The 72,089-nt window shown below is 39.0% G+C and overlaps 3 protein-coding genes and 5 long non-coding RNA genes across 14 annotated transcripts in view; 3 read left to right on the top strand and 5 right to left on the bottom strand.

Moving 5' to 3' along the window:
- Positions 1-22,341: 22,341 nt before the first annotated feature.
- On the top strand, positions 22,342-23,967 carry LOC131995718 (uncharacterized). 2 transcript variants are annotated; one of them, XR_009397570.1, is made up of 2 exons: positions 22,342-22,948; positions 23,463-23,967. It is a non-coding gene; the product is annotated as an uncharacterized LOC131995718 (long non-coding RNA). The 2 variants fall into 2 exon arrangements; XR_009397571.1 differs by having other exon boundaries at positions 23,348-23,967.
- A 3,982-nt stretch (positions 23,968-27,949) lies between these two features.
- Positions 27,950-28,428, bottom strand: LOC131995721 (uncharacterized). Its single transcript, XR_009397574.1, has 2 exons — positions 28,345-28,428; positions 27,950-28,283 (listed from the first exon to the last, which is right to left on the bottom strand). It is a non-coding gene; the product is annotated as an uncharacterized LOC131995721 (long non-coding RNA).
- LOC131995717 (uncharacterized) lies at positions 28,275-29,416 on the top strand. Its single transcript, XR_009397569.1, has 2 exons — positions 28,275-28,395; positions 28,912-29,416. It is a non-coding gene; the product is annotated as an uncharacterized LOC131995717 (long non-coding RNA).
- A 4,351-nt stretch (positions 29,417-33,767) lies between these two features.
- LOC131996090 (uncharacterized) lies at positions 33,768-37,488 on the bottom strand. The gene is made up of 2 exons (XM_059365538.1): positions 36,717-37,488; positions 33,768-33,772 (listed from the first exon to the last, which is right to left on the bottom strand). Exons 1-2 carry the CDS (start codon positions 37,486-37,488, stop codon positions 33,768-33,770), a joined length of 777 nt encoding a protein of 258 aa, XP_059221521.1.
- Positions 37,489-38,059: 571 nt separating this feature from the next.
- On the bottom strand, positions 38,060-39,052 carry LOC131996089 (neurofilament heavy polypeptide-like). The gene has a single exon (XM_059365537.1). The coding sequence runs from the start codon at positions 39,050-39,052 to the stop codon at positions 38,060-38,062; it is 993 nt and encodes a 330-aa protein (XP_059221520.1).
- A 4,770-nt stretch (positions 39,053-43,822) lies between these two features.
- LOC131995720 (uncharacterized) lies at positions 43,823-44,449 on the bottom strand. The gene is made up of 2 exons (XR_009397573.1): positions 44,218-44,449; positions 43,823-44,156 (listed from the first exon to the last, which is right to left on the bottom strand). It is a non-coding gene; the product is annotated as an uncharacterized LOC131995720 (long non-coding RNA).
- Positions 44,450-62,506: 18,057 nt separating this feature from the next.
- Positions 62,507-63,133, bottom strand: LOC131995719 (uncharacterized). The gene is made up of 2 exons (XR_009397572.1): positions 62,902-63,133; positions 62,507-62,840 (listed from the first exon to the last, which is right to left on the bottom strand). It is a non-coding gene; the product is annotated as an uncharacterized LOC131995719 (long non-coding RNA).
- Positions 63,134-63,662: 529 nt separating this feature from the next.
- Positions 63,663-72,089, top strand: part of LOC106089892 (uncharacterized) — a 289,467-nt gene continuing 281,040 nt past the window's right edge. Inside the window, exons 1-2 of one of the 6 annotated variants that reach the window (XM_059364661.1) lie at positions 63,663-63,947; positions 64,169-64,236. Coding sequence is in view for 2 of the 6 variants with exons in the window: in XM_059364658.1 (XP_059220641.1) it covers positions 63,725-63,751; positions 64,169-64,240 (99 nt within the window). In the remaining 4 variants the exon portion in view is untranslated. Of the gene's footprint in view, positions 63,948-64,168; positions 64,241-72,089 lie in introns of all 6 variants that reach the window. The other 5 variants (XM_059364658.1, XM_059364662.1, XM_059364664.1 and 2 more) reach the window with 5 other exon arrangements.

Below are 72,089 nucleotides of genomic sequence, written 5' to 3'. Positions count from 1 at the left end.
CAATTGTTTGTATACAGTAATTGATTCCATATCCATTGATTCCCAGAAGTGGTTTTGATATGAATACCCTAACACAGCATCGTTATCCACACAAGAGACTATCATGTTTTTGATGTAGAATGTCCTTAGAATTTCTACTATTTCCATTTTGACCTCTTTCGAGTATTTTTGCGCACCTCAAACTATATTAAAACATTTTATTTATTTGTTGAACAAATATTTTATTATGTCAAGAATACAAATGTGACACCGTCTGTTTTTAGCCTCCTTTGTCTGGTATTGAATTGATACCAAATGGTATTATAAATCTTTGCCAATGCCGCGAACAAAATAATACCAGCCGGTATTGGCAAAGTACCGTAATTGTTTTGTTCTATCAGTGTAGATGACCACCACGGATTCTATGATAAAATAAAGGGTCGAAAAAGGTAAAAGTAAAAAAATTGTTCCTTTGTGCCTCGAAGTTGTTGTTGTAGCCACATGTCTGTATGTAGAGGTGGTCGTCCTCGTCAAGCTCCATAGAGCTTGGGGATCGCCGCATCGCCAAAAACTCGCCTTGTCATATCGAGTATTATAGGCTCTCAGTATTTATGCAAGAGCCGCATACCGCTGATTGTCCGCGAATAAACTTCTCGTGACAACGATGAACACTACACAATTTGTAGCTCAAAGTTCCAGGCTCTGTGATGCTAATAGTTATCCTGTGCCAAGGAGCCTCGAAAAATGTTGGGTTCCTCCTTACCCGCCAGAATAGTAATCGCAAATGGATGGTTCCATTTGTTTTTTTTTATTAAACACATCACATGTAGTTGTCTTTTGACATGCCAAATTTAACACATGTTGAGCTATATGCCGTATGATACAAACGAAACTAAAGTGCAGTATGGACCTCTGGCGAAATTTTCATTGTCATCAGAAATGCATTGACATTGGGATATGTCAATGCATTTCTAATGACGAAATTTTCGTTACCGTTATCGTTACTGAAAATTTCATTTGCAAGCTGCTCAAATGTAATTTTCTTTGCAATAGGGTTGGTATTCTATTCTGCTTTCGGAATAGCGAAATTTTGAATTGTTCCGCGGAATTTTACAGAAATCAAATGTTTTTATTTCCATACCAAAACACGTTTTTATATCTACACTTATTGTTTTCTTTTTTTATATAATTTTTTTCAAATAAATAAAGAAAACGAACCAATGAAACAAACAAAGATGACGACGGCAATAGTTTCAAGTGTTGCCGCTATGATAGTTTTTTGCCATTTTCCTCACTAGAAACAGAGTATTCTGTTCATCTTTTCAGGAGGAATGCTGTCAATCTCCATATAAAGAAAACGTCGGCAAAACGCTGAAGAGGAAAATAGGCGAAAAAGTAGAAATCTGTTCATAATAAGGAAAATGGCAAAAAGAAATTTTAGTTGCAACGCTTGACATCATTGTCGGCATTATTTTCGTTTTATTGGGTTCAATGGTTCGTTTTTTTCTTTTCGTTATTTTATTTACTTGCAAAAAAAATAATAAAAAAAGTAAAAGCGTGCTAAGTTCGGCCGGGCCGAATCTTATATACCCCCCACCATGGATCGCATTTGTCGAGTTTTTTTTCCCGGCATCTCTTCTTAGACAAAACGGGATATAAGAAAAGATTTTCTCTGCTATTAGAGCGATATCAAGATATGGTCCGGTTTGGACCACAATTAAATTATATGTTGGAGACCTGTGTAAAATGTCAGCCAATTCGAATAAGAATTGCACCCTTTGGGGGCTCAAGAAGTAAAATAGAGAGATCGATTTATATGGGTGCTATATCGGGCTATAGACCGATTCAGACCATAAAAAACACGTATGTTGATGGTCATGAGAGAATCCGTCGTACAAAATTTCATTCCAATCGGATAAGAATTGCGCACTCTAGAGGCTCTAGAAGTCAAGACCCAAGATCGGTTTATATGGCAGCTATATCAGGTTATGAACCGATTTGACCATACTTTGCACAGTTATTGGAAATCATAACAAAACACGTCGTGCCAAAATTCATTCAAATCGGATAAGAATTGCGCACTCTAGAGGCTCAAGAAGTCAAGACCCAAGATCGGTTTATATGGCAGCTATATAAGGTTATGGACCGATTTGATCCATACTTGGCACAGTTGTTGGATATCGTAACAAAACACGTCGTGCAAAATTTCATTCCAATCGGATAAGAATTGCGCACTCTAGAGGCTCAAGAAGTCAAGACCCCAGATCGGTTTATATGGCAGCTATATCAGGTTATGAACCATACTAGGCACAGTTGTTGGATATAATAACGAAACACGTCGTGCAAAATTGCATTCCAATCGGATAAGAATTGCGCACTCTAGAGGCTCAAGAAGTCAAGACCCAAGATCGGTTTATATGGCAGCTATATAAGGTTATAAACCGATTTGAACCATACTCGGCACAGTTGTTGGATATCATAACAAAACACGTTGTGCAAAATTTCATCCCAATCGGATAAGAATTGCGCACTCTAGAGGCTCAAGAAGTCAAGACCCAAGATCGGTTTATATGGCAGCTATATCAAAACATGAACCGATATGACCCATTTACAATACCAACCGACCTACACTAATAAGAAGTATTTGTGCAAAATTTCAAGCGGCTAGCTGTACTCCTTCGGAAGTTAGCGTGCTTTCGACAGACGGACGGACATGGCTAGATCGACATAAAATTTCACGACGATCAAGAATATATATACTTTATGGGGTCTCAGACGAATATTTCGAGTAGTTACAATCAGAATGACGAAATTAGTATACCCCCCATCTTATGGTGGAGGGTATAAAAACGTCTCTTGTTATGAAAATAAAAACAAAACATAACTGTTATACTTTGCTCGCGGAACAATTAAAGATTTCCGCGGCTATTCCGAAAGCAGAATAGAATACCACCCCTCACAGGGTGACATAATAGGCATTGGTGAATTTTTTTCCTGCAACTATGAATGCAAATTTATGTTTTAATAACTCTACACAACATGAAAAAAAATTATTTGCAAATAAAAACGATTAATTACAGCACATATGTACTTTTGTAGCCAACAATGATTTAAGGTCGGGAAAATTTAAATTAATGTTTGTCGCCATCTTGTATTCTGCACAACCATTTTTCAGTGGCGACATAAATGTCTTGACTGTTAAAATTTCGCTAGAGGTGCATAGTCAACTTAACATATAAAAATCACTTTTCGAAATAGCACATTTATTTATTTTTTTTTTTTTTTTGGATTAAAGCTTGCTCTATTCCTTCTGACAGAAACATAAAGAAATCAGCTGTTTTTGTTGTCAGTCGAATGCAAGCAATCCCAAATTAAATCGGTTCCGCAAATTTATGATTTAACCAGCTTTCTCACAACTTTAACAATTATTACGCATAAAAAATCAGCTTTGCTCAAATTTTTAGGTTATGTCATATGAAAATAATATAGACCATTTTGACAAACATTTTCACATTTTCAATTATACGTGAATACAAAAACCTAGAAGAAAGGTTTGAACCGTTGAGTGAAGTATTGTTATTTCATTCTGCACGAATTTTCCTGTAACTCGTAATAGGTCATTATTTTTGGAGCGTCTGTTTCCAGTGGAGCGGCAGATATAGAGCCCGGGAGTAGGCTTAGAATGGACTCCAAATATCCAACGGCTGCTGTGGTGGTGTCAGGCCGTAGCATATTGTCTGCTACTGAAAACTGAACTGGTGGAGCAGCTGGTCCAGGCTCCACTAGCCGACAGACGACTGGTTAGCAGGGGCTTTTGACGAAGACACCTGGTTTGAGTCTGAAAGACAAGGCCGAACCTATTCTTTCTTCGCATGCTTATAAATTGCCTAGGCCATCGGCCTTACCCGGCAAGCCAACACGCTCTTTAAGATATTGGAATTATAGAACACGCATCGACCTCAGGTTTATTGAGAGGCTTGATGCGAATGATCGAAGAGTGCACCGCAGTCAGCCAAAAGGCTGCGGTCACCTGGAGGGCATCCCATGCCTAAAAGAACTGGGGCGAACAACAGTAAGATGGGTCCAAGAACCTTTGCTAATGGAGAAGAACAGGGCTGCATACCTAGGAATAATTGGAGTGGTATAGTCAATGGACTGTCATCAGTATACTCCGAGATATCCTTGCAGAATTTCCTGAGACTCCTCCAGTTTGTGATGATGCGGACTGGTATCAAGGCCAATACAGACAAATTGCCTTCGGCGATCAACGCTCAATTAAAATGTATCGCTATGCACTAAAAAACATTGGTGAGTTCTGGCCAGGTGCAGCACTAGATTTAGTCACCAAGGAAGATATTCCTTCCCGACCAATGGCGCATGCTTGGATACCAAGGATTCCCTCAGATCCTGAATCGATACTTGGAAGACTAAAGGTAATCCCAATTTCTCAACCACCGACTGGAAGATTGGAAGATTAGATGAGGCTGATGGTGATGGTGATTCGTACTAAACTCCGGCTAAAGGGGTTGTATCCTACGGATTTAACAAGTTAAAACTAAAGGTCTATAGAAGCGGTGGGGTTGGGGAATCAGGGGACGACTCAGCAGTTGTTGCTGAACACTTGCCTGAGAAACTGTCGACCACATAGCTAAAGTCTGGCGGATTGCAGGAGACTGGAAATCCCACTGCCACAATCGAGACAGGAGGGGATGGCATCGAAACGGGACCCGACAAGCCCTGTGTGGGTGTGTCACAAAGAAAGACTGGGCTCAAAGTGTGCGCCAGCGAGGAACCACCGAACTCTTAAAGTACTTCGACAGCAGCAGTTAGTGAAGAATCTAAGGAGAAATCGTCCACTCCGCAAGTGCCCAGTGTCTTGAGAAGAAGTGGATCCACCGCTTTCTCACCTGCCCCTGGATGAGTGCGGAAACTCATCATGAAAAATTCTAACGAATCTTGTGAGAAGAACTCTTGGTGCAGTCAGAAGACGAGGCTAACACATCAGTGGTGGAAGTTCTGAATCCTGACTATGTTCCGGTTTCTACGTATAAATCTCCACCATTGTAAGACCGCTTCGGCGGCACTAAAGGTCCTCCTGATGGCTGGGGGATTTGGCGTGGTTCTTATCCAGGAACCATGGGTGTGTGATGGAATGGCTCGTGGACTAAGAATTCCGAGATTTAAACTTCTCAAGGGTAAGGGGAATGGGAGACACAGAGCCTGTATTCTTGCAAAGAGTAGTCTAAATGTTTTTCTTCTTCCATCGCACTGAAGATTTAGTAGTAGCCAGCCTTGAAATAAACAAGTCTCATTACTGGCTGGCTTCCCTATATATGGCACACGATTCATAGATGCCGCCTTCAAACCTTATGTCGCTGGTTGAAGCTGCTTCTTTAGGGAAGAAACCCCTTCTTGTAGGAAGTGATGCTAATGCACATTACCAGATATGAGGAAGTTCGGATATCAACGAAAGGAGTGAGCTGCTTATTGAAAATATTATAGGTTGTAATCTGGCGATTTGTAATAAAGGTGATAAACCGACCTTTGTTACCAGGAACACGCAGGAGGTAATAGATATTACCTTTGTATCGGAAGATATAAGTGGAAGAATATGCGACTGGGAAGTGTTGGATGACCACAGCTTCTCTGATCATTTTTATAATAGCTTCAGCTTCGGAGAAAATACTGAAGTAGTGGTCCCTCGGCTAAACAGAAGAAAGCCGGATTGGGATAAATTTTGGCACAAATTCTGCGCCACTATCCCTTCTAGACCAGAACAGGAAGTGGAAACTACGGAGGATATAGACACAGTGGCCAAGCGGATCACGAAGGCCCTCAATGACTTACTTGTGTCAGCATAGTGCCAAGACAAGATGATGTATCACCGGTTGAATTACAAGCTGTGTCTGATAAACTGGTTCCCTGGTTTAGGGAGATATACTCTGCTTGTATAAGAATGTCATATATACCTGCGGGATGGGGGGACACCAAGGTCACTTTCATTCCGAAAGCAGAAAAACCCTACCACACGAAGGCGAAAGATTTTCGTCCTTTTAATCTGTCATCCTTTATGCTGAAGACTCTTGAGAGGTTGATAGGGCAAAGATCCCTGCATATGCATATAGTAAAGGCAAATCCACTGAAACAGCCCTTCAGACGTAATCAGCTGCATAGAGGGTTCTCTCGCTGTTAAGGAATATACAATGGTATATTGAAGGTGCTTTCAATAATGTAAAACCGACGTCAATCATGAAGGTGTTGGAGTTTCTAGGCATCAACTCCACCGTAAGAAAGTTTATTAATAACTTACTTACTAAAATATGAATATCGGCAGGCTTGGGACATGTGAATCTAAAAAGATGGGTTAGCAGAGGAACACCTAAAGGAAGTGTACTGTCTCCTCTACTTTGGAATATAGCCATTGACAATATTTTATTGGCTTTGAAAGAAAAATGTGTAAAAGTGGTTGCGAATGCTGATGATGTTGCAATTGCGGTTAGGGGAAACATTTCCAGAACTCTAAGAGATACACTTCACGAAGCTCTACGTGCAACAGTAAAGTGGGCTACAAAAAGTGGTTTTGGTATAAAACCGTGCAAGACACAAATAGTTCTTTTCGGCAGGAAATACAAATTGCCTACAGTGGAACCTGTCTCCTTGGGTGGAGAGAATGTTCCATTTACAGAAAGCGCAAAATACCTGGGTGTTTTGCTGGGCAAAAAATTGAACATCAAATCCAACATTTTGGAAAGGGCAAGAAAGGCCACTCTTGTCCTATACACATGCAAAAATGCCATTGGCAAAAGTTGGGGATTTAGACCGCGTGTCATGCATTGGGTTTATACTGCAGTTGTCAGACCTATAATGATCTATGGTGTTGTGGACTGGAGGACGGCGCTTCAAAAGTCCACCTACTGCTCAATACTTAACCGAATCCAAGGGATGGTTTGTTTGTGCATCATAGCTGCAATGAGGACGACACCATCTGATGCTCTGAATTTAATGCTACATCTTGTGCCTCTGGATACTGTGGCCACCCAAATTATAGCGACCACTACTGTGAGGTTAAGGGAGCTTTCATGTGGCGCTTACGGGCACTGTTTTATCCTTGATACAATATCCGATTTACCAGGCAGTGTGGATTACACCCTACCTGAGCCGCTTTTTGGTAAAAAGTACTGTACCACTATTTCTGATAGAACCGATTAGTACTACGATATCCCTTGTAACAGAGTTACATATACTTCTATACGGATGGTTCCAAACTAAATGACCAGGTGGGCTTTGGGGTGTACGCTAAAGATCTAGAACTGATCATATCGAAAAGGTAACCCGACCACTGCAGTGTGTATCAAGCGGAGATCCGTGCAATTAAGGAAGTGGTGGAATGACTATAATATAATGTCATTACGACGATCGGCATAAATATCTTCTCAGACAGCCAAGCAGCCATTAAATCTGAACACAAAAACCGCACTTGACAGTCGTAGATCTCTCAACGGGATGGCTGAACAGTTTAAAATTCAACTGTTCTGGGTGCCGGGCCACAGAGATATTCCAGGTAATTGTAGAGCGGACGAGCTTGCGAGACTCGGAACTACTCTACACATTCCAGGGAACTGAAATCTGTGGGTATGCCGCTAGCGACATGTAAGCTAGGCCCGAAGGACAACGAATGATAGATGGTCACAAAGAGGGGGCTGTGGGCATTCCCCATGTAGCCTAATCTAGACTTAAATAGGTCTACTGCTTTGCTGTCATTGGCTAGAACATACGTCTCAGTCATTGTGTCCGTCATAACAGGTCACTGTCTAATCGGAAAACATACTGACAGACAGAAGATTGCCAGCAACGACTTTTGCAGAAGCTATGGGGATAACGAAGAAGAAGAGAAAATAGGACACTTTTTGTCTGTGTCTTACGCTAGCAGTCAGAATAAGCTCCACTTTAGGTTCTCATTTCTTAGAGAAGCTGTCTGATTTAGCGGATGTGAACATTCCAGAGTTATTGAGCTTTTTAAAGCGATCTGGGTGGTTCAACGGTAGGAACTAAAAGACATCTTCCTTCTTCTGTTCCTGTGGTATCACAATGGACGAAAACGTCTAAATGAGTCTGATGGCAGACTGCCACTTAAACCTAACCTAACCAACGTTGGCAAATTTTGATGACAATTTTTATGGCAGCAGAACAGGGTGACGTTAAAAATTTAAAAAAATTGTATGATTAAAATCTTATATCTTATGATAAAAATAAATAAATAAGGTTTACAATTCTTACAAAAAACCGTCAACTACAAATTATTACAAAGGCTTCAAAATATTCGCAAAAAATTATTACTCAGAGATCTTTACGCACATCAGAAATTCAAGCTGTATTTTTACAACTCTGCCAGTGAATGGACTTCGTACACAAAAGTCTCAAATGAAGATGAAAGAGGTTTTCTACAATTTGGTGAATCACATATGTCTGGACCCAAACAAACTTTCCAGATTTCTCTCTAGAAATTAGTGGTCATTAAATTAATCCCAGGCTGGAGGTCAGGAATAGACTTCGTACGCAAAAATCTCGACTGAGCCTGATAGAAGGACTGAACACCTACAATTTGGTATATCACATGTGTCCGAGACACGCTGTATGCCAAACAAAGTTTCCAGATTTCTCTCTAATTCCAGCCTGGAGCCCAGAAATAGCATTTTTAAAATCAGCTGTTTCGCAAACGAATAGAAATTCGTTAACTAAATGAAGGACAATTATTTGATGTTTACTTTAGCGAAATAAATAAAGGTAAATATAAACGATGTCTTGAAAATATTTTTCTCTTGTTTTTACTTACATACAATGTGTATAAAAAAAGCGTGGTAACGTGTGTTTCTTAATCTGAAAAAATTATCCGCAAAAGTTGTATACGTACATATTAGTATTGATAGTACTGTTCCTAAATAATTGTGTATATTTTGTTTAGATTTGTGATGTTTTTAAATTAATAAAAGAAGAATTTCAGGCTATGAGAAGAATTATTTATCATTTTTGGTGATTCCTCTTTGGGTTTTCGTGTTTTTGGATAGAGTTCCCAAAGAGAAAAATAGATAACGATTTCTGTTAACGAGTAATTCGAGAATAACATAATCGTTAGTGCAAACGATTTTTTTTCAACATATTTAACTAAACGATGTTCGTTATAAGTTACAGAATTCCGGTACTGGCCTCTATTTAAACATTCGATTTATAAGGAGATACAGCAAGATAAAGTCCAATATAGCCTATCTTTGAATTGTACCTATCTATGGGCACAAAAATTTTATCTGTATGAAGTTGGAGAGCTCCGTTGCGCAGAAGTTAGCTTGTCGAAAAAACATCCTCCCGACGGATAATGAATGCAAATGTTTTTATGAGGCATGGCTCGATTTATTCAGAAAATGATTCCAATATGATTCAAATATGTGGCTCCAACAACAACAGGAGTGGAAAGGAAAGTGATACCAGAATCCACCCCAAAAGTTTTTATATATGCTCATGGTACAATTAAGAGAAATAGCCAATGGAACATCTTTTAAAGATGTGAAAAAAATCATTGCTGTGTTATCAAGCTTTTGACATTTAAATTTACTGCGATATCAAAACAGCAAAATTAAAGTCTCCACATTCCAAATTGCGATGTAGATTTAAATTCAAGGCTGAAACTAACATGCTATGAACTGTAGGCCCGACAGACGGGAGGATAGAGAGCAACTTTATTGCACTGATGATTAGACTATCCACCTAAGAATCGTTTTCAATTGGAGTGCATGTGATCAAATCCAATCTTTTGTCTGGCATTTTTTTTTCAGTAATCAATAAAATATCTTCATTTCTTGTGATATTTATTCCCTTGGTCAAATTAGCTCAACTCATTCCCCGTTTGGGAAGAAAAAATAACGTAATTAAAATCCTAATCTATTGTAGCTCGCTGCAGTATGAACTGGAAAAAGGCGCAAAGCACACCATAATTCATATGCCGTCGTAAAATCATCAGTCCAGCCCTCAAGATCTGGAATAGGCTGCTATCAATTCAAACCTAAAATCACGGCAGCAACTGCAAACCGAATTAAAAGCGGTAATAAGAAACCGAGCTGAACACCGCAATTCCATTAATTCCTCGCAACAACAAGTGTTACATCAAGCCAACACAACAGTAGAAGAGGACGCAGCAACAACATCCTAAATTCAATAGAAAAAATCAATGACGACACTATCCACAACAGCAACAAAACTTCAATTTAATCAGATACCCAGATCACAAGCCTGGCTTCACTCAACAAGGCTAAGCCAAGCCATCAGTGAACATACAGTTTTTTGAATTTTCGTCATTAAGCTTGTCAAACTTGTCATTCTTTACGTTTTTCTCACTTACTTGCAATGTGCGTTTGTTCATAATCAAATTGAATTAATAAAACACACAAAATTGAAATATTTCAAGCTGAATTTGGAAAAGATATGAAATGAAAAAATAATACGTGGATGTGCAATATGCTGAATTTGGTAAAAAAAGCATGCACCTCTTTCGAATTTTTGGGTGGCAGCCAATGAGGATTTAAAAAGGTGGTCTCACGCGAACAGCTGTTAACAGCCGGCCAGGTTTGACGGTATTAAGATGCCAGATTTTTGTTTGCATTCTCTTTGTTGTCATCATGCGTATAAATTACATGCGTATACATGAATGCGCATATTACACTCATCCATACACAATTATTGAAAACAGTTGCATATTTAGGTACTTTTATCGATTATTCAGCCATGATTTAAAAAAAAAATCCTGCAAAAATGGGATTAATTTTTGTACGGTAAAACCTAAAAAAAAAACAAAAAATTTAGAATTTAAATCTCGAAAAGGCCATAAATCCGGATTTAGTGGCCAATGTAAAAGTATTTCAAAATTACTTCTACATTTCAATTTACAGCCTTTGCCACTCGAGGTAGTTTCGTTGGGTGTAGATTTTAGTTGTGCTAATGACGCTAGCTCTTAATTGTACCATGAGTACATCCACAAACTTTTGGGGTGGATTCTGGTATCACTTTCCTTTCCACTCCTGTTGTTGTAGGAGCCACATATTTGAGTGCGGAGGCAGCGATTCTGTAGTACATTTGTATTTAACATCTTAAAGATCTAAAATCATTTTCTGAATCGATCCGTCATATCGTAATTTTTGTTGCCCACTGTAATATGATAACTTGTTATACTCGTATTTATAAGAAACTTTTGATGAAACTAAGTAGACTAGCTTGTTCCTTTAATGTTGTTTGTTTGAAAAATATAATAAAAAGAGTCAGTTTGTTGACAGAAGCTTTACAATTCAGGTGTGGGGTTCCCAAAAAAAAAAATAAAAAAAAAAAAAGAAGACTCAAAAAAAAAATTTTTTTTTTTTTTTAAATATGGATTCACGCCCTACTCGAGAATGAATTCTTTCAGCTTTGAAAGCTTCAAATGTGGAATTTCCAGAAACAGCGTCAATTGCACAATTGAGAACATTATATGATTCTTTGCAAGTTAACGGTGGTCCATCAAAGCAGACTGAATTGCCTTCTGGAAATGTGGTTTCTTCTGATTCTGCTGGGAATTCATCTGTAACTGTCACTACAATGTCATCCTATACTTTGAATGAAACTCCCGTTATTAATTCCGCAACTGCCGATCCTGAAAATTTGCTTCAGTCATTTCAATGTAATGGTGAGTCCACAAATCAAACTGAATTGGTTCTTGGAACTGCCGCTTGTTTTTCTGCCGCACGGACTTCAACCGATTTAATATCTAGAAATACATTGAGTGTCGCTTTTAATAACAGCGAAATTGGCGTATCCTGTGCAAATCTTCGGCAAACACAGACTTCAGTGCCTCCTTCCGTAATTTCTTCCGTACCTTCCGTCTATAATTCTTCTGCTTCCGTTCCTGTAAATACAGTTCAAAGACAATTTCCTGGTACTTCAGGGACTGCTGCTTCTGTTTCTGCCGCCCGGACTTCATCAGTTATTTCCGATTTAATGAATACAAATACATTGGGTGTCGCTTTTAACAATAGAGCAATTGGCGTGTCCTGTGATGTTCTTCCGCAAACACAAACTTCCGTACCTCCTTCCGTATCTTCTTGTGTTGTTTCTTCCGTACCCTCCGTCAATTATTCCTCAGTTTCCGTTCCTGCAAACTTACTTCGAGGACAATTTTCTAGACCTTCTGTTCCATCACAGGTAACAGACCCTTTCATTCGTTCAAGCGTTTTATCCCGTGAAGCTGATGAACTAGAGAGTGAAATTAGAGTTTTGAGATTGAAGCAAGAAATGTTGACTCTTCGAAACCAAATTGAATCTTTAGAAAACGGTGGAAAAAAGGTTTCTACAAATATCAATTATGACGAGCTCTCTATGATGGTTCCGAAATTTTCTGGGAATGATGGACGAAATATTGAAAAATGGATAAACTCTTTTGAAAGCTACACTATAAATATGACTAACCAAGAAAAATATATGTGCTTAAGATATTTGCTGGTTGGAACTGCGCGAGAGTTCATGGAAAATTCAAATTACAAAGAATATAAGGAGTTGAAGAGATCGCTCTTAGACATTTTCAAGAGAACGGTAACGCAAGAAGAAGTTTATCAAAAATTGCGTTTGCGCAAGTTGAAGCCAACAGAGCCGTGTATTGCCTATATAGTAGCAATGCAAACTATTGCAGCAGAAGGCGAAATCAACGAGCAAGAACTGGTTGACATTATAATAGACGGAATGGAAGATAAAACCAACAACATATCCATTCTATACGGATCAAACTCATTACAAGAATTGATGCATGGAATAGATACATAGATACGAGAAACGCAGGTCAAAAACAGTCAGTACTCATAAAGAAGGCCGTGACAATACTAAAGGCATACGATGTTTCAATTGCTCTCAATTTGGACATATGAAGAACACCTGCAATAATCCTCGACGTCCACCGGGATCTTGTTTCCATTGTTTCCAAATGGGACATTTTTACAAGGATTGTCCTAAAAGGATGAATGTTACTGCTCCCATATTTTGTAGTAATGATATTGTAGACACAACACAAATGGTAAGTGTGGCCTTTAAATATTCTTGTGGATCCAAATATACTAATTCTGCGAATATTTCGTGCTTGATCGATTCCGGTAGCCCAATTAGTTTGGTTAAGATGTCTTTATTACCGACTGGTGTGATACGTTCGAAGAATTTAATACCAACTTCGTATGTTGGAGTTGGCAATTCCCCTTTGAAAATATATGGAAATATTTCTTGTTTAATAAAATTTAAAAAATCGTCTAAACAAATAGAATTACTTGTTGTTCCGAACGAGAGCATTCATGTTCCAATGATTCTTGGACGGAACTTTATGCATGCATTTAATGTAAAATTACTTCAAGTCAAGGAAACTACGAATGATATAGAAGTATTTGAATCCACAAGAAAAATAAATGACAATAATAATATAACCTCGGTGTCTACACCATCTACGATAAGCAATTCTTATGATAGTCCTGTGAATTCCCAAGTGATACGTACGGACGATATTGATCTAAATCCTTTGTTAAATTCATTCCAGAAGAAGACTTTAGAAGATCTTATTCATAATCGTTATATAACTCCAAAGGGAATTGATAAAAAGTCATCTGATTATAGGATGCAGATTAAATTATCTGATGATATTCCAATACACTGCTCTCCCCGTAGATTGTCGGTTCGTGATCGTGAGGAAACGCAGAAGATTGTTAGTGATTTGTTAGAAAGGAAAATAATACGTTACAGCAATTCTCCATACACGTCAGCAATTGTGTTGGTAAAGAAAAAGACAGGGGAAACGCGGATGTGTGTCGATTATCGAGCGTTTAACAAAAAGACTATTAGGGATAACTTTCCTTTACCCCTCATCGAGGACTGTATTGAGAGCATATCAGGCAAAAAATGGTTTAGCCTCATGGATTTGAAGGATGGATTTTTCAACATAGAAATGCATAATGATTCAATTCCATACACTTCATTTGTAACCCCATTTGGACAGTACGAGTATTTGAAGATGCCATTTGGTTTAAAGAATGCTCCAGCAAACTTTCAACGCTTTATAAATGGTATATTTCGCGACTTAATAGAGGACCATAGAGTGGTTATATGTATGGATGACATATTGATTGCATCCTCTGATTTCGATTCTCATGTTCAGACATTGGCGGTTGTACTTGGACGTGCTTTTGAGTACGGATTATGTATCAAGTTAACTAAATGTAAACTTGGTTATCAGAGTTTAGAGTATTTAGGATACTTAATCAGCCCAAAAGGTATACGGCCGACAGAAAATCACTTGCGAGCTGTGAAACAAATACCAATGCCAAGGAATCATAGGGAATTACAAACTTGTCTTGGGTTGTTTTCCTACTTTAGGAAATTCGTTCCGTCATTCTCAAATATTGCAAGGCCATTGTTAGATTTGCTTCGTAAAGAGAAAAAATTCGTTTTCTCTGAAGAATGTGTAAAGGCCTTTAGTGAATTAAAGTCTCGTTTACTTCGGGCCCCAGTATTAGCTATCTATAACCCTAAAAGCGATACGGAGTTACATTGTGATGCAAGTTCTCATGGATTCGGAGCAATATTGATGCAGCGTCAGGATGATATAAAGTTCCACCCCGTAGCATTTTTTTCAAAGGCTACAACCAATGCAGAATGGAGATATCATAGCTTCGAACTGGAAACACTCGCAATTATTTACGCGTTGCGCCGGTTTCGTGTGTATTTAGAAGGATTACATTTTACCATAGTCACAGATTGCAATTCACTTACAATGACCTTGAACAAGAGACAAGTTAATCCTCGGATATCCCGCTGGGCATTGGAACTAGAGAACTATGACTATTCTATCGAACACAGGAAGGGTTCTTCTATGGGTCATGTGGATATGTTAAGCAGATGTATAGAAAAGGAAATATCCCCTCATGTGGGATGTAACATGATTTGCTCTGTAGATTCGAATCAACTCGATGTCCAAATTCAACTGACCCAAGCTAGAGATCCTGTTATTAAGGACTTATGTAAACGTTTGGAAAAGGAAGAGATATGTGATTTTGACCTAATAGACGGTCTCTTATTTAAGAAAGTGGGTGCAACCGTTTGTTTATATGTCCCAAAGGAAATGGAAGATAATGTGATAAGAATGATACATGAGAAGCTTGGACACCTGGGGACAGATAAATGTTATTATAAGATTCGAGAGAATTTTTGGTTCCCAGACATGCGCAATAAGATAGATAGCTTCATTAAGAATTGTATAAAATGTATCATTTATGCTGCTCCAGCTAGAATAAACCAACAGAACATGTACAGCATTCCAAAGGTGGCGGAGCCATTCGATACGATACACGTGGATCACTTCGGACCACTTCCATCATTAAAATCGAAAAGAAAACACATTTTAGTGGTAGTTGATTCTTTTACAAAATTTGTTCGACTTTATCCTGTAAATTCGACGAGCACTAAGGAGGTTTGTTGTTCTCTCGAAAAGTATTTTAGTTATTACAGTAGACCAAGACGCCTAATCTCGGACAGAGGATCATGTTTTACGTCATTGGAGTTTTCTGAATTCATTTTGAAAAATAATATTAATCATGTTAAGGTGGCGGTTGCCTCTCCACAAGCAAATGGGCAGGTTGAGCGTGTAAATCGTATTATTAAGTCCATGTTGAGCAAATTGAGTGACCCAATAGATCATTCCGATTGGTCATTGAAATTGTCCCAGGTGGAATATGCTATCAATAACTGTGTTCACAGTTCTACAAAGGAAACCCCAGCGAAGTTACTCTTTGGAACGAATCAACGAGGGGTGGTGGTAGATAAGCTGTCGGAATATCTGGATGAGAAAATGGGTAATGAGCAGAAACTAAATTTGAGGGATATGAGGGTTAAGGCATTGAATTCTATACAGCGATCTCAGAACTACAACGAATTATACTTTTCCAAACATCATGAACCGGCAAAACGTTACGATGAGGGTGATTATGTTGTTATTATGAATATTGACAATACAATTGGGAAGAATAAGAAATTTTGTGAAAAATATCGTGGTCCCTACATTATTGAAAAAGTATTAGATAATGATCGCTACGTTGTGAGAGATGTTGACAATTGTCAACTGACACAGATCCCATATAAGGGTATAATTGAAGCAAAGCGACTTCGGAAATGGTTGACACCTAGGTTATAGATTTATGTTATTGGTCACACTTATATAATATACACAATTTTTATATCATGATTGTGGGCAATCATATTGTCAGGTTGGCCGAACTGTAATATGATAACTTGTTATACTCGTATTTATAAGAAACTTTTGATGAAACTAAGTAGACTAGCTTGTTCCTTTAATGTTGTTTGTTTGAAAAATATAATAAAAAGAGTCAGTTTGTTGACAGAAGCTTTACACCCACCTATTTTTCATAAAGGCATTTGCATTCATTATCCGTCGAGAGGATATTTTTTTCGACAAGCTAACTTCTGAACCATGGAGCTCTATATCTCTATATAGCTCTATATACGTGTGCGTGAATGAGCAGAGAATATGCGAGAAAGAAGGGAATTCAAACAAAAATCTAACATCTTAATACCGTCAAACTTGGCCGGTTGGTAACAGCTGTTCGCGTGAGGCCACCTTGTTAAAGCCGCCTTATATTTAATTATAAGACCCCTGTACAGTTATCAACAATGTTATCAAGAATTGTATTTGAAATTTTATTACAATCTTTTGTCGCTCTGTATAGTTATCAACAACGGTACCAACAAACCTACCAACTATTGTATTTGTCCTGATGAATGAGTATTGGACATCTCTTTCATGTTCCGTCGAGGCTTTTGTGTACGAAGTCCATTAATGGCCTACAGCCTGGAATTAGTTTACTGATCTCCAGCTTCTAAAGAGAAATTTGAAAACTTTGTTCGGGCACATGCACTTTGCATGTCCCGGGCACATGTGATACACCAAATTGTAGGTGTTTACTCCCTCCATCGGGTTCCGTCGAGACTTTTGTGTACGAAGTCTATTCCTGGCCTCGAGGCTGGAATTAGTTTACTGACCACTAGTTTCTAGCGAGAAATCTAGAAACTTTGATACACCAATCTGTATTACACTCTTTCATGTTCCGTCGAGACTTTTGTGTACGAAGTCCATTCCTGGCCTACAGCCTGGAATTAATTTACTGACCACCAGTTTCTAGAGAGAAATCTGGAAAGTTTGTTCGGGATACAGCGAGCCCCGGACACATGTGATACATCAAATTGTAGGTATTGCACCCCTCTGTCATGTTCCATGGCACAAAAATTTTATCTGTATGAAGTTGGAGAGCTCCGTGGCGCAGAAGTTAGCTTGTCGAAAAATATCCTCCCGACGGATAATGAATGCAAATGTTTTTATGAGAATAGCTGGGCAACCAAAAAGGACGACATGGCTCGATTTATTCAGAAAATGATTCCAATATGATTCAAATATGTGGCTCCTACAACAACAGGAGTGGAAAGGAAAGTGATACCAGAATACACCCCAAAAGTTGTTATATATGCTCATGGTACAATTAAGAGAAATAGCCAATGGAACATCTTTTAAAGATGTGAAAAAAATCATTGCTGTGTTATCAAACTTTTGACATTTAAATTTACTGCGATATCAAAACAGCAAAATTAAAGTCTCCATATTCCAAATTGCGATGTAGATTTAAATTCAAGGCTGAAACTAACATGCTATGAACTGTAGGCCCGACAGACGGGAGGATAGAGAGCAACTTTATTGCACTGATGATTAGACTATCCACCTAAGAATCGTTTTCAATTGGAGTGCATGTGATCAAATCCAATCTTTTGTCTGCATTTTTTTCAGTAATCAATAAAATATCTTCATTTCTTGTGATATTTATTCCCTTGGTCAAATTAGCTCAACTCATTCCCCGTTTGGGAAGAAAAAATAACGTAATTAAAATCCTAATCTATTGTAGCTCGCTGCAGTATGAACTGGAAAAAGGCGCAAAGCACACCATAATTCATATGCCGTCGTAAAATCATCAGTCCAGCCCTCAAGATCTGGAATAGGCTGCTATCAATTCAAACCTAAAATCACGGCAGCAACTGCAAACCGAATTAAAAGCGGTAATAAGAAACCGAGCTGAATACCGCAATTCCATTAATTCCTCGCAACAACAAGTGTTACATCAAGCCAACACAACAGTAGAAGAGGCCGCAGCAACAACATCCTAAATTCAATAGAAAAAATCAATGACGACACTATCCACAACAGCAACAAAACTTCAAATTAATCAGATACCCAAATCACAATTCTGGCTTCACTCAACAAGGTTAAGCCAAGCCATCAGTGAACATACAGTTTTTTGAATTTTCGTCATTAAGCTTGTCAAACTTGTCATTCTTTACGTTTTTCTCACTTACTTGCAATGTGCGTTTGTTCATAATCAAATTGAATTAATAAAACACACAAAATTGAAATATTTCAAGCTGAATTTGAAAAAGATATGAAATGAAAAAATAATACGTGGATGTGCAATATACTGAATTTGGTAAAAAAAGCATGCACCTCTTTCGAATTTTTGGGTGGCAGCCAATGAGGATTTAAAAAGGTGGTCTCACGCGAACAGCTGTTAACAGCCGGCCAGGTTTGACGGTATTAAGATGCCAGATTTTTGTTTGCATTCTCTTTGTTGTCATCATCTTTCCCGCACATTCCCTGCTGATGTACGCACACGTATACACACAACATCGATCAGCTTGATGGCAAGATGGCGGATTGCACCATATGATTTGTGGTTGTTGTACAAATGAGACCACTTTTTATTGTTTTGCATTGGGTTGCAGCCAACACATATATTTCGCCACTGAAAAATAATTGTGTGGAATACAAGATGGCGAAAAATATGGATTTATATTTGTGGCTGATTCTTAATCACTTTTGGCTAATAAAGTACATATGTGCTGTAATTAAGTCTTTTTATTTGCAAACATCTTCATTTCATGTTGCATGGAGCTATTAAAAAATACATTTTCATTCGAAGTTGCAAGAAAAAATTCATCAGTGCCTATTATGTCACCCTGTTACGCAAAGAAAATTTCATTTCAGCTGCATACCTGCAAGTGAAATTTTCTGTAACGGTTACGAAAATTTCGTTTAGGATATGTCAATGCATTTCTTATGGTAACGAAAATTTCGCCGGAGGTGCATACTGCACTTAAGAGAAAAAAATTGTTACTGACATTTGTTAACATTCACAATAGGCAGATTTTGACAATCTTAATAACGTTCATGGGGTCTATCGACTTTATGTTACTGTAAGTGGCTTAACCTTCTATTAGAGAATCCCAATCTCATTCAAAGAAACGTATAATAATGGAAATAAAAATATAAACACACATTTGAAGAAGATAAGTTGTAAAATAATGTTTATTCCAAATAGCACGTTTACATTAAAATTTGTATGATCTGGATTTAACTAAATCTAAAAACAAGTCCTGTCCGTTTACATTGCTTTTTTTGGGGATTTAAGTGACATATACAAGCTTACATGCGTATACATGAATGCGCATATTACACTCATCCATACACAATTATTGAAAACAGTTGCATATTTAGGTACTTTTATCGATTATTCAGCCATGATTTAAAAAAAAAAATCCTGCAAAAATGGGATTAATTTTTATACGGTAAAACCTAAAAAAAAAACAAAAAATTTAGAATTTAAATCTCGAAAAGGCCATAAATCCGGATTTAGTGGCCAATGTAAAAGTATTTCAAAATTACTTCTACATTTCAATTTACAGCCTTTGCCACTCAAGGTAGTTTCGTTGGGTGTAGATTTTAGTTGTGCTAATGACGCTACCTCTTAATTGTACCATGAGTACATCCACAAACTTTTGGGGTGGATTCTGGTATCACTTTCCTTTCCACTCCTGTTGTTGTAGGAGCCACATATTTGAGTGCGGAGGCAGCGATTCTGTAGTACATTTGTATTTAACATCTTAAAGATCTAAAATCATTTTCTGAATCGATCCGTCATATCGTAATTTTTGTTGCCCACCTATTTTTCATAAAGGCATTTGCATTCATTATCCGTCGAGAGGATATTTTTTTCGACAAGCTAACTTCTGAACCATGGAGCTCTATATCTCTATATAGCTCTATATACGTGTGCGTGAATGAGCAGAGAATATGCGAGAAAGAAGGGAATTCAAACAAAAATCTAACATCTTAATACCGTCAAACTTGGCCGGTTGGTAACAGCTGTTCGCGTGAGGCCACCTTGTTAAATCCGCCTTATATTTAATTATAAGACCCCTGTACAGTTATCAACAATGTTATCAAGAATTGTATTTGAAATTTTATTACAATCTTTTGTCGCTCTGTATAGTTATCAACAACGGTACCAACAAAGCTACCAACTATTGTATTTGTCCTGATGAATGAGTATTGGACATCTCTTTCATGTTCCGTCGAGGCTTTTGTGTACGAAGTCCATTAATGGCCTACAGCCTGGAATTAGTTTACTGATCTCCAGCTTCTAAAGAGAAATTTGAAAACTTTGTTCGGGCACATGCACTTTGCATGTCCCGGGCACATGTGATACACCAAATTGTAGGTGTTTACTCCCTCCATCGGGTTCCGTCGAGACTTTTGTGTACGAAGTCTATTCCTGGCCTCGAGGCTGGAACTAGTTTACTGACCACTAGTTTCTAGCGAGAAATCTAGAAACTTTGATACACCAATTTGTATTACACTCTTTCATGTTCCGTCGAGACTTTTGTGTACGAAGTCCATTCCTGGCCTACAGCCTGGAACTAATTTACTGACCACCAGTTTCTAGAGAGAAATCTGGAAAGTTTGTTCGGGATACAGCGAGCCCCGGACACATGTGATACATCAAATTGTAGGTATTGCACCCCTCTGTCATGTTCCGTCTAGACTTTTGTGTACGAAGCCCATTCCTGGCCTCCAGCCTGGAATTAGTTTACTGACCTCCAGTTTCTAAAGAGAAATCTGTACTTCTCTCTTTCATGTTTGGAACAGCGTGTCCTGGTCACATGTAATGCACCAGATTGTGGGTGCTTAGTCCTTCTATCGGATTCCGTTGAGACTTTTGTATACGAAGTCCATTCCTTGCCTCCAGGCTGGAATTAGTTTACTGACCACCTGTTTCTAGAGAGGAGTCTGGATACTTTGTTTGGAACACAGCGTGTCCCGGACACATGTGATACAACAAATTGTAGGTATTGGGCCTTTTTATGTTCCGTCGAGACTTTTGTGTACGAAGTCCATTCCTGGTCTACAGACTGCAATTAGTTTACTGGCCACTAGTTTCTAGCGAGAAATCTAGAAACTTTGATATACCAAATTGTAATACACCAAATTGTAGGTATTGCACCCCTCTTTCATGTTCCGTCGAGACTTTTGTGTACGAAGTCCATTCCTAGCCTGCAGGCTGGAATTTGTTTACTGATCTCCAGTTTCCAAGGAGAAATCTGAAAATTTTGTTGGGATACTGCGCGTTCCGGGCACATGTGATACACCAAATTATGAGTATTGGAGCTCTCTTTTATGTCCCGTCGAGACTTTTGCGTACTAAGTCCATTCCTGGGCTCCAGGCTGGAATTAATTTACTGACCACCAGTTTCTAGAGAGAAATCTGGAAAGTTTGTTCGAGATACAGCGTGCCCTGGACACATGTGATACTTTAGGTTCCGTTGAGACTTTTGTGCATGAAATCCATTCCTGTATTTAGTTCGCTCGAACAATTGCGAAAATACAGCTTGAATTTCTGATGAGTGAAGTCGAAGATCTCTTCATAATAATTTTTTTGGAATATTTTGAAGCCTTCCTAAAACCTTTTGTAAGAATTGCGTATTTTATTTATTTATTTTTTTTTTTTTTTTTTCATTTTACAAATGTAATTTTAATTATACAATACAATTTGTTCATTCTTAAATGTCACCCTGTACTGCAGCCATAAAAATTGTCATCGAAAGTTACCAACGTTGGTAACAGCACGCAGGTCATGTTTATTGTGTTCAGCATATGCATAGTGGTCAGCAATTAAATTGGTGAAGCGATCCTATTAACTTTATTACAAAATTTTTAAATTTCAATAAGAATTTATCAGATGTTAAAAAAAATTGCTGTCAAAACTGCCGATAGTAACCGTTATTAAATACAAACGCATTGTTAAGGCTGGTACTATAATCGCTTTCACTTTTTTAAATAATAGATTCTGAAGAAAAATAACTTGCTGATTGCATTCAGAAGGACATTCTTCCATAACTTTTGAAACCATTTTAATAAAAGTATTATGTTATCATTGAAGATTTTGTATTATTTCAAAAAATTAATCGTGAAAAATATGTATTTCCAACTGTGAAAAAGAAACATAGTACCATCCATAACATTTGAATTTCGAAGATTTGCTGCAAATCTCAAATAAGTAGATTTGCTCAAATTGAAACTATATGGGAAAACTCCTTGCCGAACCCGAGATTATTGAAATCTAGTCGACTTTTATTTAGATTCAATCAAAGAAACTTTTGGAATTGTTGCGAAAAACTTTAACAAAATATAATTTTTTTTTAACATAATTACATGAAATAGAGTACCAAACATAGGGTAATTAGAGTTTCGCCGGAGGTGCATATTGCTCTTCAAAATATGGTACCATATTCGCTGTTCGCGATATTTTTCGCCTATTACTTTTTCTAGATAATATATTTTAAAGCAAAAGAAATTGATTGTAAAACATATGATGGGAGTGCTGCCTCTATGTCATTTTAAATATAAATTTTTGAGGTTTTCTAAAATAAGGGAAACAATGTTTCGTGAAAACTTTCCACAGTGAACGATCTTAATACCTACATTTAGGGTAGGTTAAGATTTGTTGCTGCAGAAAATTTGCCGTAACTATGTGTAAGTAAATTAAGATATTTTGTTGAAGTTTTTAACAACTAAAACAGAGTGCCCTGCATATGGCATAACATGGCAGAATTATTTTAAAGGTTGCTCATTTGTACAACAACATCAATCGACATTTTGCCAACACAAACAAATAAATTTGTGTATTTGTGCAAACAAAAATCTGCCATCTCAATACCGTCAAATCTGGCCGGTTGTTAACAGTTGTTCGCCTTGATGCAAATGCAAATTTTGCCGATGAACATTCCGCTAAGGAACAGGGGCAAACTTCGCACATATCGGAGGATAGAGAGCAACTTTATTGCACTGATGATTAGACTATCCACCTAAGAATCATTTTCAATTGGAGTGCATGTGATCAAATCCAATCTTTTGTCTGGCTTTTTTTTTCAGTAACCAATAAAATATCTTCATTTCTTGTGATATTTATTCCCTTGGTCAAATTAGCTCAACTCATTCCCCGTTTGGGAAGAAAAAATAACGTAATTAAAATCCTAATCTATTGTAGCTCGCTGCGGTATGAACTGGAAAAAGGCGCAAAGCACACCATAATTCATATGCCGTCGTAAAATCATCAGTCCAGCCCTCAAGATCTGGAAAAGGCTGCTATCAATTCAAACCTAAAATCGCGGCAGCAACTGCAAACCGAATTAAAAGCGGTAATAAGAAACCGAGCTGAATACCGCAATTCCATTAATTCCTCGCAACAACAAGTGTTACATCAAGCCAACACAACAGTAGAAGAGGCCGCAGCAACAACATCCTAAATTCAATAGAAAAAATCAATGACGACACTATCCACAACAGCAACAAAACTTCAATTTAATCAGATACCCAAATCACAATCCTGGCTTCACTCAACAAGGTTAAGCCAAGCCATCAGTGAACATACAGTTTTTTGAATTTTCGTCATTAAGCTTGTCAAACTTGTCATTCTTTACGTTTTTCTCACTTACTTGCAATGTGCGTTTGTTCATAATCAAATTGAATTAATAAAACACACAAAATTGAAATATTTCAAGCTGAATTTGGAAAAGATATGAAATGAAAAAATAATACGTGGATGTGCAATATGCTGAATTTGGTAAAAAAAGCATGCACCTCTTGCGAATTTTTGGGTGGCAGCCAATGAGGATTTAAAAAGGTGGTCTCACGCGAACAGCTGTTAACAGCCGGCCAGGTTTGACGGTATTAAGATGCCAGATTTTTGTTTGCATTCTCTTTGTTGTCATCATCTTTCCCGCACATTCCCTGCTGATGTACGCACACGTATACACACAACATCGATCAGCTTGATGGCAAGATGGCGGATTGCACCATATGATTTGTGGTTGTTGTACAAATGAGACCACTTTTTATTGTTTTGCATTGGGTTGCAGCCAACACATATATTTCGCCACTGAAAAATAATTGTGTGGAATACAAGATGGCGAAAAATATGGATTTATATTTGTGGCTGATTCTTAATCACTTTTGGCTAATAAAGAACATATGTGCTGTAATTAAGTCTTTTCATTTGCAAACATCTTCATTTCATGCTGCATGGAGCTATTAAAAAATACATTTTCATTCGAAGTTGCAAGAAAAAATTCATCAGTGCCTATTATGTCACCCTGTTACGCAAAGAAAATTTCATTTCAGCTGCATACCTGCAAGTGAAATTTTCTGTAACGGTTACGAAAATTTCGTTTAGGATATGTCAATGCATTTCTTATGGTAACGAAAATTTCGCCGGAGGTGCATACTGCACTTAAGAGAAAAAAATTGTTACTGACATTTGTTAACATTCACAATAGGCAGATTTTGACAATCTTAATAACGTTCATGGGGTCTATCGACTTTATGTTACTGTAAGTGGCTTAACCTTCTATTAGAGAATCCCAATCTCATTCAAAGAAACGTATAATAATGGAAATAAAAATATAAACACACATTTGAAGAAGATAAGTTGTAAAATAATGTTTATTCCAAATAGCACGTTTACATTAAAATTTGTATGATCTGGATTTAACTAAATCTAAAAACAAGTCCTGTCCGTTTACATTGCTTTTTTTGGGGATTTAAGTGACATATACAAGCTTACATGCGTATACATGAATGCGCATATTACACTCATCCATACACAATTATTGAAAACAGTTGCATATTTAGGTACTTTTATCGATTATTCAGCCATGATTTAAAAAAAAAAATCCTGCAAAAATGGGATTAATTTTTGTACGGTAAAACCTAAAAAAAAAACAAAAAATTTAGAATTTAAATCTCGAAAAGGCCATAAATCCGGATTTAGTGGCCAATGTAAAAGTATTTCAAAATTACTTCTACATTTCAATTTACAGCCTTTGCCACTCAAGGTAGTTTCGTTGGGTGTAGATTTTAGTTGTGCTAATGACGCTACCTCTTAATTGTACCATGAGTACATCCACAAACTTTTGGGGTGGATTCTGGTATCACTTTCCTTTCCACTCCTGTTGTTGTAGGAGCCACATATTTGAGTGCGGAGGCAGCGATTCTGTAGTACATTTGTATTTAACATCTTAAAGATCTAAAATCATTTTCTGAATCGATCCGTCATATCGTAATTTTTGTTGCCCACCTATTTTTCATAAAGGCATTTGCATTCATTATCCGTCGAGAGGATATTTTTTTCGACAAGCTAACTTCTGAACCATGGAGCTCTATATCTCTATATAGCTCTATATACGTGTGCGTGAATGAGCAGAGAATATGCGAGAAAGAAGGGAATTCAAACAAAAATCGAACATCTTAATACCGTCAAACTTGGCCGGTTGGTAACAGCTGTTCGCGTGAGGCCACCTTGTTAAATCCGCCTTATATTTAATTATAAGACCCCTGTACAGTTATCAACAATGTTATCAAGAATTGTATTTGAAATTTTATTACAATCTTTTGTCGCTCTGTATAGTTATCAACAACGGTACCAACAAAGCTACCAACTATTGTATTTGTCCTGATGAATGAGTATTGGACATCTCTTTCATGTTCCGTCGAGGCTTTTGTGTACGAAGTCCATTAATGGCCTACAGCCTGGAATTAGTTTACTGATCTCCAGCTTCTAAAGAGAAATTTGAAAACTTTGTTCGGGCACATGTGATACACCAAATTGTAGGTGTTTACTCCCTCCATCGGGTTCCGTCGAGACTTTTGTGTACGAAGTCTATTCCTGGCCTCGAGGCTGGAATTAGTTTACTGACCACTAGTTTCTAGCGAGAAATCTAGAAACTTTGATACACCAATTTGTATTACACTCTTTCATGTTCCGTCGAGACTTTTGTGTACGAAGTCCATTCCTGGCCTACAGCCTGGAATTAATTTACTGACCACCAGTTTCTAGAGAGAAATCTGGAAAGTTTGTTCGGGATACAGCGAGCCCCGGACACATGTGATACATCAAATTGTAGGTATTGCACCCCTCTGTCATGTTCCGTCTAGACTTTTGTGTACGAAGCCCATTCCTGGCCTCCAGCCTGGAATTAGTTTACTGACCTCCAGTTTCTAAAGAGAAATCTGTACTTCTCTCTTTCATGTTTGGAACAGCGTGTCCTGGTCACATGTAATGCACCAGATTGTGGGTGCTTAGTCCTTCTATCGGATTCCGTTGAGACTTTTGTATACGAAGTCCATTTCTTGCCTCCAGGCTGGAATTAGTTTACTGACCACCTGTTTCTAGAGAGGAATCTGGATACTTTGTTTGGAACACAGCGTGTCCCGGACACATGTGATACAACAAATTGTAGGTATTGGGCCTTTTTATGTTCCGTCGAGACTTTTGTGTACGAAGTCCATTCCTGGTCTACAGACTGCAATTAGTTTACTGACCACTAGTTTCTAGCGAGAAATCTAGAAACTTTGATATACCAAATTGTAATACACCAAATTGTAGGTATTGCACCCCTCTTTCATGTTCCGTCGAGACTTTTGTGTACGAAGTCCATTCCTAGCCTGCAGGCTGGAATTTGTTTACTGATCTCCAGTTTCCAAGGAGAAATCTGAAAATTTTGTTGGGATACTGCGCGTTCCGGGCACATGTGATACACCAAATTATGAGTATTGGAGCTCTCTTTTATGTCCCGTCGAGACTTTTGCGTACTAAGTCCATTCCTGGGCTCCAGGCTGGAATTAATTTACTGACCACCAGTTTCTAGAGAGAAATCTGGAAAGTTTGTTCGAGATACAGCGTGCCCTGGACACATGTGATACTTTAGGTTCCGTTGAGACTTTTGTGCATGAAATCCATTCCTGTATTTAGTTCGCTCGAACAATTGCGAAAATACAGCTTGAATTTCTGATGAGTGAAGTCGAAGATCTCTTCATAATAATTTTTTTGGAATATTTTGAAGCCTTCCTAAAACCTTTTGTAAGAGTTGCGTATTTTATTTATTTATTTTTTTTTTTTTTTCATTTTACAAATGTAATTTTAATTATACAATACAATTTGTTCATTCTTAAATGTCACCCTGTACTGCAGCCATAAAAATTGTCATCGAAAGTTACCAACGTTGGTAACAGCACGCAGGTCATGTTTATTGTGTTCAGCATATGCATAGTGTTCAGCAATTAAATTGGTGAAGCGATCCTATTAACTTTATTACAAAATTTTTAAATTTCAATAAGAATTTATCAGATGTTGAAAAAAAAATTGCTGTCAAAACTGCCGATAGTAACCGTTATTAAATACAAACGCATTGTTAAGGCTGGTACTATAATCGCTTTCACTTTTTTAAATAATAGATTCTGAAGAAAAATAACTTGCTGATTGCATTCAGAAGGACATTCTTCCATAACTTTTGAAACCATTTTAATAAAAGTATTATGTTATCATTGAAGATTTTGTATTATTTCAAAAAATTAATCGTGAAAAATATGTATTTCCAACTGTGAAAAAGAAACATAGTACCATCCATAACATTTGAATTTCGAAGATTTGCTGCAAATCTCAAATAAGTAGATTTGCTCAAATTGAAACTATATGGGAAAACTCCTTGCCGAACCCGAGATTATTGAAATCTAGTCGACTTTTATTTAGATTCAATCAAAGAAACTTTTGGAATTGTTGCGAAAAACTTTAACAAAATATAATTTTTTTTTAACATAATTACATGAAATAGAGTACCAAACATAGGGTAATTAGAGTTTCGCCGGAGGTGCATATTGCTCTTCAAAATATGGTACCATATTCGCTGTTCGCGATATTTTTCGCCTATTACTTTTTCTAGATAATATATTTTAAAGCAAAAGAAATTGATTGTAAAACATATGATGGGAGTGCTGCCTCTATGTCATTTTAAATATAAATTTTTGAGGTTTTCTAAAATAAGGGAAACAATGTTTCGTGAAAACTTTCCACAGTGAACGATCTTAATACCTACCTTTAGGGTAGGTTAGGATTTGTTGCTGCAGAAAATTTGCCGTAACTATGTGTAAGTAAATTAAGATATTTTGTTGAAGTTTTTAACAACTAAAACAGAGTGCTCTGCATATGGCATAACATGGCAGAATTATTTTAAAGGTTGCTCATTTGTACAACAACATCAATCGACATTTTGCCAACACAAACAAATAAATTTGTGTATTTGTGCAAACAAAAATCTGCCATCTCAATACCGTCAAATCTGGCCGGTTGTTATTAGTTGTTGGCCTTGATGCAAATGCAAATTTTGCCGATGAACATTCCGCTAAGGAACAGGGGCAAACTTCGCACATATCGGAGGATAGAGAGCAACTTTATTGCACTGATGATTAGACTATCCACCTAAGAATCGTTTTCAATTGGAGTGCATGTGATCAAATCCAATCTTTTGTCTGGCATTTTTTTTTTCAGTAACCAATAAAATATCTTCATTTCTTGTGATATTTATTCCCTTGGTCAAATTAGCTCAACTCATTCCCCGTTTGGGAAGAAAAAATAACGTAATTAAAATCCTAATCTATTGTAGCTCGCTGCGGTATGAACTGGAAAAAGGCGCAAAGCACACCATAATTCATATGCCGTCGTAAAATCATCAATCCAGCCCTCAAGATCTGGAATAGGCTGCTATCAATTCAAACCTAAAATCGCGGCAGCAACTGCAAACCGAATTAAAAGCGGTAATAAGAAACCGAGCTGAATACCGCAATTCCATTAATTCCTCGCAACAACAAGTGTTACATCAAGCCAACACAACAGTAGAAGAGGCCGCAGCAACAACATCCTAAATTCAATAGAAAAAATCAATGACGACACTATCCACAACAGCAACAAAACTTCAAATTAATCAGATACCCAAATCACAATTCTGGCTTCACTCAACAAGGTTAAGCCAAGCCATCAGTGAACATACAGTTTTTTGAATTTTCGTCATTAAGCTTGTCAAACTTGTCATTCTTTACGTTTTTCTCACTTACTTGCAATGTGCGTTTGTTCATAATCAAATTGAATTAATAAAACACACAAAATTGAAATATTTCAAGCTGAATTTGAAAAAGATATGAAATGAAAAAATAATACGTGGATGTGCAATATACTGAATTTGGTAAAAAAAGCATGCACCTCTTTCGAATTTTTGGGTGGCAGCCAATGAGGATTTAAAAAGGTGGTCTCACGCGAACAGCTGTTAACAGCCGGCCAGGTTTGACGGTATTAAGATGCCAGATTTTTGTTTGCATTCTCTTTGTTGTCATCATCTTTCCCGCACATTCCCTGCTGATGTACGCACACGTATACACACAACATCGATCAGCTTGATGGCAAGATGGCGGATTGCACCATATGATTTGTGGTTGTTGTACAAATGAGACCACTTTTTATTGTTTTGCATTGGGTTGCAGCCAACACATATATTTCGCCACTGAAAAATAATTGTGTGGAATACAAGATGGCGAAAAATATGGATTTATATTTGTGGCTGATTCTTAATCACTTTTGGCTAATAAAGTACATATGCGCTGTAATTAAGTCTTTTTATTTGCAAACATCTTCATTTCATGTTGCATGGAGCTATTAAAAAATACATTTTCATTCGAAGTTGCAAGAAAAAATTCATCAGTGCCTATTATGTCACCCTGTTACGCAAAGAAAATTTCATTTCAGCTGCATACCTGCAAGTAAAACTTTCTGTAACGGTTACGAAAATTTCGTTTAGGATATGTCAATGCATTTCTTATGGTAACGAAAATTTCGCCGGAGGTGCATACTGCACTTAAGAGAAAAAAATTGTTACTGACATTTGTTAACATTCACAATAGGCAGATTTTGACAATCTTAATAACGTTCATGGGGCCTATCGACTTTATGTTACTGTAAGTGGCTTAACCTTCTATTAGAGAATCCCAATCTCATTCAAGGAAACGTACAAAAACTGGACTTTACACCTGTAATGGTACCTCCACCTGAAGAAAATTAAAATAATTTTCTTATTTTTATGATTTTTTGCATATGATTACTTTATATATAATATATTAGCAGCTGGACGGAATTTCTCGTTTATTTTTATTTAAATTTCAATAAATCACTTTAAAAATGGTTTGAAGACCTTCTATTTTTAATGAGTATATATTAAGCTGAGTATTCTGTTCAGCCTTTCAAGCAGAATGCTGTCAAACTCCATATAAAAAATCGTCGGCGAGTACTCTGTTTATAGAGAGGAAAATGGTAACAAACTTTTACAGTAGCAGCACTTGAAACTATTGCCGGCATAATTTTTGTTTGTTTTATTGGTTTGAATGGTTTGTTTTTTTTATTTATTTGAAAAAAGATATATAAAATAGAGAAAACAATAAGTGCAGATAATGAAACGTGTTTTGGTACGAAAACAAAAACATTTGATTGCTGTCAAATTCCACTCGCGAAACAATTAAAAAGTTCAGCGGCTATTCCGAATGCAGAATAGAATACCAACCCTTAAGATCCACTTACAAGGTGTTGTCAACAGCTGAGTACAATTTTTTATTAAATTTGTTTTGATTTCGCAGTAAATCTAAATGTCAAAGCTTGATAACACAGCGGTGATTTTTTTCTCAGATCATTAAAGATATTCCATTTGATCCGATATTCCACACAAAAGCAACAAAACAATTTTATAATAATGGAAATAAAAATATAAACACACATTTGAAGAAGATAAGTTGTAAAATAATGTTTATTTCAAATTTTTATGATCTGGATTTAACTAAATCTAAAAACAAGTCCTGTCCGTTTACATTGCTTTTTTTGGGGATTTAAGTGACATATACAAGCTTACATGCGTATACATGAATGCGCATATTACACTCATCCATACACAATTATTGAAAACAGTTGCATATTTAGGTACTTTTATCGATTATTCAGCCATGATTTAAAAAAAAATCCTGCAAAAATGGGTTTAATTTTTGTACGGTAAAACCTAAAAAAAAAAAAACAAAAAATGTAGAATTTAAATCTCGAAAAGGCCATAAATCCGGATTTAGTGGCCAATGTAAAAGTATTTCAAAATTACTTCTACATTTCAATTTACAGCCTTTGCCACTCAAGGTAGTTTCGTTGGGTGTAGATTTTAGTTGTGCTAATGACGCTACCTCTTAATTGTACCATGAGTACATCCACAAACTTTTGGGGTGGATTCTGGTATCACTTTCCTTTCCACTCCTGTTGTTGTAGGAGCCACATATGTATTTGAGTGCGGAGGCAGCGATTCTGTAGTACATTTGTATTTAACATCTTAAAGATCTAAAATCATTTTCTGAATCGATCCGTCATATCGTAATTTTTGTTGCCCACCTATTTTTCATAAAGGCATTTGCATTCATTATCCGTCGAGAGGATATTTTTTTCGACAAGCTGACTTCTGAACCATGGAGCTCTATATCTCTATATAGCTCTATATACGTGTGCGTGAATGAGCAGAGAATATGCGAGAAAAAAGGGAATTCAAACAAAAATCTAACATCTTAATACCGTCAAACTTGGCCGGTTGGTAACAGCTGTTCGCGTGAGGCCACCTTGTTAAATCCGCCTTATATTTAATTATAAGACCCCTGTACAGTTATCAACAATGTTATCAAGAATTGTATTTGAAATTTTATTACAATCTTTTGTCGCTCTGTATAGTTATCAACAACGGTACCAACAAAGCTACCAACTATTGTATTTGTCCTGATGAATGAGTATTGAACATCTCTTTCATGTTCCGTCGAGGCTTTTGTGTACGAAGTCCATTAATGGCCTACAGCCTGGAATTAGTTTACTGATCTCCAGCTTCTAAAGAGAAATTTGAAAACTTTGTTCGGGCACATGCACTTTGCATGTCCCGGGCACATGTGATACACCAAATTGTAGGTGTTTACTCCCTCCATCGGGTTCCGTCGAGACTTTTGTGTACGAAGTCTATTCCTGGCCTCGAGGCTGGAATTAGTTTACTGACCACTAGTTTCTAGCGAGAAATCTAGAAACTTTGATACACCAATCTGTATTACACTCTTTCATGTTCCGTCGAGACTTTTGTGTACGAAGTCCATTCCTGGCCTACAGCCTGGAATTAATTTACTGACCACCAGTTTCTAGAGAGAAATCTGGAAAGTTTGTTCGGGATACAGCGAGCCCCGGACACATGTGATACATCAAATTGTAGGTATTGCACCCCTCTGTCATGTTCCATGGCACAAAAATTTTATCTGTATGAAGTTGGAGAGCTCCGTGGCGCAGAAGTTAGCTTGTCGAAAAATATCCTCCCGACGGATAATGAATGCAAATGTTTTTATGAGAATAGCTGGGCAACCAAAAAGGACGACATGGCTCGATTTATTCAGAAAATGATTCAAATATGTGGCTCCAACAACAACAGGATTGGAAAGGAAAGTGATACCAGAATCCACCCCAAAAGTTTTTATAAATGCTCATGGTACAATTAAGAGAAATAGCCAATGGAACATCTTTTAAAGATGTGAAAAAAATCATTGCTGTGTTATCAAGCTTTTGACATTTAAATTTACTGCGATATCAAAACAGCAAAATTAAAGTCTCCACATTCCAAATTGCGATGTAGATTTAAATTCAAGGCTGAAACTAACATGCTATGAACTGTAGGCCCGACAGACGGGAGGATAGAGAGCAACTTTATTGCACTGATGATTAGACTATCCACCTAAGAATCGTTTTCAATTGGAGTGCATGTGATCAAATCCAATCTTTTGTCTGGCTTTTTTTTTTCAGTAACCAATAAAATATCTTCATTTCTTGTGATATTTATTCCCTTGGTCAAATTAGCTCAACTCATTCCCCGTTTGGGAAGAAAAAATAACGTAATTAAAATCCTAATCTATTGTAGCTCGCTGCGGTATGAACTGGAAAAAGGCGCAAAGCACACCATAATTCATATGCCGTCGTAAAATTATCAGTCCAGCCCTCAAGATCTGGAATAGGCTGCTATCAATTCAAACCTAAAATCGCGGCAGCAACTGCAAACCGAATTAAAAGCGGTAATAAGAAACCGAGCTGAATACCGCAATTCCATTAATTCCTCGCAACAACAAGTGTTACATCAAGCCAACACAACAGTAGAAGAGGCCGCAGCAACAACATCCTAAATTCAATAGAAAAAATCAATGACGACACTATCCACAACAGCAACAAAACTTCAATTTAATCAGATACCCAAATCACAATCCTGGCTTCACTCAACAAGGTTAAGCCAAGCCATCAGTGAACATACAGTTTTTTGAATTTTCGTCATTAAGCTTGTCAAACTTGTAATTCTTTACGTTTTTCTCACTTACTTGCAATGTGCGTTTGTTCATAATCAAATTGAATTAATAAAACACACAAAATTGAAATATTTCAAGCTGAATTTGGAAAAGATATGAAATGAAAAAATAATACGTGGATGTGCAATATGCTGAATTTAGTAAAAAAAAAGCATGCACCTCTTGCGAATTTTTGGGTGTCAACCAATGAGGATTTAAAAAGGTGGTCTCACGCGAACAGCTGTTAACAGCCGGCCAGGTTTGACGGTATTAAGATGCCAGATTTTTGTTTGCATTCTCTTTGTTGTCATCATCTTTCCCGCACATTCCCTGCTGATGTACGCACACGTATACACACAACATCGATCAGCTTGATGGCAAGATGGCGGATTGCACCATATGATTTGTGGTTGTTGTACAAATGAGACCACTTTTTATTGTTTTGCATTGGGTTGCAGCCAACACATATATTTCGCCACTGAAAAATAATTGTGTGGAATACAAGATGGCGAAAAATATGGATTTATATTTGTGGCTGATTCTTAATCACTTTTGGCTAATAAAGTACATATGTGCTGTAATTTTTTTTTTTTTTTTTTTTTTTTTTTTTTTTGCGGGTCAGGATGGGAAAATGCTTTACGCATGTGACGAGTACGTCTCTCGCCTTATGCCGGGCTCCGTAGTCAACGGTACCGGCTAAAAACCCACCCTGTGACACCCCTGGGAGTTAATTCCACCTCGGAACCGCTTTCGCATTACTTCGAGGTGGACCCCATATCTGGTGATTATCCATTTCGTCTTCATTGTGTCTGCGTCCAGACCTCCGCATTTATACTCTACGCCGCTGCGTCCAGGTCAGCTTTCTTCCTGCGCAGTACTTGTTCGGCATATCTCTTCACCGCCTCCCACTTTCTCTCGTCCTCCAGCATTTTTTGGACTATTGTCTCAGGCGTAACGTCGCCAATCGCTGCTTCCAACTCGCTGCGTCTTTCAACTCAGCGCTCGCAGTGGAAAAAAGTGTGCTCCACATCGTCTTCAACTTCAACCTCCTCATAAATACACTTGCTTGAGGAGCATTTGCCCATTTTATGCAGGTATTTCCGGAAGTAACCATGTCCTGTTAACATCTGTGTGACGTAATAGTTGACGTCGCCGTGCTTCCTTTCTTTCCATATCCGTACATCGGGTATTAATCGTCGCGTCCATCTGGCCCGATTTTCGCTAGTCCACCTTTGTTGCCATCTCTCGGTAGTCTCCTCTCGTATGGCCTGTGTATGATCCATTTGGGCCCCGTCCTGTATTCTTTGAGTGTTGGACCTCTCGGTGTAGAGCCTGGCGCGCTGCATGGCCTGCAGGTCTATCGGAACCATTCCGGCTATTACAAGGGCTGCGGGCTCCGACACTGTCCGGTAGGATGATATGACTCTAAGTGCCGCCGTCCTCTGTACCGAGAGCAGGGATTTCGCTCGGTATGCCGTCTGCAGTGTCTGGCCCCATATTTCGCTTCCATAGAGGAGGATGCTATTGCATGTCTCCATTAAGAGTCTGCGCCTGCTTGGGAGAGGCCCACCTATGTTTGCCATCAGTCGACTAAGTTGCGCCGTTATCTTTGAGGCTTTTGTTGTCGCGTGCCGTATTTGCTCTGCGTAGGTCAGCTTTGTATCTAGTCGGATTCCTAGATATTTGATCGATCTCTTGGTCTTCACCAGTATATCGTCTATACGCATATCCACTTCCACTGGGATATTTTTTCTCGTTAGGAGAAGTAGTTCCGTTTTCTGCATCGCAAGTTGTAGGCCATGGGAATCTAGCCAGTCCCTTGCCCTTAGCATCACCTGCCGTAATTTGCGCTCAGCGCCTTCCGTGTCTCTTGCCGTGATGACTGCAGCAATGTCATCAGCATATCCTACTAGAAAGGTTCCGTCTGGCATTTCCATTCGCAGTATTCCATCATAACTGGCATTCCAGAGGTCCGGTCCGAGTATGGAGCCCTGCGCCGCTCCTGATGTGACCTCATATTCACTCGTTCCATCTTGAGAATTATAGATAAGTACCCTGTCACTCAAGTAACTTCTCATTATTCTCATCAGGTACGCCGGGATATTAAAGTCCTCTCTGAGCGATTTGAGGACGTCAGACCATCTAAGGCTGTTGAAAGCGTTCTTCACATCCAGTGTGGCCAAGAGGACAATTGGCCTGGAGTAGTGGTTCCTTTGCCTAGCCACCTCTACTATCTCCACCACATCTCTGAGGGCTCCGATCGTGGACATTCCTGCCCGGAAGCCATGTTGTCTCATTGAGAGTCCACCTCCCTCGATGATGGCGTCCTGGAGCCGTGGCTTCAGTAGTCTCTCCAAAAGCTTGCCGGCCGTATCCAGCATACATAGTGGTCTGTATGTGGATGGGGATATTGGATCACCTTTGCCTTTGCTTATGAGCACCAGCTTTTGTCGCTTCCATACTTCCGGAAAAACACCTGCCATTAGACACCGATTAAACATTTCAAGAAGAAATTCGGGTCTATTCTCGGCTATCAGCCTGATTACCTCGGACGGTATTCCGTCGGGGCCGGGGGCTTTTCTGCTCTGGAGGCTGCGGGCTGCATTCTTTAGCTCCTCTATCGTGAACGGGTTTATGTTTTTCGTTGGCTCTTCATTAACTTCGTCTTCTATACGGTCGTGTCGGGGAAAGAGTGTATGGACTATATTCTCCATTGTTCTCCCGTCCATCACCGCTGTTGGGCTCCGTGTGCCGAGCTTCTCCATCACAATTTTGTATCCGAGGCCCCAAGGATTTCGGTTAATATCTTCTCTTAGTTCCTCCCACTTTTCTTTCTTGCTCCTTTCTATTTCGGCAGCGAGTATCTTTTTTGCCTCCTTGTAAAGAGCGTGTTCTGTCTCAGCCGTGCCCCTGCGACGAGCTCTCGTGTATCTGCGTCTTAGTTTGATGCAGTTGCTTCGTTGCTCAGCTATGGCATCATTCCACCAGTGCACTGCGATTTTATTTCCCCTCGGCCTTTTGAGTTTTGGCATGGATTTCTTACATCCGTACTCTATGATTTCCATCACCCGTTCCACTGTCGACGGAACGTCTAGCTCATCCAGCTCTGACCACACGGCTTGCCGGTCGATTTCCGCCAGGAGTTTTGAGGAGTCGAGCTTGCTCACGTTCCACTTTCGTGTACTGGTGCTCCTTTCCTCGTTAACTGTGTTCCCTCCAGTATTGAAGGAGAACATAATGTACTGGTGATCGCTTGCCGTGTAAGTTTCCAGTACGCTCCACTCTGTTATTTTTCCGATGATTTCCTCGGACGCAAGGGTGATGTCCGGTATAGTGCCTTCGCAGCCGGGTCGCCTAAAGGTTGGCACGTCTCCAGTGTTTACAACGAGTAAACCGGTTCTTGCGGCCATGTCTAGAACTCGTCTCCCTCTTGGGTTGGTTGTTGGCATGCCCCATTCCATCGCTCGAGAGTTGAAATCGCCAGCTACTACGTGATGGCCGTCTAATCCACGCATTGTGTCCTCGATCTCATCGAGTTTTGCCTCGTAGGCGTCGATGCTGTCACTAGGAGTGAGGTAGCAGCTAAACAGCGTAAAGTGGTTTAACTGCACCCAGACGTAACCGTCTCCACTTCCGCTCTTTACTGGTGAGATGCCATTGCGGTATGGGATCCAGATAGCAGCTGTTTTTGTGGGATCCTCCAGCCAGGACCCTTGATCTCTCCTTCCATATTGCTCGCTTATAATCACGATGTCAGCACGTTGTTCTGCGACTATCTGTGATAGGAGATCATGTGCGACTTTACACCTGTGCATGTTGGCCTGCAGTATTCTCAGCATGCCTGCTGTTTGCCTCCTTTACATCTCTCTGACCCAGGAAGATGATCCGTCGGGCCTTTTCCCCTCTGCGAGCAAATACAGCATTTCCGAGGGTTATGGCACTCCTTCATCTTGTGCCCACTCTCGCCGCATCTAATGCATAGTCCCATTCCTTTCCTGTCGGGTCCCTTGCACTCCCACTGTAGGTGGCCGGCTCCAAAACATCTGAAGCAGCGCTTTCTTTCATCCCGATAGTTTAGCCGACAATTCGTCATTCCTATCAGGAGCCTGCTGGTCTTCAACAAAATATTGACGCAGCTAGTTGGCAGAGAAACGAAGGCCCTCCTCTGCTCCTTCGAATTAAGTGCTGTCAGCTGCACAGTCACTTCTCCAGCTGTCGTTCCCGTTGCCTTGATCACTGCTTCAGTGATCTCGTCGGCGGTCGAGAGGGAGTCCAAGTCACGGATCTCAATTGTCGCCTTCGGTTTCATGTCCTGCACGACTGCAGCCTCCTTAAGGACGCCTTTGAGGGACTCGCAGAACACCTCCTTGTTTCCTCCTCTGCCCATCACGAGAAGAACTGCACCCGTTCTCGTTTTCTGGACGAGCGGATGGCGACCTCGGCTTCCTCCGGTTTCGCGTTTCGCCTGAGGTCCCTGAGCACGTCCGCGTAACTATGCCCCTCCTTCGGCTTGATTAACACGGCCTCTGGTCGCTGCCTGGGTTTCCGTGGTCTCCGAGCGCGCGGTTTTCGCCGCGGGTTCCTCCTTGACGTTCTTGCCTCTTCTTCGGGCTTCTTCTTCTCAGCCTCTTTGTCGGGCTTCCTCTTTCCGGCTGTTTTCGCCGGTGGTCTCACCTCTACAGCTTTATCCTTCTTCTTTTTGCCAGGATTTTCTTCGACTGGACTCGGCGCGCTCCTCTTGTTTTGCGCCGTAGAAGGCGTCGACATGTTGGTTGATGTCGTGGGAGTCTCCGCTATTATTGGCCTGCTTTGCTGTTTCTGCTTCTCCGCGGCCTTCCAGTTTTTGCGGTAGCTCCCAATAATGTCCAAGATTTCCTCTATCTCAGACACACCATTTTGGACATCCCTGCTAATGTTCTTCTGCCTTCCTATAACTAGTCGCATCTGGCGAAGGACTTTCTTGCACTTTTCAAGCGCCTCCTCCTCCGAAAGTCGCATCTTCAAGATGAACTCTTGTCTAGGAGAACTGGTGCTGTTCTCGCATGTCTCCGCGTTGTTCTCCGCTGGGGTACAGTCTAACGCTATACTTCTTACCTCCTTCTCTTTCTCGACACTGGGCCCGGAGGCTAGTGGAGAATTTACCGGTGATCGGTGTACTTTCGATCTTCTTCCAAAGATCGATTCCATCTCCTCTGCTGCTATGTTAATGGGTGTTTCCATTTTAATCGGGTCCCCACTTAGAGCCGTTGTCTGTGTCCGATAATGTAGTCGCCCTTTCGCAGAGCGATGACCCCGAGGGTCCCTTTGCAAGCAGTGAGGTCCTCGCGAGGGTTGACGCAAGACCTTATGAGTACTTGCGTTCAGAGCCAGGTCGGGCATTAATCTGGATATCGTATCAACAGAACCTACATTACCAACTTAATGGTTACGAGGCACAGATCGTTCCCTAAGGCCTGCCAGGGGTTTAACGGGACGGAGGCAGCGGTGGCATTAGCCTGAAAGCCATTTCGAGAGGGATGTCACTCCCTCCTACTCAGGTAACAGAATACCACAGCCGTCAGCTCGTAGCATCAATCCAAATCGGTTATCAAAATCATGTTCCAGTGTACGCGCCAGGGTCAAAGTCCCCTTGATTGGGGAATCCACGGGGGCATCACTCCCCAGACTGCATCTATCTGTAGAGCACCCCTGTGGGTGGATACTTAGTCAACTGGCGGCATCCATTCGCCATGTCGCGAAGACGTCGTTGGCTATAAATGCCTTTTTGTAGCATGTCCTCGGTCTTCACCGCTCGTGGTCGGGGGCTGCTTATTTTTCACAGCTAACCTTTAGGTCGTTCAGCCATCCGCCACCTGCTGACCCCGATAGTAGCCTGAGCTCGGCCCTACCATATGTGCTGTAATTAAGTCTTTTTATTTGCAAACATCTTCATTTCATGTTGCATGGAGCTATTAAAAAATACATTTTCATTCGAAGTTGCAAGAAAAAATTCATCAGTGCCTATTATGTCACCCTGTTACGCAAAGAAAATTTCATTTCAGCTGCATACCTGCAAGTGAAATTTTCTGTAACGGTTACGAAAATTTCGTTTAGGATATGTCAATGCATTTCTTATGGTAACGAAAATTTCGCCGGAGGTGCATACTGCACTTAAGAGAAAAAAATTGTTACTGACATTTGTTAACATTCACAATAGGCAGATTTTGACAATCTTAATAACGTTCATGGGGCCTATCGACTTTATGTTACTGTAAGTGGCTTAACCTTCTATTAGAGAATCCCAATCTCATTCAAAGAAACGTATAAAAACTGGACTTTACACCTGTAATGGTACCTCCACCTGAAGAAAATTAAAATAATTTTCTTATTTTTATGATTTTTTTGCATATGATTACTTTATATATAATATATTAGCAGCTGGACGGAATTTCTGGTTTATTTTTATTTAAATTTCAATAAATCACTTTAAAAATGGTTTGAAGACCTTCTATTTTTAATGAGTATATATTAAGCTGAGTATTCTGTTCAGCCTTTCAAGCAGAATGCTGTCAAACTCCATATAAAAAAATCGTCGGCGAGTACTCTGTTTATAGAGAGGAAAATGGTAACAAACTTTTACAGTAGCAGCACTTGAAACTATTGCCGGCATAATTTTTGTTTGTTTTACTGGTTTGAATGGTTTGTTTTTTTTTTTATTTATTTGAAAAAAGATATATAAAATAGAGAAAACAATAAGTGCAGATAATGAAACGTGTTTTGGTACGAAAACAAAAACATTTGATTGCTGTCAAATTCCACTCGCGAAACAATTAAAAATTTCAGCGGCTATTCCGAATGCAGAATAGAATACCAACCCTTAAGATCCACTTACAAGGTGAAGTCAACAGCTGAGTACAATTTTTTATTAAATTTGTTTTGATTTCGCAGTAAATCTAAATGTCAAAGCTTGATAACACAGCTGTGATTTTTTTCTCAGATCATTAAAGATATTCCATTTGATCCGATATTCCACACAAAAGCAACAAAACAATTTTATAATAATGGAAATAAAAATATAAACACACATTTGAAGAAGATAAGTTGTAAAATAATGTTTATTTCAAATAGCACGTTTACATTAAAATTTGTATGATCTGGATTTAACTAAATCTAAAAACAAGTCCTGTCCGTTTACATTGCTTTTTTTGGGGATTTAAGTGACATATACAAGCTTACATGCGTATACATGAATGCGCATATTACACTCATCCATACACAATTATTGAAAACAGTTGCATATTTAGGTACTTTTATCGATTATTCAGCCATGATTTAAAAAAAAAATCCTGCAAAAATGGGATTAATTTTTGTACGGTAAAACCTAAAAAAAAAAACAAAAAATTTAGAATTTAAATCTCGAAAAGGCCATAAATCCGGATTTAGTGGCCAATGTAAAAGTATTTCAAAATTACTTCTACATTTCAATTTACAGCCTTTGCCACTCAAGGTAGTTTCGTTGGGTGTAGATTTTAGTTGTGCTAATGATGCTACCTCTTAATTGTACCATGAGTACATCCACAAACTTTTGGGGTGGATTCTGGTATCACTTTCCTTTCCACTCCTGTTGTTGTAGGAGCCACATATTTGAGTGCGGAGGCAGCGATTCTGTAGTACATTTGTATTTAACATCTTAAAGATCTAAAATCATTTTCTGAATCGATCCGTCATATCGTAATTTTTGTTGCCCACCTATTTTTCATAAAGGCATTTGCATTCATTATCCGTCGAGAGGATATTTTTTTCGACAAGCTGACTTCTGAACCATGGAGCTCTATATCTCTATATAGCTCTATATACGTGTGCGTGAATGAGCAGAGAATATGCGAGAAAGAAGGGAATTCAAACAAAAATCTAACATCTTAATACCGTCAAACTTGGCCGGTTGGTAACAGCTGCTCGCGTGAGGCCACCTTGTTAAATCCGCCTTATATTTAATTATAAGACCCCTGTACAGTTATCAACAATGTTATCAAGAATTGTATTTGAAATTTTAGTACAATCTTTTGTCGCTCTGTATAGTTATCAACAACGGTACCAACAAAGCTACCAACTATTGTATTTGTCCTGATGAATGAGTATTGGACATCTCTTTCATGTTCCGTCGAGGCTTTTGTGTACGAAGTCCATTAATGGCCTACAGCCTGGAATTAGTTTACTGATCTCCAGCTTCTAAAGAGAAATTTGAAAACTTTGTTCGGGCACATGCACTTTGCATGTCCCGGGCACATGTGATACACCAAATTGTAGGTGTTTACTCCCTCCATCGGGTTCCGTCGAGACTTTTGTGTACGAAGTCTATTCCTGGCCTCGAGACTGGAATTAGTTTACTGACCACTAGTTTCTAGCGAGAAATCTAGAAACTTTGATACACCAATTTGTATTACACTCTTTCATGTTCCGTCGAGACTTTTGTGTACGAAGTCCATTCCTGGCCTACAGCCTGGAATTAATTTACTGACCACCAGTTTCTAGAGAGAAATCTGGAAAGTTTGTTCGGGATACAGCGAGCCCCGGACACATGTGATACATCAAATTGTAGGTATTGCATCCCTCTGTCATATTCCGTCTAGACTTTTGTGAACGAAGCCCATTCCTGGCCTCCAGCCTGGAATTAGTTTACTGACCTCCAGTTTCTAAAGAGAAATCTGTACTTCTCTCTTTCATGTTTGGAACAGCGTGTCCTGGTCACATGTAATGCACCAGATTGTGGGTGCTTAGTCCTTCTATCGGATTCCGTTGAGACTTTTGTATACGAAGTCCATTCCTTGCCTCCAGGCTGGAATTAGTTTACTGACCACCTGTTTCTAGAGAGGAATCTGGAAACTTTGTTTGGAACACAGCGTGTCCCGGACACATGTGATACAACAAATTGTAGGTATTGGGCCTTTTTATGTTCCGTCGAGACTTTTGTGTACGAAGTCCATTCCTGGTCTACAGACTGCAATTAGTTTACTGGCCACTAGTTTCTAGCGAGAAATCTAGAAACTTTGATATACCAAATTGTAATACACCAAATTGTAGGTATTGCACCCCTCTTTCATGTTCCGTCGAGACTTTTGTGTACGAAGTCCATTCCTAGCCTGCAGGCTGGAATTTGTTTACTGATCTCCAGTTTCCAAGGAGAAATCTGAAAATTTTGTTGGGATACTGCGCGTTCCGGGCACATGTGATACACCAAATTATGAGTATTGGAGCTCTCTTTTATGTCCCGTCGAGACTTTTGCGTACTAAGTCCATTCCTGGGCTCCAGGCTGGAATTAATTTACTGACCACCAGTTTCTAGAGAGAAATCTGGAAAGTTTGTTCGAGATACAGCGTGCCCTGGACACATGTCATACTTTAGGTTCCGTTGAGACTTTTGTGCATGAAATCCATTCCTGTATTTAGTTCGCTCGAACAATTGCGAAAATACACCTTGAATTTCTGATGAGTGAAGTCGAAGATCTCTTCATAATAATTTTTTTGGAATATTTTGAAGCCTTCCTAATACCTTTTGTAAGAATTGCGTATTTTATTTATTTATTTTTTTTTTTTTTCATTTTACAAATGTAATTATAATTATACAATACAATTTGTTCATTCTTAAATGTCACCCTGTACTGCAGCCATAAAAATTGTCATCGAAAGTTACCAACGTTGGTAACAGCACGCAGGTCATGTTTATTGTGTTCAGCATATGCATAGTGTTCAGCAATTAAATTGGTGAAGCGATCCTATTAACTTTATTACAAAATTTTTAAATTTCAATAAGAATTTATCAGATGTTAAAAAAAAATTGCTGTCAAAACTGCCGATAGTAACCGTTATTAAATACAAACGCATTGTTAAGGCTGGTACTATAATCGCTTTCACTTTTTTAAATAATAGATTCTGAAGAAAAATAACTTGCTGATTGCATTCAGAAGGACATTCTTCCATAACTTTTGAAACCATTTTAATAAAAGTATTATGTTATCATTGAAGATTTTGTATTATTTCAAAAAATTAATCGTGAAAAATATGTATTTCCAACTGTGAAAAAGAAACATAGTACCATCCATAACATTTGAATTTCGAAGATTTGCTGCAAATCTCAAATAAGTAGATTTGCTCAAATTGAAACTATATGGGAAAACTCCTTGCCGAACCCGAGATTATTGAAATCTAGTCGACTTTTATTTAGATTCAATCAAAGAAACTTTTGGAATTGTTGCGAAAAACTTTAACAAAATATAATTTTTTTTTAACATAATTACATGAAATAGAGTACCAAACATAGGGTAATTAGAGTTTCGCCGGAGGTGCATATTGCTCTTCAAAATATGGTACCATATTCGCTGTTCGCGATATTTTTCGCCTATTACTTTTTCTAGATAATATATTTTAAAGCAAAAGAAATTGATTGTAAAACATATGATGGGAGTGCTGCCTCTATGTCATTTTAAATATAAATTTTTGAGGTTTTCTAAAATAAGGGAAACAATGTTTCGTGAAAACTTTCCACAGTGAACAATCTTAATACCTACCTTTAGGGTAGGTTAGGATTTGTTGCTGCAGAAAATTTGCCGTAACTATGTGTAAGTAAATTAAGATATTTTGTTGAAGTTTTTAACAACTAAAACAGAGTGCCCTGCATATGGCATAACATGGCAGAATTATTTTAAAGGTTGCTCATTTGTACAACAACATCAATCGACATTTTGCCAACACAAACAAATAAATTTGTGTATTTGTGCAAACAAAAATCTGCCATCTCAATACCGTCAAATCTGGCCGGTTGTTATTAGTTGTTGGCCTTGATGCAAATGCAAATTTTGCCGATGAACATTCCGCTAAGGAACAGGGGCAAACTTCGCACATATCGGAGGATAGAGAGCAACTTTATTGCACTGATGATTAGACTATCCACCTAAGAATCGTTTTCAATTGGAGTGCATGTGATCAAATCCAATCTTTTGTCTGGCATTTTTTTTTTTCAGTAACCAATAAAATATCTTCATTTCTTGTGATATTTATTCCCTTGGTCAAATTAGCTCAACTCATTCCCCGTTTGGGAAGAAAAAATAACGTAATTAAAATCCTAATCTATTGTAGCTCGCTGCGGTATGAACTGGAAAAAGGCGCAAAGCACACCATAATTCATATGCCGTCGTAAAATCATCAATCCAGCCCTCAAGATCTGGAATAGGCTGCTATCAATTCAAACCTAAAATCGCGGCAGCAACTGCAAACCGAATTAAAAGCGGTAATAAGAAACCGAGCTGAATACCGCAATTCCATTAATTTGTGACGGCCGCCAAGAACCGATAGTTAGGCTGGTTGAATACACATACATTATGCCCTGCACAAGACTGACATCTAGGATATCATCGAATTTGGGAGGCCATTAACGAATGTCAGTTGATGGACTACGCTTGTTGCCAACATTTTCTTGGATTTCAGATTTCAATTTATTTATTTTTATTTCTTGAGTTGAGATCAGCATTGGTCCTGGATCAAGGCGTGATCGTTGTATGTGATTGCACAATCACAGATACCGACTATTTTAGACTGATTCTTTTGAGCACAGGGTTGCATGAGATTTGTCTAGGACTCCGGAGTCAGAACCTTGTTGTACTTGTTTAACGTTTAGAAGTATGTGTGACTTTCAACGTCATCTTTCAAGGGCAAAGTGCCATGCTACCAAGTTGGTTAGGTGAGAATGGAGCACATGTCATTATTAAGTCATACATAGTGCGGTGCAGTCTTTTGTGATCTCTGAGAAGTTGGTGTCAGATAATTTTTATTATTGAGTATTATAACTCTTCAGTGAGTGAATCAATTTTTTTGTGTGATTACAACGAATTTGAAAAGGTAGCTATATTACAACGTTTTAGCATATAATTTGGTGTAATAATTTCGTATCTCAGGATCAAATAAATCGTGTCTGAATTTCGGTTGTGAGACATAACCCCCAAACCCTGGCATTCCGCAGGGAGAGATTATCAGTACCTATTTCATTTAATACCTCGGGTAAGATTTGAACCACTAATTTCTCTTTTGTTAAATAAATTTACGTGGACTGGAATACTTTCACCATGTAGGGTATTGTGGTTTTGCCGATATATTGGACCAACAAATCGTGGAGTGCTGTGTGTACGACCACTGGCTCCATCTGCCACATATCCCGAGGACTCTTTTTATTCACCACACTTATGGAACCTGAAATAGTGAGTACAAAAACCATGTAGGTTATGACTATATTGTGAATGAACTGTCGAAATAAGAAGAAGACACAACAGGAGGAAACCTGGAAAAACCCCATTTTTCAATTAATGAAATTTCCAAAAAAAGTATATATATTACTTACCGAACACGTGACATAACGTTGTTAACCCCACTTTATGGAATTCGTAAGAAAAACGTGGAAACCAATATTTTAATACATATCGGTCAAATTTCTTGAATAGTATTTTAAAAAAGCAATAGCATAAAAGATATTATAAAAAGGAAGAAAATAATAAATTAATGAAAACTACAGAAACTATATAAAGTTAGAAAGAAAAAAATTATATATGTACATATGCATGTACAAAAAAATGTTAAATTGTTTCGACTGATGTAACTAAGAAGAAAAAGAAAGAATTCACGATTAAAAAAAAATAAAAATAAAAAAAATTTACGATTGAAAGAAGAAAAATAATATAGAGAAGTTGCTAGGAAATAATTTGAATTTAAACAAAATTTTAGGACTATTTCAAGTTTTTTTTTTTCGCCTGTAAGGGCGATGATCATTTAATTCTACAATTTTTAGTTATTTCAATTGAAAGAGCATGCTATAGAACTAATTAAAAAAAATATATAGAAATTTACATAATTAAATATAAGTATTAGTTTTAAGTTATTGTTTAAAATGTTATAAACACATTGAATTCACATATTCATATGAATTCATTTTTTTTTTAATACAAATTATGTGAATAATCATAAAGACTAAAACAAAAATGTTTTGATTTTCCCCAGGCAAAGGTTGAGTATGTAGTTGTATAAAAAGGAGGAGAGTTTTGCATCATTAAAGGGAGATGTTTATTAATAGGTACATTTAGGGCTATAGACATCTCATTAGGATAGTCACTTCTTGGCTATATCGTGGGTGGGATGCCCAAGGAATCTTCGACACCTGATTCCAATCTTAATGTCAATTTCACATCTGTGCTGTTCTGTAGAATAAACTCTCGTTGAAGAATGTCTGTCCGTTTTCTTTATAATTTTAAATTCAAACTGTAACCGTCTAGTGTCTCGTGTTTAAATTTTTAAGGAGAACAACCTTGTTTGACACCTTATGGCACTTTGAAATATTTGTAAGAGGATATGAGCGGAAGTAGAACCCACATCCGGCGAGTTCAAGCCGCAGCAATATGCAGAGAAGTGCCACCGCTTTACAAAACACCTTGTCCCTTACAAATTGGCGCCCAACGTGGGGCCGCCCTTATGGTTTGGTTTCCAAGAAATTGGTAACATCAAATTATAAGATGGCGCTCGACATAGTGGATTGTTTCTAGGTATTTATGTATTGAACATTTTGCCCCTTAACACCACTGCAAATCCAGTATTTGACTTTACCCGATAACCTGTAAGTCCCGGAAGGTCATTATATAGCCATGCCTGTGTTGCGACAGTGATACAGGGTAGACTCAGATAGTGGAGAACTGTTTGGCAACTACGTGGTTTTGGTCCAGTAAAGTAAGTCATAATCTGAAGACCATTGAGTCCATGAATTATTTGCTACTTTAACTGAACTAAGACGACCTTCTTGTCAAATAATTCGACTTTAGATTAGTCTAGGTTTAGAATATAGGATATAGTTTTCGTCTGTGTATGTTTTGTCTCGTCGATCCGAATTCTTCAACGAGTGGTTTGGCAAAAAAAAAAAGAAGACGGAATGTCTTTGAATTTGGAGGAATGAACCAGCTCCAATATAAAGATGCTTGATACAGTACATATGGTACAATTGATCAGATTTATGAATAAATCTCTTTATTAATTGTTACATGGATATGATATAGTTTTATTTTATGCCGATTTCTACTTGCTAGAGTTTTAGTTAGAATGAGGTTAGCATAAAAAGATGGATTATAGAAAATTGACATTATATACAATCTCCTCTTTATAAAGCAACTACAGAAGCTCAACCGCATACGCATATATTATCTGAAAAATAAGAAAGTAAAAAAAAACTATTAATATTAATTATTCACAGACATATGTAACAAAAGAAATAAAGAAAGTAATATATTATACGTAAAAAATACTCAAAAATAGATATGGTTGTATAGAGAAAGAAGAATTACAACACCGAAGGATATTGAAGCATTAATGCATGGAAGTGACATGCATATATTAGTACTTTAAGAGATCATGGTCAAAACCATTTTTTTTGGAAATACATGTAGTTTTCTTTTGACTTAAATTTTTCAATTTCTTTTTGAGATTTTTTTTTAATAGAAGTGATAAATTTCTATTCGAATAACTTGGAAATAGCGGTTTCCTTATACATCACGTTTTTCTTTTGATTTATGATTTCGTTATAACGTTTAAATTTTTTTTTTGAAGACGATAAATTAGACTAATTAGATCTAAATTTATTAAAGCCAGGTAGTAGAAAGACAGGTGCTAGGACCAAAATTTCTATATTGGTAATAGTTAAATTAGCTGTCTATAAGTTAAAGATATTTTTTTGTAATAGGACATAAGAATAGTGTAGGCATCGATAAGTTAATGTCATATAGTTTTATTTAATAATTAGGCATTTTGGGTTCTGTCCAGGCTTATAAATAGTGAAAAGGAATATCCACATTTGGAAATATAGTTATTGCAGTTTTTGTCGTCTCTAATGTTTTACAATTTTTTCCGAAAATACTAGATCTATTTTCTTATGAATTACGATTTCCCCCTTATTGGAGTTTCTATTTTCTGGCGGTTTAAGATATTAGACTCTTTATGAAGTTTCTTAATAAGATGAAATTACGATCTGGGTCCTCTACAAGTTCCACAATGAGTACCACTACGACGACTACTTCTACCACTACGACGACTGCATCTGCGTCTACAAATACGACGACAAGGCCATCAGGCACAGGATTAGGTGACAATAGATCCAATAGACCTTTGGACTCTTTGACAGCACCGGATGTCCAGGTAGTAAATAATCAGGCGGACATGACCTTAGGTCCTCAGACTACTTCCTCCCCAATGAATCTTACAATACTTTCTCCGGATTACAGTAGTAATACCGCAATAGACATAAGGAGGGAATTTCTTGCGCGAAGGGATAATCCTGCTCCGAACCCGGCTAGGCATGACGATATAATTGTCAATGGGAGTGGGCTGTCCTTGAAGGATTATGTTGCGGCATCTGTGGGTGCGGCACAGGCAAGGGCAATGCAGGAAGTTAATGAGAACCTACAGAGGATGATACCGGGTATTGTTCGTGAGACTATCAGGTCTGAGAGAGAGGGGTCCGGCGCTTCGGCAAGTATGATGAACGAACCAAGGGGCACAAGAGTTCCACCACCGGTGAATTTCAATTTCCCACCACCTCCGTTGCCGAGACAGGACACGGCGATTTCATTTAATACGCAGACGCATGACCGGTTGCAGAATCAGACAATTGAGGGTGATTTTGAGAACGGATCTCAGCATAATTTTCCTCGAAATTATTTGCCACCGACCAATGAACCGATCTCACACCGAAGATATGATGCACCTCCACCGCAACAGACTTTTTATAGAGCACCACCTCCACTGACTAACAATTTCACTACAGCAAAAGCTGTTGATTATGTTCAAAGACCTCAGGAGCAATGGAATCTTGAGAAATGGGGTATTCGTTTCGACGGCCAGGATAGGACAACTAGCGTCGAGGATTTCATTTTCAGAATTGAGACGATAAGAGGGGATATGAACTGCCCATGGCCAACTCTCATGAAGGGATTTCACCACTTTTTATCTGGGCAGGCATATGAATGGTTCTGGAATTTTAGGCGCCAAAATCCCCGCTGCGAATGGGATTATTTGAGATATAATCTCAAGAAAAAATTCCAACGCTTTGAGAGCGATTATGAAATTCAGCGTAGGATAATGGAGAGGAGACAATCCTACAATGAGAGCGCTGATGTCTATATCCAGGAGATTATGAATTTGAATAACCAGATGCGTAGGTCGATACCGGAATATGAATTGGTTAGATTGGTTAAGGATAACCTTAAGGATGGCTTGGCACAACTCATATTTCCGATGCATATTATTAACTTAGATCACCTTTTGGAGGAGTGTAGGAGAGCTGAGAGGAACCTTTCTAAGCGTACCTCATATAGGCCGCCCCAGCAGCTACGTAGGGTGAATGAATTGGAACAGCAAGTGGCGGACTGGAATTATGACAAATTGTTCCACATACCTGAGCCAGATTTCCAATTGGAGGCTCTTAAAATGAATGCTTACCCGGCCAGGACATTAGTATGCTGGAATTGTAAGAAGTCAGGGCATACATTTGTAGATTGCGAATCCGAACAGAGAGCCATCTTTTGTTACCGATGTGGGTTCGAAAATGTGACCACACCTAATTGTTCACGCTGTAAGGAAAACCATCGAAAAGGCATGATGAGGACGGGGCCATCATGTCCAGATGCGAAACCGCCCCAATAAATTTTGATACCAGTGGTTCACAAGAGCTTCTTGATGACCACAAAATTACCCAGATTTTCCACACGAATTTAGACAAACACCTTGGGTTGCAAATTGAACCAAGGGTCCAGAGATGTGAGAAGAAATTGATGACCATCGTTCCGTATGGAGAACGTTTGGCTAATTACAAAAAGAAACGTGAGGAAATATTTAAGGACTTTCAAGAACCTACTCGGAAGGTATTGAAGGCGAGACACAGATTCAATGTCCGGAAAGCCGAAAGAAGATCTTTGTATGTTTCCAGTATAGCAGTCGGGGAAGACATACGACCATATTTGGACGTAACCATCAACAACGTACAATTAAAGGGCCTGATGGATAGTGGAGCTTCCGTTTCCTGTTTAGGTAAAAACTGCTTTGAGAACATTGCAAGAATGGGCGTTGAGATCTATGATTTTCGCTCTATTATAAATACCGCAGATGGGCATGGATTGGACATAGTTGGTAAAATACGGACAAATTTGACTTGTAATGGCAGGTCACAACTGATGGACCTGTACATAGTACCAAAGTTATCACAAGAGCTCATTCTAGGAATGGAGTTTTGGAAAAAGTTTGGTATAACTATTTCATTTGGTACCACGGCTATAAACGAACTGGTGGCGCATGACGAGATGGATGCACGAGTACATGACTTGAACCCTGAGCAGAAGGTGGTTCTTGAGATGGTGAAATTGGAATTTCGTTGTTTCAGTAGGCATGGTTTGGGCAAGACGACTTTGGAGGAACATATCATAGACACAGGCACCGCGGAACCGAGGAAGATGCGATACTACCCGATCTCCCCAGCAGTTCAAAAATTGACTTACGCAGAGATTGACAGGATGTTGGCCCTTGATGTAATTGAACCAGCCGTTGATGCTGCCTGGAACAATCGCGTGACATTAGTTATTAAACCAGGCAAAAGTAGACTTTGTCTGGATGCACGTGAGCTTAATAAAGTCACGAGAAAGGACGCTTATCCCCTGCCGAATATTGATGGTCTTTTAAGTAGATTGGGGGATACATATTTTATATCCGCAATCGACTTAAAAGACGCATTTTGGCAGATCCCTTTAGGGGAGTCGAGCCGGCCTAAAACAGCGTTTACTGTCCAAGGGAGACCCCATTACCAATTTAAGGTAATGCCCTTTGGACTATGTAATGCTGCACAACGGATGTGCCGCTTAATGGATCGCGTTATTCCATCGGAGCTACGGGAGAAGGTCTTCGTGTATCTTGATGACCTGCTGGTAGTGTCATCCGATTTTGGTTCGCATATGGAACTGCTTAGGACTGTGGGTAGGAGATTGACTTCGGCAGGCCTTACTATTAATATGCTGAAGTCGAAATTTTGTTATCGGGAGTTGAGATATCTTGGTTATATTGTTGGCGATGGTAAGCTTAAAGCGGACCCGACAAAAGTCGATGCAATAACCAAGATAACTCCTCCTAGGACTCCTAGGGATGTCCGAAGGTTTCTGGGAACCGTGGGTTGGTACAGACGTTTCATACCGGATTTTTCGACGTTGACATCACCGATTACCGACACTCTTAAGAAGTCATCTAAATTTTGTTTCACTGCTGAGGCCACGGTTGCTTTTGAAAGGCTGAAGGAGAAACTTGTTTCTAGTCCAATTCTGATCAGCCCGGATTTCCAGAGACCTTTCTACGTTCAATGCGACGCATCCAACGTGGGTGTTGGAGCGGTTTTGTTTCAGAAGGACGATAATGGGGACGAACATCCTATTGAATTCTTCTCGAAGAAGTTAAATTCGGCTCAGAGAAACTATTCCACGACTGAGAAGGAGTGCTTGGCCGTCGTGTTAGCCATAGACAAGTTCCGCCAGTACATTGAGATGATGGAGTTCACGGTCATTACTGATCACTCGAGTTTGAAATGGCTGATGGGACAGCAGGATTTGAATGGCAGGCTAGCACGATGGAGTCTGAAGCTTCAGGGATATAGTTTCTCGATAGAGCACAGAAAGGGTACTAAGAATGTAGTGCCTGATATGTTATCGAGATTGGACATGGAGGAGTTGTCTTTTGGAAGCAACGCCATCATTGACTTTAATTCACCTGCCTTCACAGGTCCCGAGTATCTTATGCTGGTTGATACTATTCGACAGAATGAGCAAACACTTCCAGATTTAAGGGTTGACGACGGACTGGTGTATAAGAAATCCGGTTTCAATCATTGTGAATCTGAAAATGATGACGAGGGATGGAGAATTTGGATCCCAAAAGCTCTGACTCTCGATATTATAAGAAAATCACACGAGGATAACACTTGCCATGGTGGAGTAGGTAAGACTGTGACGAACATAAGACAGTACTTTTACTGGCCGACATTATCGACGGATGTACGTAAGTTTATTGCAGACTGTCAATCTTGCAAGGAGAATAAGCATCCACGGCAGACTCTTCGTCCTACAATGGGAAAGGAGGTTAGAACGGAGCGCCCATTCCAGAAGATATATGTCGATTTCCTTGGACCCTATCCTCGGACTCGCAGTGGCAACACTCATATTTTCATAGTGCTTGACCATAGGACTAAATTTGTTCTGTTGAAGGCTATTCCCAAGGCTACATCGAGATCTGTGATTAGGTTTCTTACCCAGGAGGTATTTCACAAATTCGGAGTCCCTGAGACGTTGCACTCCGACAATGGTAAGCAATTCACCAGTGAGATGTTTCAGGAACTGATTAATGTTTATGGGGTACGGCATTTGCGGACTGCGATACATTCTCCACAGGCCAACGCAAGTGAGAGAGTGAATCAATCTATTATAAGCGGTATAAGGAGTTTTCTGGGTAGTGATCAGAATAGATGGGATGAAAGTCTGTCGAAAATAGAGTGCTCTCTACGTTCGACAATTCACTCATCTACTGGTCTAACTCCTTATTATGCGCTGTTTGGATATAATATGATTACACATGCGGAGGCCTACCAGATTCTGAGGAAGATTGGTGCATTATCTGATGGCAGTGTTGGTGTTCTACACAAAGCAGATAAGATGCAATTACTGAATCAGACGATTACTGAGAAGTTGCATGAGGCTTATGACCGCAACGCGAGAGGCTACAATAAAAGGGCTAGAGATATACACTTCAGGGTTGGGCAGGAAGTATATCGAAAAAACTTTATTCAGAGTAATTTTAGCAAAGGTATAAATGCCAAGTTGTGTAAACCTTGGCTTAAGTGCCGGATAAGGGGACTGGTTGGCAAGAATACGTTTGAGGTGGAGGATCTGAAGGGTCAGTTGATTGGCGTTATACACGGACAACACCTTAAACACTAGACAGACTATGTTCCCATAAATTCCTTGGCTGCCCAGCAATTTTTTTTGCATATAATTATTTTCGTCTTCATCGAAAGTCTCATTGGGATTTTGTCTTCTTACGGCTTTGTCTCCTGCTGAATTGTCTCCTGCGAATTCTGAACGTGAAGATCGAAATTTAGACGTGGCGATAATACGTAATTTCAGGAAGGACGTGCAGATTTTCGTGATTTTTATTTATTTTTTTTTACGATTTTACACGAAAAGGCCTGATGGCACGGTGATGAATACAAGACGTTTAGTCGAAACTCTTTCTTTGGAAATTTTTTTTATTTTTTTATGATGGTTCACGATTTGTACTGATATAGGCCGACTAACGTATTTCACGATTTCCATGGGAAGATGATATATTGCTTTAGCTAGGTGAGGACATTCGATCATTTTTGTTTTACTTCATACAAATTCCCCGATTTTTTTTGCGGTGTATGAGTAGTATTTTCTATGTGGGACTGACTGCGTCCGAATAAGATTCCCAATTTTTATTTCTCCTTTGCATTCGCAATAAAATTTGGCTTTGTGACGGCCGCCAAGAACCGATAGTTAGGCTGGTTGAATACACATACATTATGCCCTGCACAAGACTGACATCTAGGATATCATCGAATTTGGGAGGCCATTAACGAATGTCAGTTGATGGACTACGCTTGTTGCCAACATTTTCTTGGATTTCAGATTTCAATTTATTTATTTTTATTTCTTGAGTTGAGATCAGCATTGGTCCTGGATCAAGGCGTGATCGTTGTATGTGATTGCACAATCACAGATACCGACTATTTTAGACTGATTCTTTTGAGCACAGGGTTGCATGAGATTTGTCTAGGACTCCGGAGTCAGAACCTTGTTGTACTTGTTTAACGTTTAGAAGTATGTGTGACTTTCAACGTCATCTTTCAAGGGCAAAGTGCCATGCTACCAAGTTGGTTAGGTGAGAATGGAGCACATGTCATTATTAAGTCATACATAGTGCGGTGCAGTCTTTTGTGATCTCTGAGAAGTTGGTGTCAGATAATTTTTATTATTGAGTATTATAACTCTTCAGTGAGTGAATCAATTTTTTTGTGTGATTACAACGAATTTGAAAAGGTAGCTATATTACAACGTTTTAGCATATAATTTGGTGTAATAATTTCGTATCTCAGGATCAAATAAATCGTGTCTGAATTTCGGTTGTGAGACATAACCCCCAAACCCTGGCATTCCGCAGGGAGAGATTATCAGTACCTATTTCATTTAATACCTCGGGTAAGATTTGAACCACTAATTTCTCTTTTGTTAAATAAATTTACGTGGACTGGAATACTTTCACCATGTAGGGTATTGTGGTTTTGCCGATATATTGGACCAACAAATCGTGGAGTGCTGTGTGTACGACCACTGGCTCCATCTGCCACATATCCCGAGGACTCTTTTTATTCACCACACTTATGGAACCTGAAATAGTGAGTACAAAAACCATGTAGGTTATGACTATATTGTGAATGAACTGTCGAAATAAGAAGAAGACACAACAGGAGGAAACCTGGAAAAACCCCATTTTTCAATTAATGAAATTTCCAAAAAAAGTATATATATTACTTACCGAACACGTGACATAACGTTGTTAACCCCACTTTATGGAATTCGTAAGAAAAACGTGGAAACCAATATTTTAATACATATCGGTCAAATTTCTTGAATAGTATTTTAAAAAAGCAATAGCATAAAAGATATTATAAAAAGGAAGAAAATAATAAATTAATGAAAACTACAGAAACTATATAAAGTTAGAAAGAAAAAAATTATATATGTACATATGCATGTACAAAAAAATGTTAAATTGTTTCGACTGATGTAACTAAGAAGAAAAAGAAAGAATTCACGATTAAAAAAAAATAAAAATAAAAAAAATTTACGATTGAAAGAAGAAAAATAATATAGAGAAGTTGCTAGGAAATAATTTGAATTTAAACAAAATTTTAGGACTATTTCAAGTTTTTTTTTTCGCCTGTAAGGGCGATGATCATTTAATTCTACAATTTTTAGTTATTTCAATTGAAAGAGCATGCTATAGAACTAATTAAAAAAAATATATAGAAATTTACATAATTAAATATAAGTATTAGTTTTAAGTTATTGTTTAAAATGTTATAAACACATTGAATTCACATATTCATATGAATTCATTTTTTTTTTAATACAAATTATGTGAATAATCATAAAGACTAAAACAAAAATGTTTTGATTTTCCCCAGGCAAAGGTTGAGTATGTAGTTGTATAAAAAGGAGGAGAGTTTTGCATCATTAAAGGGAGATGTTTATTAATAGGTACATTTAGGGCTATAGACATCTCATTAGGATAGTCACTTCTTGGCTATATCGTGGGTGGGATGCCCAAGGAATCTTCGACACCTGATTCCAATCTTAATGTCAATTTCACATCTGTGCTGTTCTGTAGAATAAACTCTCGTTGAAGAATGTCTGTCCGTTTTCTTTATAATTTTAAATTCAAACTGTAACCGTCTAGTGTCTCGTGTTTAAATTTTTAAGGAGAACAACCTTGTTTGACACCTTATGGCACTTTGAAATATTTGTAAGAGGATATGAGCGGAAGTAGAACCCACATCCGGCGAGTTCAAGCCGCAGCAATATGCAGAGAAGTGCCACCGCTTTACAAAACACCTTGTCCCTTACAAATTCCTCGCAACAACAAGTGTTACATCAAGCCAACACACCAGTAGAAGAGGCCGCAGCAACAACATCCTAAATTCAATAGAAAAAATCAATGACGACACTATCCACAACAGCAACAAAACTTCAATTTAATCAGATACCCAAATCACAATCCTGGCTTCACTCAACAAGGTTAAGCCAAGCCATCAGTGAACATACAGTTTTTTGAATTTTCGTCATTAAGCTTGTCAAACTTGTCATTCTTTACGTTTTTCTCACTTACTTGCAATGTGCGTTTGTTCATAATCAAATTGAATTAATAAAACACACAAAATTGAAATATTTCAAGCTGAATTTGGAAAAGATATGAAATGAAAAAATAATACGTGGATGTGCAATATGCTGAATTTGGTAAAAAAAGCATGCACCTCTTGCGAATTTTTGGGTGTCAACCAATGAGGATTTAAAAAGGTGGTCTCACGCGAACAGCTGTTAAAGCCGGCCAGGTTTGACGGTATTAAGATGCCAGATTTTTGTTTGCATTCTCTTTGTTGTCATCATCTTTCCCGCACATTCCCTGCTGATGTACGCACACGTATACACACAACATCGATCAGCTTGATGGCAAGATGGCGGATTGCACCATATGATTTGTGGTTGTTGTACAAATGAGACCACTTTTTATTGTTTTGCATTGGGTTGCAGCCAACACATATATTTCGCCACTGAAAAATAATTGTGTGGAATACAAGATGGCGAAAAATATGGATTTATATTTGTGGCTGATTCTTAATCACTTTTGGCTAATAAAGTACATATGTGCTGTAATTAAGTCTTTTTATTTGCAAACATCTTCATTTCATGTTGCATGGAGCTATTAAAAAATACATTTTCATTCGAAGTTGCAAGAAAAAATTCATCAGTGCCTATTATGTCACCCTGTTACGCAAAGAAAATTTCATTTCAGCTGCATACCTGCAAGTGAAATTTTCTGTAACGGTTACGAAAATTTCGTTTAGGATATGTCAATGCATTTCTTATGGTAACGAAAATTTCGCCGGAGGTGCATACTGCACTTAAGAGAAAAAAATTGTTACTGACATTTGTTAACATTCACAATAGGCAGATTTTGACAATCTTAATAACGTTCATGGGGCCTATCGACTTTATGTTACTGTAAGTGGCTTAACCTTCTATTAGAGAATCCCAATCTCATTCAAAGAAACGTATAAAAACTGGACTTTACACCTGTAATGGTACCTCCACCTGAAGAAAATTAAAATAATTTTCTTATTTTTATGATTTTTTTGCATATGATTACTTTATATATAATATATTAGCAGCTGGACGGAATTTCTGGTTTATTTTTATTTAAATTTCAATAAATCACTTTAAAATGGTTTGAAGACCTTCTATTTTTAATGAGTATATATTAAGCTGAGTATTCTGTTCAGCCTTTCAAGCAGAATGCTGTCAAACTCCATATAAAAAAATCGTCGGCGAGTACTCTGTTTATAGAGAGGAAAATGGTAACAAACTTTTACAGTAGCAGCACTTGAAACTATTGCCGGCATAATTTTTGTTTGTTTTACTGGTTTGAATGGTTTGTTTTTTATACCCACCACCGAAGGATGGGGGTATATTCATTTTGTCATTCCGTTTGCAACACATCGAAATATCCATTTCCGACCCTATAAAGTATATATATTCTTGATCAGCGTAAAAATCTAAGACGATCTAGACATGTCCGTCCGTCTGTCCGTCTGTCCGTCTGTCTGTTGAAATCACGCTACAGTCTTTAAAAATAGAGATATTGAGCTGAAATTTTGCACAGGTTCTTTTTTCGTCCATAAGCAGGTTAAGTTCGAAGATGGGCAATATCGGACTATATCTTCATATAGCCCCCATATAGACCGATCCGCCGATTTAGGGTCTTAGGCCCATAAAAGCCACATTTATTATCCGTTTTTGCTGAAATTTGGGACAGTGAGTTGAGTTAGGCCCCTCGATATCCTTCGTCAATTTGGTTCAGATCGGTTCAGATTTGGATATAGCTGCCATATAGACCGATCGTCCGATTTAGGGTCTTAGGCCCAGAAAATCCACATTTACTCTTCGATATTGCTGAAATTTGGGACAGGGAGTTGTGTTAGGCCCTTCGACATTCTTCGTCAATTTGGCCCAGATCGGTCCAGATTTGGATATAGCTGCCATATAGACCGATCCTCAGATTTAGGGTCTTAGGCCCATGAAAGCCACATTTATTATCCGATTTTGATGAAATTCGGGACAGTAAAATTTGTTAGGCCCTTTGATATCCCTCATCAATTTGGTGCAGATCGGACCAATTTTGGATATAGCTGCCATAGAGACCGATCTCTCGATTTCAGGTTTTGGGCCCATAAAAGGCGCATTTATTGTCCGATGTCGCCGAAATTTGGAACAGTGAGTTAAGTTAAGCACCTCGACATAATCCTGCAATATGGCACAGATCGGTTAAGATTTGGGTATACCTGTCATATAGACCGATCTCTCTTTTTAAGGTTTTGGGCCCATAAAATGTGCATTTATTATCCGATGTCGCCGAAATTCAGGTATACAATTTTCACCGGATTTTGATGAAAGGTGGTTTACGTATATTCCCGAGGTGGTGGGTATCCAAAGTTCGGCCCGGCCGAACTTAACGCCTTTTTACTTGTTTTTTATTTATTTGAAAAAAGATATATAAAATAGAGAAAACAATAAGTGCAGATAATGAAACGTGTTTTGGTACGAAAACAAAAACATTTGATTGCTGTCAAATTCCACTCGCGAAACAATTAAAAATTTCAGCGGCTATTCCGAATGCAGAATAGAATACCAACCCTTAAGATCCACTTACAAGGTGAAGTCAACAGCTGAGTACAATTTTTTATTAAATTTGTTTTGATTTCGCAGTAAATCTAAATGTCAAAGCTTGATAACACAGCTGTGATTTTTTTCTCAGATCATTAAAGATATTCCATTTGATCCGATATTCCACACAAAAGCAACAAAACAATTTTATAATAATGGAAATAAAAATATAAACACACATTTGAAGAAGATAAGTTGTAAAATAATGTTTATTTCAAATAGCACGTTTACACTAAAATTTGTATGATCTGGATTTAACTAAATCTAAAAACAAGTCCTGTCCGTTTACATTGCTTTTTTTGGGGATTTAAGTGACATATACAAGCTTACATGCGTATACATGAATGCGCATATTACACTCATCCATACACAATTATTGAAAACAGTTGCATATTTAGGTACTTTTATCGATTATTCAGCCATGATTTAAAAAAAAAATCCTGCAAAAATGGGATTAATTTTTGTACGGTAAAACCTAAAAAAAAAAACAAAAAATTTAGAATTTAAATCTCGAAAAGGCCATAAATCCGGATTTAGTGGCCAATGTAAAAGTATTTCAAAATTACTTCTACATTTCAATTTACAGCCTTTGCCACTCAAGGTAGTTTCGTTGGGTGTAGATTTTAGTTGTGCTAATGACGCTACCTCTTAATTGTACCATGAGTACATCCACAAACTTTTGGGGTGGATTCTGGTATCACTTTCCTTTCCACTCCTGTTGTTGTAGGAGCCACATATTTGAGTGCGGAGGCAGCGATTCTGTAGTACATTTGTATTTAACATCTTAAAGATCTAAAATCATTTTCTGAATCGATCCGTCATATCGTAATTTTTGTTGCCCACCTATTTTTCATAAAGGCATTTGCATTCATTATCCGTCGAGAGGATATTTTTTTCGACAAGCTAACTTCTGAACCATGGAGCTCTATATCTCTATATAGCTCTATATACGTGTGCGTGAATGAGCAGAGAATATGCGAGAAAGAAGGGAATTCAAACAAAAATCTAACATCTTAATACCGTCAAACTTGGCCGGTTGGTAACAGCTGTTCGCGTGAGGCCACCTTGTTAAATCCGCCTTATATTTAATTATAAGACCCCTGTACAGTTATCAACAATGTTATCAAGAATTGTATTTGAAATTTTATTACAATCTTTTGTCGCTCTGTATAGTTATCAACAACGGTACCAACAAAGCTACCAACTATTATATTTGTCCTGATGAATGAGTATTGGACATCTCTTTCATGTTCCGTCGAGGCTTTTGTGTACGAAGTCCATTAATGGCCTACAGCCTGGAATTAGTTTACTGATCTCCAGCTTCTAAAGAGAAATTTGAAAACTTTGTTCGGGCACATGCACTTTGCATGTCCCGGGCACATGTGATACACCAAATTGTAGGTGTTTACTCCCTCCATCGGGTTCCGTCGAGAATTTTGTGTACGAAGTCTATTCCTGGCCTCGAGGCTGGAATTAGTTTACTGACCACTAGTTTCTAGCGAGAAATCTAGAAACTTTGATATACCAATTTGTATTACACTCTTTCATGTTCCTTCGAGACTTTTGTGTACGAAGTCCATTCCTGGCCTACAGCCTGGAATTAATTTACCACCACCAGTTTCTAGAGAGAAATCTGGAAAGTTTGTTCGGGTAGGTATTGCACCCCTCTGTCATGTTCCGTCTAGACTTTTGTGTACGAAGCCCATTCCTGGCCTCCAGCCTGGAATTAGTTTACTGACCTCCAGTTTCTAAAGAGAAATCTGTACTTCTCTCTTTCATGTTTGGAACAGCGTGTCCTGGTCACATGTAATGCACCAGATTGTGGGTGCTTAGTCCTTCTATCGGATTCCGTTGAGACTTTTGTATACGAAGTCCATTCCTTGCCTCCAGGCTGGAATTAGTTTACTGACCACCTGTTTCTAGAGAGGAATCTGGAAACTTTGTTTGGAACACAGCGTGTCCCGGACACATGTGATACAACAAATTGTAGGTATTGGGCCTTTTTATGTTCCGTCGAGACTTTTGTGTACGAAGTCCATTCCTGGTCTACAGACTGCAATTAGTTTACTGACCACTAGTTTCTAGCGAGAAATCTGGAAACTTTGATATACCAAATTGTAATACACCAAATTGTAGGTATTGCACCCCTCTTTCATGTTCCGTCGAGACTTTTGTGTACGAAGTCCATTCCTAGCCTGCAGGCTGGAATTTGTTTACTGATCTCCAGTTTCCAAGGAGAAATCTGAAAATTTTGTTGGGATACTGCGCGTTCCGGGCACATGTGATACACCAAATTATGAGTATTGGAGCTCTCTTTTATGTCCCGTCGAGACTTTTGCGTACTAAGTCCATTCCTGGGCTCCAGGCTGGAATTAATTTACTGACCACCAGTTTCTAGAGAGAAATCTGGAAAGTTTGTTCGAGATACAGCGTGCCCTGGACACATGTGATACTTTAGGTTCCGTTGAGACTTTTGTGCATGAAATCCATTCCTGTATTTAGTTCGCTCGAACAATTGCGAAAATACAGCTTGAATTTCTGATGAGTGAAGTCGAAGATCTCTTCATAATAATTTTTTTGGAATATTTTGAAGCCTTCCTAAAACCTTTTGTAAGAGTTGCGTATTTTATTTATTTATTTTTTTTTTTTTTCATTTTACAAATGTAATTTTAATTATACAATACAATTTGTTCATTCTTAAATGTCACCCTGTACTGCAGCCATAAAAATTGTCATCGAAAGTTACCAACGTTGGTAACAGCACGCAGGTCATGTTTATTGTGTTCAGCATATGCATAGTGTTCAGCAATTAAATTGGTGAAGCGATCCTATTAACTTTATTACAAAATTTTTAAATTTCAATAAGAATTTATCAGATGTTGAAAAAAAAATTGCTGTCAAAACTGCCGATAGTAACCGTTATTAAATACAAACGCATTGTTAAGGCTGGTACTATAATCGCTTTCACTTTTTTAAATAATAGATTCTGAAGAAAAATAACTTGCTGATTGCATTCAGAAGGACATTCTTCCATAACTTTTGAAACCATTTTAATAAAAGTATTATGTTATCATTGAAGATTTTGTATTATTTCAAAAAATTAATCGTGAAAAATATGTATTTCCAACTGTGAAAAAGAAACATAGTACCATCCATAACATTTGAATTTCGAAGATTTGCTGCAAATCTCAAATAAGTAGATTTGCTCAAATTGAAACTATATGGGAAAACTCCTTGCCGAACCCGAGATTATTGAAATCTAGTCGACTTTTATTTAGATTCAATCAAAGAAACTTTTGGAATTGTTGCGAAAAACTTTAACAAAATATAATTTTTTTTTAACATAATTACATGAAATAGAGTACCAAACATAGGGTAATTAGAGTTTCGCCGGAGGTGCATATTGCTCTTCAAAATATGGTACCATATTCGCTGTTCGCGATATTTTTCGCCTATTACTTTTTCTAGATAATATATTTTAAAGCAAAAGAAATTGATTGTAAAACATATGATGGGAGTGCTGCCTCTATGTCATTTTAAATATAAATTTTTGAGGTTTTCTAAAATAAGGGAAACAATGTTTCGTGAAAACTTTCCACAGTGAACGATCTTAATACCTACCTTTAGGGTAGGTTAGGATTTGTTGCTGCAGAAAATTTGCCGTAACTATGTGTAAGTAAATTAAGATATTTTGTTGAAGTTTTTAACAACTAAAACAGAGTGCCCTGCATATGGCATAACATGGCAGAATTATTTTAAAGGTTGCTCATTTGTACAACAACATCAATCGACATTTTGCCAACACAAACAAATAAATTTGTGTATTTGTGCAAACAAAAATCTGCCATCTCAATACCGTCAAATCTGGCCGGTTGTTAACAGTTGTTCGCCTTGATGCAAATGCAAATTTTGCCGATGAACATTCCGCTAAGGAACTGGGGCAAACTTCGCACATATCAATGAGTGCAGTCTGATTCAAGTTTAAGCTCAATGATACGGGGCGCCTTTTTATAGCCGAGTCCAAACGGCGTGCCGCAGTGCGACACTTCTTTGGAGAGAAGTTCTTCATGGCATAGTTCGTCACAAATGTTTCCAGCATTAGGAGGGGAAAACTACAGACTGAAAATTTTTCTGATGGTCTCGCCAGGATTCGAACCCAGGCGTTCAGCGTCATAGGCGGATATGCTAACCTCTGCGCTACAGTGGCCTCCTCGCCTTGATGGCAATGGATGTCTTATGGAAACGAAATTTTCGTCAGAGGTAAATACTGCTTTCAGCGCCATCTTCAAATTTAAGTTACAACGATAAAACTAAGAGAGTTTTATTTTACCTATCTATATTGTTGCTTGTCTCTATGTCAAATAAGTACGACCGTTTATAAGCTTTTCGAGAATAAAATTGCCAGAAAGCTTTCGGCTTCATCTCCAGCATTCTCCGTCATAATATGCACACACATATTCATCATAAGAAAGTATGTTGTTCCCCAACAGCAGTAAAAATGTAGAAAAGAACTGAAGCGAAACGCGAATAAGAACAAGAAATAAAAAATATCGAAAATTAATTGAAAAATTCGAAGGCATGTAAAATTGCAAAGTTGATACCAAAGTTGCAAATATCAGTTTAACGAAATTTGTTCATATTAATATAACGTTTGTGCTTGCTTATATGTACATATAAATATTCATATATATATATATGTATATATATATATATATATATATATATATATATATATATATATATATATATATATATATATATATATATATATATATATATATACATATATATATATATACATATATATTATATTTATATATACATATATTTATGTATTATTTTGTTATTGCCAATGTTGCCATGAATAAGTTGGATTCTATCTTTATAGTTTTATAAAAAAAAGTGTATATTTTCTATCCCACTTGTGCGCTTATTATTTCCCGTTGTATGTAGAGTGTATGTATGTGCAACAATTTTCTTTATATTCGGACAATTGAAATGAAGTTTCAAAAGAAAAAAGTATATCCCATATTTGCATTAACTCAGTATAAGTTCAGTTTTCGCCTCGTTTCGCTATAATAACAATCTAAAATGTCTATAAGATTTCAAAAAACGTTTGTTTATAAGAAGTTAATGTTATCTTTAAACTGGTTATACAAAAATCAAAACATGTTCATATTACGATAAAGTTACATATCTACCACAAATAATACAGTTAAGGTGTTTAGTTATGGATAAAATCAAAATTGTTAAGGATACCGATAACGAGAACGCCGGTAACTTGCCGACTCTTGGCAGGAACCTATTTTGGTATACAGTCGATACAGTCTGCAATTACGCGAAGTCCGGATAATAGGAGTTTGGTAAAATGAAAATATGTTATATATGTACTTTCTCAATTAAACGAGCTGAAATTTTAAAAACTACTCATAATTACATGATGTTAAATTAGCAGCTACGTAAAATAGTAAGGTACAACGTTTCATAGCAAAATGTTCTCAATTCATTTGAGCATATATCACTGAAGTGGGACTTTTTTGAACATAATAATTAGGCGTTTTTCAATGAAGCAATGAATTTTTTTGTTCGGAATAGTTGTGAAAAATATGAAGAAAACATAACTATATTTTTGGTACCAAACAATCTTGCTTTCAAATTACACTCGAATTAATTTATTCCTACTGATATCTTTGAGCTCTAATCATAAGAAAGCATCTCTTTTTCACGCAATTTTCATATTTAGGTTTTTTTTTATATGGAGTTGTTTATGTGAAATACAATAAAATGAACTATGTATGAAAACATTGAAATAAGTAAATAAATGTTTTTACGCTATGAACTTAAAGAGAGCTATAAAAAACAAACCGAGATATTTAAAATAAAGATAGGCATTGCTGTGTCTATAATAAATTCAATAAAGAGTGTTGAATTAAGCGGATGATTTATACAGTATTATAATAGTAATATATGTCATATACCAGCAAAACACCCGCACTCAAGCATGGAGATTGTTTCATTACTTCTTTTTTGTTCCGGAGCTAGGATATCCGTCTATGCTGTTCCGAAATTTACGGGTCCGAGCCATAATTAAGATCGATCCCGGACGATGGTTATGTACTGTATGTACGGATCGGGTAGCCCTGCCCCGACTGCCAACTCCTCCTCAACCGCTTCAAGGCCGACAAACACCCAGCGACCCATATTCCTCGAAGGATAGACGGAAGTTATATCAGCCACCCAGCAACATTGCTACTGTCAGCTAAGCAGTTACGTAGTCATCCCCGTTCCCGAAGCCTCGCACTCCACCTCCCACAGACCTACACCTCCATTACGGCGATGTAAAACACACCGCATCTGCTGTCTCGACAGTCATCCAATCCGATGACAGCCGATGTAATGCCAATAGACAAGGGTCTGCCGCCTCAGTATCAGGTACCTGCTCCGTACGCTACTGTTCCGTGGCGGGATTGAAAAGAACCCCGGACCTTGGTTCTGTTCGGTTTGCCAGAACCGCATCCATCATCGGTTGGTGTTGGTGAGTTGTTACCGGTGCATTTCCGTTAGTGCTCTGGCTTGGGACTGCTCGATAGGGAAGTGCAGTCATACTGATTACATTGCAAGGTAATATGTTAACTTAGTTAGCAGTGGTTCACAAGTGTCACCGACCCCAAATGTTGGCGTGCAATGGACAGGGAATGTGTCTTGCAATTTAATTGCAATGGTCCCCGTGGCAAGATTCATGATATAATCAGTCGTGTTCTGGTTTTCGAATTCGCAAACCCAAAAAAATGTTTTGCCTATATTTTTTAAAGCAATAAATGAGATGAGCAAGACTGTTCAACTGTCAATTAATTGTGCATCTCGAGAGTGACAAGAAAGTAAATGAGCCATTCGAACCGATGCACATACATTAAAATTTGAGGTGGACATTGGTACATACGGTCCTCGTAACACTGGACCTATCGAAGGCATTCGTCAGCCATGCCAAACTATTTAAGGACATCGCCAACACGTCCCTCCAGCCAGGCCTGAAACGCTGGGTCGCGAGTTTTCTGTGTGGTCGCCAGTCATTTGTGGAGTTTAGGGATAAGAAGTCGAACCACCGTAGAGTAAACCAGGGAGTTCCCCATGGCGGGCTGATACTTTTGGCACTTTTTAACCTCCACCGCCCAGAATCCTTAAGGTAGATCTTCATGATATAGAGCGTGAGGTTCAGAGCGTGGAGTTCAGCGCTACAGAGAGAACCTGTAGATTAAGCGGAAATCTAGCGAGGCTAGACAACATTCATGCAGACACGGTACCAGATGCGGTAAATAGCTACCGTTTGATTACAGTTCAGGGAGAACGTCCGCCTCCCATTGCACCGGAAGAAATTGACGTCTCCCAGTAAACCAGTGTAGTTCTGAGTCAATACGATCCGGCTGATGCAGCCCCCTCAACTCCTACAGATGCAAGGATTGTTGCCGAAGTGCAGGATGTATGTCCCAATTGTGACCGCGGACCACACGTCATCTGTTTCATTGCCCAGCCAGGCGCACTCGACTAAGAGTCAGATCCCTTTGGACGCATCTTAGTCGCAGAGTTCTTGTATCTGGATACACAACAGTATCAAGCAGACGAAAAATAGAACACAAAAACTACCATTCCTTCTGAAGTTAGAAGTAGAAACAAGGTCTCCCAGCCACTTAGCGGCAGCACTTTGTGTGCTGACAAAGAAATCTTGTTGATTACATAAAAAACAATTGGACAGCAGATTCATCAAAAAGCCGCACTAGGAAATGCTGTCTGATATGTCTTTAGAGCAGTTTTTATGGTGACCATCCTGATTACCGCCAGAGTAGTTATGGCTCACTTGTGTTCCTGCAGACGAAACCTCCTAAGTTCCTACAAGGCTAGGGTTAATGCCACCGTTTGGAATATGTGGCTCGCCTGTAATTATGTACCACTCGACACAAGTCACTTGTTTAACTTCCCAGCCAAATCCTTATTACTCGCATAGTTTCTGGATGTGGAAATTCGACAGAATCCAGCAGACGGAAGATAGAATTCAACTCACAGCTACAACAACAGCAAAAATCCTACCAAATATTGAGGTCAGTCTACCATATTACCAAGACAATAAACCCTAATACCTCACATGAGACTTGATATTGTGGCGGCGGTGATATGATTCGTCAAATTAACCAAGAAATTAATAAGGTGGTCAAAAAAAGCGGAATTTATAGCTAGAAAAGCTGAAGCAATATAATGTTGTTGCTGTAGCAGCTTGTTGTGTTCTATCTTTCGTCTGCTTGATTCTGTTGAGTGTTCAGGGAACTCTGTGACTAATATGGGGTGCGTTTAGAGGTATCTCGGTCTGAGTAGAGTGCGGACATTAGTAAGGTACTCAACTTCAGGTAAATCCAGATCCTTCAACATCAGTGTAGAGATTCTCTCGCGGCCCAACGCCTTGCATGATTTGGCGCCACGGATGACATTCGCAAACGGTGATGGCTGTCGATCGGCTTGACTTAACAGTAGATCACAGCTTGGCTAAACCGGTGCCTAAGTAACATTGCTCCAAGTGTTCCAGACACAAATTCCGCTTATGTTCGTTGCCTACCCAAATTCAGCTCGGCTGCTGCATTTATGATGTCTAGGAATTTACTCACGGACACTAGCACATCCGAGAAGGGTGTCAGTTCACTGAAGCGGTGATTGGTGTACTCTATGGAGCCAGCTCAATCGAACTTCCGATTGACAAACGTTCGGCACTCAGAGGTTATGAAGTCGGATGGTCGGTCGAAATGACAGCTTGCAAGGATACATCACTCAGGAGTTCAGGGGATGCAATGGAAATGTTTGGCGAGCTGCTACACCCCCTTATCTTCATTCACCGTGCAAAACGAGGAGCCTTCAATCTGCTCTGCCAAAGCTATACTCCGCTGATCGTTAACTTGGGAAGAGTACCATTAAATGTGATTCGCATTAAAGTCCTCAGAACCAGACGATTATAGCCAGATAGTAGCCCACTTATGTCAGACTTGTAAGCCTGGCCGTTAATTGGGACACAGCTACCAACAGGCGGTATATACACGTTGTATATCTCCAGCTCGGCAGTAACGGACCTGACTGATATCCCCATGCACTCCATGTATGGGTCACTAGCGCCAGGCGCAGGCCAGATGGGTCTATACTGCACGGAATGGTGTATCACGAAGGCCAATTCTCCACCTCCATTCCTTGAGCTTTCTTTACGTAACACATTGTATCTGTGACAACTGTGCAAGCTGCAGGTATCGGTCAGCTTTGTCTCCTGGATCGCTGCAATCAATATGTCCTTCCGACTCATATAATCCACAATCTCGTCGATCTTGCCACGGAGACCTTTGAAATTCAATTGCACAAAACGATACACTTCCAGGCAATTGCCTGGCAATATTGGGGATAGAATGCTATTGTTGCGTATATTGCCACATAGGGGTCACATAGTCCGACGAAGAGAACGCAGAAGGCAACAACGGCGACGCTCAATCCCATGGCAGCCGGTTGTACGCACCGGATTGATCCGATGGATTCCTCATCGGCAAGGGCTACCGCCTCAGTGTACGTGTTCGTCTTTTTTCGTCATGGGAGAGGCACATCCCGGAGTGCCTTCTCCGCACGCTTCTGGTGCGTGCCGGGATTGGACCCTGGTTCTGTTCGGTTTGCCGGAACCGCCTTCGTCATCGGTCGGTGTCGGTGGGGTGTAACCGGTGCATGGAGTGGGTACATTTCCGTTCTTGCCCTGGCATAACTTCACTACGGGAGTATAGTCATTCTGGCTATGTCGCAAGGTGCTGTGCGAACATAGCCAGCAGTGGGTCACAAGCGTCGCCGACGTCGACTTCGGCGTCCTCGTCGTCGGACTATGTGACCCCCCCCGACCTCTCCCGTACGGCAATTTATGCAACGACAGCACCCTAGCCCTACTATTGCCAGGCCAGTGCTGGGAAGTGTACCGTTCTTGCAGTTAAACTGCAACGGACTGCATTTCAGGATCGATGAGATCGTAGACTTTATGAGTCGGAAGAGCATATCGGTCGCAGCGATCCAGGAGACAAAGCTGACCAACACCTGCAGCTTGCACAGTTGTCACGGTTACAATGTGCTACGTAAGGATCGCTCAAGGAATGGAGGTGGGGGATTGGCCTTCGTTATACACTATTCCGTGCAGTATAGACCTATCTCGCCAGCGCTTGACGCTAGTGACCCATACATGGAATGTATGGGGGTAGCAGTCGGGTCTGGTACTGCCGAGATAGAGATATACAACGTGTATATACCACCTGTTGGTAGCTGTGTCCCGATTAATGGCCAGGCTTACAACACCGACATAAGTGGGTTCCTATCTGGCCATAATCGTCTGGCTCTGGGGGATTTTAATGCGCATCACACGTCATGGCATTCTCCCCTAGGTGACGACCAGCGTGGCATAGTTTTGGCAGAGCAGATAGATAGCTCCACGTTTTGCACGGTGAATGAAGATGCCCCCACTAGGATTACGAGGAGGTGCAGAAGCTCGCCAGACATCTCAATTGCATCCCCTGATCTCCTGAGTGACGTATCCTGGCAAGGCGTCATCTCTTTGGGGTCAGACCACCTCCCCATAATTCTCACCATCGACCGAGCACCCGACTTCATAACCTCTGACAGCCGGACGTTCATCAATTATAAGAAGGCCGATTGGACTGGCTTCAGAGAGTATACCAATCGCCGCTTCACTGAACTGCCACCCCCCTCTGATCTGAATCTGGAAATAAACAGGGTAGTCAACGAACATAAGCGGAATTTGTGGCTGGAACACTTGGAGCAATGTAACTTAGGCACAGGTGCAGGCAAACTGTGGGCCACTGTTAAGTCTTTCTCGAACCCCGGTAGATGGGACGACAGGACCTCAGTCACTTTTGGCGAGATAACCGTGACTGACCCGAAGAGATGCGCCAGGTTGTTCAACCGTCAATTTATTATGCATCCCGAGAGAAACAGGACAAGGAGGAGAGTCATTCGCCATATTCGTGGTCTCCGAGCCGATGAACAGCCATCACAATTTACCGTGGGCGAAGTTACGAATGTCATCCGTGGCGCCAAATCTTCCAAGGCGTTGGGCCCCGACGGAATCTCTACATTGATGCTGAAGAATCTGGATTCACCTGGAGTTGAGTACCTTACCACTGTCCTCAACCTGTGATTGAACACTCTTATAGTTCCCGATGTCTGGAAAATGGGCAGAGTGATCCCGCTACTGAAGCCTGGAAAAGACCCGAGTTTGGGGGAGTCGTACAGACAGATCTCCCTTCTCTCACCAGTGGCAAAGACGCTTGAGGCATTACTCCTCCCGAGCCTCGTAGGAGAATTTCCATTCGCCGAGCATCAACATGGATTTCGGAAACTGCACAGCACAACAACAGCTTTGCATGCCATCACCACACACATTTGCCGTGGCTTCAATCAACCCAGGCCATGCGATAGGACGGTCCTCGTGGCACTGGACCTATCGAAGGCATTCGGCACGGTCAGCCATGCCAAATTATTTGAGGACATCGCCAACACGTCCCTCCAGCCAGGCCTGAAACGATGGGTCGCGAATTATCTCTGTGGTCGCCAGTCATTTGTGGAATTTAGGGATAAGAAGTCGAAACACCGTAGAGTGAAACAGGGAGTTCCCCAAGGTGGGATGATATCTCCGGCTCTGTTTAACCTCTACCTATCCTCCATCCCACCCACTCCAGACGGCATAGAGATCGTATCATATGCGGACGATTGTACGATCATGGCATCAGGCCCCCCACCCATTGATGACATCTGTGATAGGTTGAACGTCTACCTCAACGAGCTTGCCTCATATTTCGCTGCAAGAAATCTGAAGATATCCGCCACCAAATCTTCAGCCACACTGTTCACTACAAATACGCGTGAGGTGAATACTGAGCTGACTGTGATGGTCGATGGAGAAATGATTCCGACCATTAAGTGTCCCAAAATACTTGGCGTCACATTTGACAGTTCCTATACTTTCTCCCCACATGCCACAGCAATCTGCAATAAAGTCAAAAGTAGAAACAAGGTCCTCAAGTCACTCGCTGGCAGCACTTGGGGTGCAGACAAAGAAACCATGTTACCACATACGAGGCAATTGGCCGGTCTGTGGTAAGTTATGCAGCGCCAGTGTGGTCTCGTCAACTTTGTGACACGCAGTGGAATAATATTCAGATCTGTCAGAATGACGCCCTCCGAACTGCGACGGGCTGTCTCCTCAGTTCTCATGTGGACCACCTACGTCAGGAGACAAAGATCCTACCAGTGCGAAGACATAACTACATGCTGTCTAGGCAATACCTTTTGGGCTGTTATCGCAGAAACCATCCAAATCATCATCTTGTGGATAGATATCCACCGCCTAGAAGCCTTAAGGTAGATCTACATGATATAGAGCGTGAGGTTCAGCGCTACAAAAGAGAACCTCTAGATCAAGCGGGACTAAACAACATTCATGCAGACACGGTAGCAGATGCTGTAATTGGCTACCGGGTGAATGTAGTCCTTGGAGAATGACCTCCACCCATTGCACCGAGGGAATCGACCTCCCCCGGCAAACCAGAGTGGTTCTGGCTCGATTGCGTTCCGGCAGATGCAGCCGCCTCAATTCCCACAGAGCTAGGATTGATGCCGACGTGCAAGGTGTATGTCCCGATTGTGACTAGGGACCGCACGATACACGTCACCTGTTTAACTGCCCGGCCAGACCCACTCGACTCAGACCCAGATTCCTGTGGACGCACCCCATCTTA

The sequence above is a fragment of the Stomoxys calcitrans genome, chromosome 3 (genome assembly GCF_963082655.1).
Source record: "Stomoxys calcitrans chromosome 3, idStoCalc2.1, whole genome shotgun sequence".
NCBI classification, from domain to species: Eukaryota; Metazoa; Arthropoda; class Insecta; order Diptera; family Muscidae; genus Stomoxys; species Stomoxys calcitrans.
This window is presented reverse-complemented; position numbering and strand designations above follow the sequence as displayed.

Coding starts and splice junctions, on each gene's coding strand:
- LOC131996090 (XM_059365538.1), bottom strand. CDS start 37,488: ATGCACAGGTGTAAAGTCGCACATGATCTCCTATCACAGATAGTCGCA.
- LOC131996089 (XM_059365537.1), bottom strand. CDS start 39,052: ATGCCCGACCTGGCTCTGAACGCAAGTACTCATAAGGTCTTGCGTCAA.